Raw genomic sequence first — 71303 nt, 5'->3', positions numbered from 1 at the left:
CTGTTGCGCCCTTAGTCTAATCTGTTGCCTTTACTTTCCTGTTTTATTACTCTTTGAACAATATTTCGTTAAGTTTGCGCAGTTCCACCCACTGGGGGTGTATTCAAACTATATTGACTGCCGGCCTGTTGAAGGCCTTATGTGTAAATATAATCACGCATGTGTTTGGCTTTCCATTGTTCTTGCTTTTCATCCTTTTGCTGTTTCCTTTGCCGCCCTCCCTTGGTTGCCGCCTTCCCAGCCGGATAGCTGCTCTGCAGTCTGTGGCTGGAGAGGTGCTTGGCCGGTTGGGAGGGCAAGTACTCTAGCTTTCTTGGATTGTAGCGAAGTGACTGGGAAGCCGGCCAGCCGGCTGTTTTGACAGCCGGTAGGCGTGGTGGGAGGCCGGCTTGTGTTATATAAGTTCGTTAGTCCTTAGCCGTTTTTCGTGTGGGCATCCTTTCCTGCCTTTGGCTCGTGCCAGTCGGACAGTCGGTTCTTCGAGCTGCGACTTACAACAAGAGAGGGCTCGGGTGCTGGCACACTACTTGTTTGACTTCAGGTAGAACTTTTAATATAACTCAAGGCGGCCAGTCCCCGGGCCGACTAGTCGAACCCGGTGCCAGATATAGAATCAAATGTAATAGTACATTCATGGGTATGACACTCGTCATTCATAGATAAAGGAGGGCAGTCCCCGAGTGCGCCTCGGGGGGCCCGTTGTCTTGTACTTAATACAAAAAGGTAGCATGATACATACTGCTTTTAACTGTAAAATCTTCTCAGGAGATTGGCGTTCCATGGTCGTTCCGACTCCTTGCCGGAATCATCCCTCTTGCGCGCCCTCGGCTTCTGTGCATCAATCAGGTAGTAGGAGTCATTGCGTAAGGCCTTGCTGATGACGAAAGGGCCTTCCCAAGGGGCCGAGAGCTTGTGCTGGCCAGCTGTTCGCTGGATCAGCCGGAGCACGAGATCGCCTTCTTGGAAGGATCTTGGCTTGACCTTCCAGTTGTGGTAACGGCGCAAACCCTGCTGGTAGATGGCAGACCGGCTGAGTGCTAACAGCCGGCCTTCTTCCAGCAGGTCGACGCCGTCTTCTCGCGCTTCCTTGGCCTCCGCCTCCGTGTACATGGTGACCCGAGGCGAGTCGAACTCGATGTCAGTTGGGATGACAGCCTCGGCACCATATACAAGGAAGAAAGGAGTGAAGCCGGTTGACTTGTTCGGGGTAGTACGCAGACTCCAGAGGACAGCCGGCAGCTCATCGAGCCTGCAGCCGGCCGAACCCTCCAGTGGTACGACCAGTCGGGGCTTGATGCCGGAGAGGATGAGGCCGTTTGCTCGCTCGACCTGGCCATTTGACTGTGGGTGGGCAAAGGACGCTAAGTCCAGTCGGATGCCCTATGTCGCGCAGAAACGTGCCAGTGCTCCCTTGGCAAAATTCGTGCCATTGTCGGTGATGATGCTGTGTGGTATACCATACCGAATGGTGATGTCTGCGATGAATGTCACAGCAGTCAGCCCATTCAGCTTCTTGATTGGCTTCGCTTCAATCCACTTGGTAAATTTGTCCACGGCGACAAGCAAATGTGTCATGCCGCCGCGGGCTGTCTTGAATGGGCCCACCATGTCCAGCCCCCAAACGGCAAAGGGCCAGGTGAGGGGGATGGTCTTGAGTGCAGAAGCCGGCAGGTGTTGCTTGGAGCTGAAGACTTGGCATCCTTTGCAACATTTGACTAATTCCTTGGCATCTTCCAAAGCAGTCGGCCAGAAGAAACCATGGCGGAAAGCTTTGGCGACAGGTGATCTTGAAGCCGCGTGGTGTCTGCATTCGCCTTGGTGGATATCCTTGAGGATTGCTATGCCCTTCTCTGGCTCGACGTAGTGCTGGAAGACTCCAGTGACGCTACACTTAACAAGTTCTCTGTTTATTATTGCGTATGCTCCGGCTCGGCGTTGAATTAGTCTTGCCGAGATCTCATCAGTCGGTAGCTCTCTGTTTACTAGGAAGTTGAGGATGGGCTGGGCCCATGATGGAGCTGTGACTTCTTCTGTTGTCAGTACGGCTACTGTGACCCGGGTGGGTGGGTTGGGTGGTGGAGAGTTGGAGTCGGCCACCGCCTGTTGTGTCGCTGCAGTCCCCGGGCCGACTGATGCAGTCCCCGGGCCGGGTTCTGAAGTCCCCGAGCCGGGTGCGACTACGGCAGTCCCCGGGCCGCTTGTCGAAGTCCCCGAGCCGCCTGCTGGGTTCCCCCAGTCGGATCTGACTGCATCAGGGGCAGGTGGTACGAAGATAGAGTCCGATTCTGGAGACGGCTTGACAGACGGTTTGAGGAGGCGCTGGAGAGAGACGCCGGTTGGTATAGCTTGTCGGGTGGAGCCGATCCGTGCCAGGGCATCTGCTTGCTCGTTGTCGGCCCGTGGCACATGGAGGAACTCGCACCCTTCAAAGTATCCGCTGATTTGCTGGACGAGGAATCGATAGCTTGCCATGTTTGCGTCCTTGGCGTCCCAGTCGCCAGATGACTGCTGGACCACCAAATCTGAGTCGCCATAACACAAGATCCGGCGTATGCCGAGCTCTTTGGCTAGCCGGAGCCCGTGTATGAGCGCCTCGTACTCAGCCACATTGTTGGAGGCGGCAAAATGGATTTGCAATGTGTATCTGAGCTTGTCGCCCTTGGGAGAGGTGAGGACGATGCCGGCTCCCAAACCGGTGCGCATCTTGGATCCGTCGAAGTGCATCTGCCAATGAGTGGAGTCGGGAGCCGGCGGTAGGTACTGGGTCTCGGCCCAGTCGACAAGGAAGTCGGCCAATGCTTGGGACTTGATGGCGGTGCGGGGCTGGTAGAAGATCGTGTAAGGAGCCAGCGCAATGGCCCACTTAGCCACCTGGCCGGATGCATCCCGGCTGCCTATGATCTTGGCGGCAAAGTACACTATATAGCAAATCTTCTGGTAATGCGGGTAGTTTTGCTTCGAGGTGGACAGTACTTCGCTTAAGTAATATACCGGCCTCTGGACTAACTGAGCTCGTCCTTCTTCTGGGCGCTGGACCACGATGACGGTACTGACCACTCGGCTAGTCGCAGCAATGTAAAGGAGCATGGGCTCTTTCTCAGTCGGCGCTGCCAGGACAGGTGGTGTGGTCAGCATCTTCTTCAACTCGTGGAAAGCTTGGTCTGCTTGGTCGTTCCACTCGAAGTGGGTGGACTTCTTCATGAGTCGGTACAGGGGGAGAGCCTTCTCCCCTAGCAGGCTGATAAAGCGGTTTAGGGAGGCCAGGCACCTGGTAAACTTCTGAACGTCTCGCAACTTGGTGGGAATCTCCATTCTCTCTATGGCCTTGATCTTCACTGGGTTGCACTCAATGCCGCGTTCGGAGACCAAAAAGCCTAGAAGCTGGCCAGATGGTACTCCGAACACGCATTTCTCAGGGTTGAGCTTGATCTGGAATCGGCGCAAGTTGGCAAATGTTTCTCTGAGGTCTTCCAGCAGGGTGCCGCGCTTCTCCGTCTTCACCACAATATCGTCTACATAGACGTGGGCATTTCTGCCGAGTTGCTTGAGGAGGCATTTCTGCATGCAACGCTGAAAAGTGGCACCGGCATTCCTCAAGCCGAATGTCATAGTCAGGTAGCAGAAAGCTCTGAATGGTGTGATGAAGGCGGTCTTCAGGCGGTCGGCTGGGTCCAACTTGATCTGGTGGTATCCTGAGTAAGCGTCCAACAAACTCAACAGCTCGCATCCGGCTGTGGAGTCTATCACTTGATCGATCTGTGGTAGGGCAAACGGATCTTTGGGGCAGGCTTTGTTGAGGCTGGTGTAATCTATACACATACGCCATTTATTGTTCTTCTTCAACACCAAGACCGGGTTGGCAAGCCACTCTGGAAAAAACACCTCCATAATGAAGCCGGCGGCCAGGAACGGGCTATCTCTTCTCCTACGATCCTTCTCTTCTCCTCCGACAGTCGGCGGAGAGGCTGCTTGACTGGTTTCGCATCCGCTCGGACGTGTAGCTTGTGCTCGGCGAAATCCTTCGGAACACCCGGCATGTCCTTTGGGGACCATGCAAAGATGTCCCGATTCTCACGGAGGAAGTCGACAAGCTCGCCTTCCTATTTACTGTCCAGGTTTGCACCAATGACAGCAAACCTCTCCGGGTTCTCCGGGTCCAGAAGTATCTTCTTCGTCTCCTTGGCCGGCTGGAAGGAGCCCTGAGCATCATACTCCTTGGGGCTGGGGGTCAGGGCTGGCTGCTTGCCGGCCATGGCCACGACTCGGTCCAGCATCTTCTTCTCTTCAGCAATCACGAGGGACTCGGCCAGTCGGTTGCTTGCCGCAGCGCACTCGATGGACTTCTTGTAGTCTCCGGCTATGGTGATGATCCCCTTTGAACTCGGCATCTTCATCTTGAGGTAGGCGTAGTGGGGCACAGCCATGAACTTGGCCAAGGCAGGTCGGCCAAGCAAGCGGTGGTAAGGGCTTTCTAGATCCACTACTTCAAACCAGATCGCTTCTCGGCGAAAGTGATCCTTGTCTCCGAAGAGAACATCCATCTTGATCTTGCCGATTGGGGAACATGATAGGCCGGGTACGATGCCATGGAACACAGTCCGGCTTGGCATGAGCTGCTTCGCCTTGAGGTTCAACTTCTCCATCGTGTCGCGGTATAGTACGTTGATGTTGCTTCCACCATCAATCAGCACGCGGGAGAAACGGGCAGCTCGCCTTTCCGTCGCGAGGGTGGCGTCTAGCACCAATGCGTAGGAGCCGGGAGACGGCATCACCTCTGGGTGATCGGCCTGGCTCCAGCTGATGGGCCTTTCAGACCAATGCATGAACTCGGGGTTGCTGGAGGCGACCGCGTTGACTTCTTGGTGTTGTCGGCGCCGACTGTTCTTGTCTTGAATCTGGCTCATGAAGATGACATAGGCGGCTTGCTCATCTGGGAACTCATCCTGGATGGCTCCGACTGCTGGTCGAACAGCCGGCTGCTGGGGGGCTGGAGGCGGCGGGCCAGGAGGCGGAGGCGGCACCAGCCCCTCGCCCTTGGAGATCCGCGTGAGCCAATGGCACTTCCGGGTCGTGTGGTTGGACAGCTTCGCGCCGCTGTGGAACTTGCAGGGGGCATCGAGAGTTTGCTTGTAGGAGAAGGTCGGCTGCCAAGCCGGCCTGCTCCCTTCTTGGGAGCGGGCCGCTCTTCGGGCTATTCATCTTCGATGGTGGCTACTTGCCGACTGGTGGAAGGCGGCATGGGGGCATTGCGCTTGTGGTCGTTCTGGTAGGGGCGTCGGTTGGAGTCACCAGCCGGCGTCTTGGGAGCCAGAGCGAGCACCTTTCCAGAGGCGTCCACTCGGAGCTCGGTCTTCATCGAGGAGTCGGCCGTGGCGTACTTGTCTGCTATGATCAGAAGCTCGTCGAGGGTAGTCGGTTCGTCGCAGAGGATTCGGTGCTTGAGGAGGGTGCCCTCTCGGCATCCGGCGGTGAAGTACTCTATGGCTTGAACCTCGTGCACCCCCTCGCAGGAGTTGCAGAGCACGGCCCAACGCGTGAGGTAGTCGCGAGTCGATTCGCTGGGCCCTTGGACGCATAAGGAGAGCTGGCGGGGCTTGGGAGGCCGCTTGTATGTGCTGGTGAAGTTGCGGACGAAGACTTCCGTGAAGTCTAGCCAGCTGTTGATGCTGTAGGGCTTGAGGCTGTTCAGCCAGGTGCGTGCCGTGCCTTGAAGCATGAGAGGGACGTATTTTACAGCAACGCGCCTGTTGCCGTTTGCTATGCTGACTGCGGTAGAGTAGTCGATCAGCAATCTTCCGGCTTCACGGAGCCGTTGTACTTGGGCGTGTCTCTGGGGAATGAGAACCCTTTGGGGAAGGGCTCGTCGCGGATGCGGGGGCCAAAGCAAGGCGGGCCGACATCATCTTCTTCTTCTAGCGCCAGGGATCGCGCTAGGCGGTCGATCCGGTGGCGGGCATCATTCTCGCCGACTCCTTTGCGGTGGCCTAGTCGGCCACCGAGAGTCGGATGCGTGACAGGCGGCGGGGCGGGGTATCTCTCCCCACGAGGCGGGGGGAGGCGGATTGCTTTGTCGTTCCACCGCTCGGGGGCGGCCTTCTGCGTCGCGCTCAATGGTGACCCGGGTCCGACTGCGGCTAGCAGCCGGCTCCTTGTCTTTCCTTGCGCGGGCGCCGCTTGCAGTCGGTGTCCGGGATGTCGCGGCGTGGGGGAGGGCTCTCAGCGCGGGCGTCGGCTTCATGCCGTTCTGCGGCCGCGTCGATCAGCTGCTGGATGCGTCTAGTCATGTAGGGGAGCTCATCAGCCCCCAGCCCGTTCAGCTCTTCTGCGGCCGCCTGAGCGGCACGCAGGTTCTCGAGTGGCGTGGTGTAGACTGGGCGGTCTGCTCCTAGCATGCTGGCGATGGCTGCGCCGCGCTTCTTGACGAGGCCGGCTCGGCTCGGCCCGCCAGGAGGCGGCGTATCGAAGGCGGCGCGATCAATTTCGCGCTGGTGAGCCTCAGTGAGGCGTCTCATGGATGCTATCTTCTGGCCCTCCGCGATGAGGGCGAGGCGGCGTGCCTCCAGAGTCTCGGCGTCGGCGTCAGCCGGGATGGAGATGGACAAGTCGTGCAGCGCCGCTTGTAGGGCGTCGTGGGCGTTCTAGCTCGAGACGGCGCCGTGGCTGATGAGCAGCACCTCAGTGACAGCGCTGCTGCCACTGTCGGCTCGAGGGAGAGGGTCGTCGATGATTACCACATCGGTGGGGAAGGCGTCGAGCGATGCCGTGTCGGAGTCGACAAGCACCGGGTCGGTGGAGCCGACCGACTCCAAGTCCACAGCAAGCTCGCTGGAGACATGAAGCTGGTCGAGGAGGCTGACGAGGCGGCTCTCGGGGTAGTCTGTGCCCGCGTCGGACGCGGGCTCGTCGGAGATGCGAGTCTCGCCAAGAAGGTCGGCGAGGCAGCTCGCCGCGCAGGCGTCGTCGACGCCTTGCTGCGCGTCAGGGCAACCGCCATCGGGTGTAGCGGGCTGGCTATGCTCACGGGGGAGGAAAAGGGTTCCCGTCCAGAACAGGTCTCCGGACGATGGTGCACCTGGCCCCACGGTGGGCGCCAAATGTCGGGTGGTAGGTGCGACATATGCCAACGGGTGGCTTATCATTGTGGGAGCCAGTAAGACATCGCCGGTGCCTGGAAACGGGATAAGGCGAAGACATGCACGCCGGCGAATCTTACCCAGGTTCGGGGCTCTCCGTGGAGATAACACCCCTAGTCCTGCTCTGCGGGGTCTCCGCATGATCACTAGATCAACACAAGTAGCTACAAGTGCTCCTTGAGCTGTTTGGCTAGGGGAAGAAGAAGGGCAAGGCTAGCTCTCCTTTTCTCTCTATGGGGTGTGTAAAACTCTATGAGATCAACCCTTTGCATGGGTGTCCCGGGGGATTTATATAGGCCTACCCCCAGGGGTACAATGGTAATCCGGCTGGGCGCGGGTCCCAGCCGTCAGTGTCTGTGCTCGCCGGCTTCTCCGCCGGCCATTGGGGCCCGCCGACTGGTGGGTCTCGCCGGTTGCCGGCCTCTTGGCCGACAGGCCGGCCCCACCGCCTGGGGGCCTTGTCGGCGGCTAGTTACTGTTGCCTCGCCCCTGATGACGAGGGCTTTGTCGAGGTAAGCGTGGCTACAGTGCCGCCGCCTTGCGGGCTCTCACTGTAGCCTCACCTCGTCTTGTCTCCTTAATGATGCACATGTTTCGAGGGAGGGAGGTAGCCGGCTATTGGGAGCCGGATACGCCCCAGGCCGACTAGGGGAGGCCGGGCCGCCTTCGAGCGTCTCTCTGGCTAAAGGGGCCCACCGCCCGCGGGCCGTACTGGCGCCTGTCGTGGGTGACGTCGAGGTCAACATGGCTACAGTGCCGCGCCGGACGGGGGATGGCCGACCCATACGGCGCCCTGTGGCCATGCATGTTTCGGGATTCGGGGGTACTGGGATGTACTGCGGCCACGCCCCGTCTTATCACCGTTATGTGGGTGCAGCCCTGGTGGGTGCGGTCTTGGCCGGCTTCTGGGAGTCGGCCTTCTACATGGCCGGCTTCTGGGAGTCGGTCCTCTTGGGGGCGGCTTCCTGGAGTCGGCCATCTCGTAGCTTTCTTCGGGAAGGTTTTTGAGGCCGGGTCGCCTTCTGGTAGTCGGCCTTGGGGATAGCCGGCCAAAGGAAGGCGGCCCCATGCTCTGGATGCTTGAAGGCTCGATTGGCCTGATAATTTTTCGAAGAGCCAGGGGGAGTCGGTTAGGCTACCCGTGGCCATTTACTCCGACATACATAGTCATCATATTTTAAATTATGTCATTCTATCCGTGAATTATATCATGCCATCATGTTTCCATCGACGGCATGTTTGTGATTTATGGCATGCCAACCACTTTAATAGACACATCGTATAGTTATATCATGTCATCCTGTTTACATAGTCATCATATTTTGAAGTATGTCATTCTATCCTGTTTAGTTAGCCATCATACATGTGAAATTGTGTCACGCTATCCTGTTTAATTAGCCATCATATATGTGAAATTATGTCCGGCTATTCTATTTGCTTAGACAACATAAATGTGAATTATTTCATGCCCTGTTTTCTTCCCTACTATCCATTGCACCTGTCTATCTTACAATGTCTGTACATTCAATCACTTTTCTTGTTTATCAGCCATTTCAATTGGAGGGAGTGATGGCAGTATCTGTGGGAGTAAAAACACGGTCTTCAGAAAAGATCGTGCTACCTGTCGATGCAGATAGAACCACGGTTGTACTTGCCCAAGAACCAGCCCCACCACACATAACCCACACTCATGCAGATTGTACCCCTACCCAGTTGGACAGAGAACCAGCTACACCCCTTCTAACCCCAACCCCAGCAGATAGACACCCAGTTCCCGTTGACACAGCACCGTCTCCACCACAGAGCACCCAAACACGAGCAGTTAGTAAGGCAACTGCAATGCCCAAATCACGAGGACCACCACTCCGAACCCGAAGTCAACGCTTAAAGCAGAAGAAGAATTGTTCTCAGGTCAGGTTCCGTAGCTATGGTTCATACTACTTTGCTCTTGCATCACTGTATTTACTGATACCAACTAATTTCAAATTTGAAGGATGCAATTGAAACTCCAATGGCGCAACAGGTATGTTCTAAACCTATTTCTTCAACGTGTTTGGCTGTTTGCTGTTGTAACTTGCTCTATGTTGATTTCAGTTTCAATTGAATAAACAGTTATGTTCTCATGCCATGCACATTACAAGTGTTGTTATTGCTGTGTAGTTTCCCACACTTATATTATGTCTATGCTGCTTTGTCTTAAATAGATATCATTCGAACTATATCTATCTTGATTTGGCAACATAAACTAGAATGATATAGACCATACAGTGACCATACTACATAGATATATGTTTGTTTCATGCTGTTATCCTATCCACCTTACTACTGAACTGGTTTACCAAAATGAGTTTCATATACTACATTGTAAACCTGAGATGTGTTTGTTTGTTTCTCTTTTAGAACACGGATAAAATATTGGAGAAGAGTACCCTGTTATGCAATGGTAAAGGAAGTAATACAGATAAGGTTCAAGATAGTGAGACATCCCTGTTGGTCTCCAAGAAAGCTGATAAAAACTATATTGAAGACACTGAGACAACCCCAAAGTCCTGTCTTGATGTAGTGTTCGAGTTACTGGCTACCACTGCTGGCACCAGCTCTTCGAACTCGTTGCCTGAATCAGTTCGGCTTCTTGAGTCTCAACTTCAAGTTGAAAGACATCGATCAGATGTTATGCGACAGGAAGCCGAAGGACTAAGGAAGTCCCTGCAGAATTCAGATGCATACTGTCTGGTGCAACGGCAAGCACTGGAGGACTTAAGCGCCAAACAAGAGAAAGTTAATAATCTTGCTAAGCATCTTGCCAGCATTATGGGTACCCAGGATATTGTTTCTTGAGCTCTTCTGAAGTGGTTTTAGTTCTGGACTTGTTTTGCTGCGGCGTTTATATGCTGTTGTGTTCCCTATATTTGCACTGGTGGCGAACTTTGATGCCCAGTGGATGTAATATGTGTAATAGCCGTGATAGCCTAGTGTAAGTTGCTTGCTTATTTATTTCCTTGTTGTCTTGTTTATTTGTTTGCTTGTAATCAGTGCAGTTCTTTTTCTGCGGTTTGCTAGTGGCTGCAATAACCTATTTTTTAAAACTAGGCCACAATAACCATGGGCTAATATTTACTGTAGTGACACTTGGCCTCCTACGGGCCGTAGAAACAGTGGGCCTTCTACGGGCTGTAGAAACAGTGGGCCTTCTACGGGCCGTACAAATAGTGGGCCTTCTACGGGCCGTAGAAACAGTGGGCCTTCTAAGGGCCGTACAAACAATGGGCCTTCTACGGGCCGTATCATCAATGGGCCTTATACGGGCCGTATGATCGATTGGCCAAACATGGGCCAAACAGACCGCATTCTGGCCGTAAACGGGCTAGAGTTGGAATCGTCCGTTCATGGGCCGACCATAATGGGCCATCGTTAATAGGCCGTATTTGATGACGCTATGAAAACGGCCCAACGTAGTAATATCAAACGAGGGCCGCGGCGGCGAAGAAGGTGGTGAAGGCTGCGGCAGCGAGGAAGAAGGCATCTGCTTCTTCTCCGTCCACACGCCCGCAGACTCTGCCCTCCTCCCCTCCCCCGGCAGACGCCGACGCGAGGGTCACTTTCGACTATGGATCCCTCAGCCCGAGGAGGAAGAGGAAAACAACAGAGGAGGAGGTGGACGACGAGTAAGTATTTGGCTCCTTTTCGTTATCTCTGCCTCCTCAATCTGTGTCGCTTGTCTTGACTTGTCCTCGTCTTTGCAGGGACTGGAGACGCTGGCCCAGAGACTGAAGAGGGCCAAGGTCTCAGTGGGTGGCCAGCCCCCGGCTGGTACTTTGAGGGCGCCACTGGTGGTGTTGAGCAGCCCGGACAGCAGCCCCCGGCATAGCCCCCAGCGTAAGTTCATCACTCTTCCCTCGTCGACATGTGTTAGGGGCACGACACTTTGGTGTTGACCATGCCAGGTACGCAGGAGGAGAGCAGCAGCAGGAGGAGCCGCAGAGGGCTACTCCCAACACGCCGCCCCCATCGACCGCGCCGCCCCGAGGGGCGTCCCCGGCAAGGGCACCAAGCACCGAGCCCACGCACATGGAGGAGGAGGAGGAGAACTTGTGCGCCGGCGGCTTTGCCTCGACGCCAAATGTTGGCGGGGAGGGGACTTCTTTTTCCCGGCCTGGTACTAGTGCTGGTAAGTCGCTCGCCTTTCATCCCTGTTCCTTTTTCTTTCTTGCTGACCCTTGGTCTTGGCCTTGCCTCACTCCCTTCATCGGTGTCCAGATCCCTCCTCGGTGAACCCGAAGGACGTGGACGCCGTCATCGAGGACGTCGCCAAGGCTGCCGAGGCGGACGCTGAGAAGATCGCCGCCGAGGGCGCTGCTAAGGACGCCGCCAAGGGGCCTGCTGGGGATGCCGGCAAGGCCACCGCTGAGGAGACCGGCAAGGGGCCTGCCGGGGAGGCCGGAAAGGCCGCTGCCGAGGAGGAGGAGGAGGTGGCTGATGACCAGCCTTCCTCCTCTGCTGCTTCCGGCTCCGGCAAGTACCTGAGGGTGAGTGACGACTTGTTCATCCACCTTCCTAGCGCATCGAGCACCAGGACACCCATCGAGGGAGAAGTGTTCGACGACGAAGTGCTTGCTGCCACCGGGCTTGAGGTCGTTGACGAGCCAAGCGTTAGTGGTGACGGCTCGCAGGAAGAGCGGCTCCTCCACGCCATGGGCGCCAGCTTCCGGAAGCTCTAGGCGCTCCACCGCGCCCGCCTGGACAAAGCTAAGTCCAGGACGGCGGTGGTGGAGAAGGCGGAAGCGGACCTCCAGAAGCGCGTTGCCGAGATGCAGGACTGGTTCCGCGAGGCTCACACGGAGCTGAAGGCTGCCCAGGGCGAGCTAGCCAAGCGCGACATGGAGCTCACCATGAAGCTCGCTGACGTCGAGAAAGCCCAAGAGACGGCGAAGAACTTGGCCGCTGCCGCCGAGGCCGCCCGGACCCAGCATGAGGCCGCACTGAACTCCCAGGAGGAGGACCTCGCCGCGCGCGAGGAGAAGCTTGCCGCCACGCTTCGCGGCAAGGATGAAGAGGTGGAGAAGCTTGTCTTGCAGCGGACCAGTGAGCTGGAGCAGAGGCACAAAGAGGCACTCAATGCCCAGGCCCAGGTTCACGCCGGCAAGGTGAAGGAGCTGGAGGCGGAGCGGGACGAGCTGAAGGAGCAGGCCCTGAAGCTGTCCCAGGAGAAGGACACGCTCAACAGCGCCCTGACGGAGGCGCAAGGCGCGGCCGTCAGCAGGGCCGGGGAGCTCTTCGAGGCCAACAAATCCATCAAGGACCTCACGCTGAAGCTGGAGGGCCTCGAGGGGATGCTCTCGGAGGCCAAAACCTGAGAGGGGACCCTGGCCAAGGAGCTGGAGGCCGAGAAGCAGTTGCGGAAGAACGAGGCCCTCAACTTCATGGATCATGTGGAGGGCGAGAACCGCTGGCTCGACCGCCTTGCCACCGTTGCCAACCAGGCCGCCGCGCAGCTGGCCACCATGGGGATGCCGGACGTGAGGTATGCCCCGGAGCGGAGCATGAGCGCCAACTGCAGCCTGACCCTGTTCTTTGAGAAGGTTGTCGGCGCTTTGGAGTGGCTTCACACCAACCGGGCGGCCTCGCTGGCCGACGAGGCCCGGAGGCTTTGCCAGGGCGCCATGACCAATGTTCTCACCAAGGTGGCCTACTGGTACCTCGACCTTGACTTTGACGCCGGGCTGGAGAGCTTGCCGGAGGATACTGACCTCGCGCCGCTCAGGGAGCGCATCAAGCCCATCATCAGCCGCGTCGGCGGAATTCAGAGGGTAGAGGGCCAGCGCCGAGATTAGGCACCCTGTTTCTTATCGCCGCTGCAGGTTCACAACCAAGACAATCGCTATCTTTAGTTAGAACCGCAGCAACAAATCGATGTAATATAACTCTGCAGCACTTTTAGCATCATGCATGTTATTTTCCTGTTCGATTTTCCTTTGTATGTCCACCCTACGTTAACTGGGTAGGTTTGTCGGCGCGTAAACCCAGGGCGGCATCTTGGGGACAGGTCCCCAGTGGCCTGCCAGGTGTGCTTGCTGCCGGGCGAACCACCTTACCGCCCTTAGCGCGGCCGCCCGAACTGTCGAGTTTGACTCGAGTCAGAGTCGGGAGCGTTGCCAAGCGCGGAAGGCTATCCCGCCACTCTCGACGCAGCCGCTTTGAGCTGTTGAGCGGACTCAAAACAGAACAACGGCGTTGCCAATTGCGGGAGGGCCCCTTTGTGTGCAGGTTTCTCATACATAGGCAAGATCTCCGAGGACGATAACCTTATATATAGAAGGAAATAACTCAAAGCTCTAAATGACTTAGTTTCTCCGTTGCCGCACTGGCGTCGTTCTTCCGGCCGCCTTCTTCTCAGGAGCCATGGCGATGAAGAAACGCTAGGCTAGCTACTAGACCAGATTCTCACAATCGCGCCCCCTACCTGGTGCGCCAAAGATGTCGGTGTGGAACGACACCTATGGGATCACAAGAATCCCTACTACGGTTGCCGGGGCGTGGGGTTACGAGAGGAGCAGGATTAGTAACCAGCACGAGGATTGTTTACCCAGGTTCGGGCCGTGTGGATGCGTAAAACCCTAGTCCTACTTTGGTGGGTGAATTTCAGAGAGTTCTTGAGCTCTCGAACTAGCTGTGGTGAGTGTGTGGTTCGAAAGAGCCGAATCCTTCTCCAGTATGCCATGGGCCTCCTTTTATAGTCGAAAGGGGTTGCCACAGTGGCACACAGGAGGTGGAAAGGCGCACAGTGCTATGAGCTTATCGCTCGTATTACAGGACAAGGCGCATTTAATGCGTAGCTTAGGTGTCCCCTTGCTTTATCGGGGACGGGGGCGAGGCCCGTCCCGTCCGTCGCCGCTCCTCCTTGCTTCGACACGCGCCCTGGCTAGCGACACATGTGGCGCCACGTAGGCAGGCAGGCAGCTGAGGTGGCGTGGTGGTGGAGCCTCCACGAAGATCTGCATGCCACCATGCAGGCGCTTGATGAGTTGGCCTGGGAGCTGCATGTTGCCACGTAGGTGCCCGCCCAGCTGGTTGGGCTGGCAGCTGCATGTGAACGGTGGTGGAGACTTGGTTGGTGCGGGCCTGGTAGTGGCCATGCTGGCGTCCTCGGTGAGGGCCTTGCCGGGTGGCCCGGCAAGGGTCTTGTCATGGCGCGCTGTCGTCCCCGGCAAGGACCTTGCCGGGGGTCTGGTGGCCTTCCTCGGCAAGGATCCTGCCGAGGATCATCGTCTTCTAATCCCCATCTGATCTTGAGTGTTCCTTGTCTTCACAAAGATCTGCATGCCACCATGGAGGTGCCTCCCGAGCCCTGGCCCAACACGATGTTGGAGACCGTGGGCTCAAGGGTGGCTCGCTCTGTTGGTATGGGGCGAGCTGCCCCGGCAAGGGTCTTGCCGGGGCTGCCGGGGCTGCTGGGGCTGCCTCGGCAAGGGTCTTGCTGGGGGAACCTGCTTCGCCCCTCTGCTCTTTGTGGTCTTGGCCTTGGCGTTGCTCTGGTTATCTTGGGCTTCGGTCTTACCTTGGCTCACCTCCCCTGTTCTGCTTGGTGTGACCGCGGGCGCGGCTCCGACTGCCTGTGCACAGGTAAAGGGGTACAAAAGTGCGCCCCTCCTTTTGTACACCGACATGGGGTCCTATTGGAAACTAAGGGATATTAAGGCCTCCTTTTAATAGAGTACCGGACCAAAGCATTAACACTTAGTGAATACATGAACTCCTCAAACTACGGTCATCACCGGGAGTGGTCCCGATTATTGTCACTTCGGGGTTGCCGGATCATAACACATAGTAGGTGACTATTGACTTGCAAGATAGGATCAAGAACTCACATATATTCATGAAAACATAATAGGTTCAGATCTGAAATCATGGCACTCGGGCCCTAGTGACAAGCATTAAACATAGCAAAGTCATAGCAACATCAATCTCAGAACATAATGGATACTAGGGATCAAACCCTAACAAAACTAACTCGATTACATGGTAAATCTCATCCAACCCATAACCGTCCAGCAAGCCTACGATGGAATTACTCACGCACGGCGGTGAGCATCATGAAATTGGTGATGGAGGAAGGTTGATGATGACGACGGTGACGGATTCCCCTCTCCGGAGCCCCGAACGGACTCCAGATCAGCCCTCCCGGGAGAGATTAGGGCTTGGCGGCTGCTCCGTATCGTAAAATGCGATGAATCCTTCTCTTTGATTTTTTTTCTCCCCGAACGTGAATATATAGAATTGGAGTTGAGGTCGGTGGAGTCTCAGGGGTCCCACGAGACAGGGGGGTGCGCCCAGGGGGGTAGGCGCGCCCCCGCCCCTCGTGGACAGGGTGTGGACCCCCTGGTCTTGATTCTTTCGCCATTATTTTTTATATATTCCAAAAATATTCTCTGTGAAGTTTCAAGTCATTCCGAGAACTTTTATTTCTGCACAAAAATAACACCATGGCAATTATGCTGAAAACAGCGTCAGTCCGGGTTAGTTCCATTCAAATCATGCAAGTTAGAGTCCAAAACAAGGGCAAAAGTGTTTGGAAAAGTAGATACGATGGAGACGTATCAACTACCCCAAGCTTAAACCTTTGCTTGTCCTCAAGCAATTCAGTTGATAAACTGAAAGTGATAAAGAAAAACTTTTACAAACTCTATTTTCTCTTGATGTTGTAAATATGTAAAGCCAGCATTCAAGTTTTCAGCAAGATTATGAACTAACTAGGGGTGGGCATAAAAACCGACCAACTGAACGTCGAACCGATACCGAAAAAAGCGAATTTTTGGTTTTTGCTATTGCTACAGTAGATTTCGGTTTTTCCTTTTAATAACCGAATTAAAATTCTTCGGTTCGGTAGGAAACCGTACAACCGAACAAAAAACCGAAGCACGAGGATCCAGCCCTCCAGGCAAGTACGTACAAGGCTCCCTCGCGTCGCGCGCCTGGCTCACGTCGGCACGTCGCGTCCCAACCCGCCAGTCGCTCATCTCCACACGCACGTGTCTTGGCCAACGTGCGACCTTTTTTTGTGCACAGACGACAGGCCCAAGTGCGTGCAAAGCCAGCTGACTAGAGCCTTCTGTGTCATAAGCCTGGGCCTCCACATAAATTGCAAGGCCCAAATGCGTCGGTGGAATGTGCAGGGAAAGAAACTGTCTTAGTTTTAGTACCACATCGAGTAGCTATGCTCGATGGGATGAGGTGCTCACTGATATAAGAGGTCGCGGGTGCTATGTATACACACGCTAGCTATTTGCAACCCATTGCTCGGTAGAACTGAAAACCGAACCGAATTTTCGGTTAACCGAAATTTCTGTTTGCTGTTTTGAGTGGCTATTTTTGGTTTTTAGTTTTGCTAACCGAATTTGACAAAAAACCGAACAGTAAAACTGAATTTTCGGTTTCTACCAAATGCCCACCCGTAGAACTAACCATATTCACAATAACACTTAGGTCTCATGTTTACTCATATCAATGGCATAATCAACTAGCGAGCAATAATAATAAATCTCGGATGACAACACTTTCTCAAAACAATCATAATATGATATAACAAGATGGTATCTCGCTAGCCCTTTCAGAGACCGCAAAACATAAATGAAGAGCACCTCTGAAGATCAAGGACCAACTAGACATTGTAATTCATGGTAAAAGAGATCCAGTCATAGTCATACTCAATATAAACTAATAATAATGCATGCAAATGACAGCAGTGCTCTCCAGCTGGTGCTTTTTGATAAGAGGGTGATGACTCAACATAAAAGTAAATAGATAGGCCCTTCGCGGAGGGAAGCGGGGATTTGTAGAGGTGCCAGAGCTCGATTTTTGAAATAGAGATGAATAATATTTTGAGCGGCATACTTTCATTGTCAACATAACAACCGAGAGATCTCGATATCTTCCATGCTACACACATTATAGGCGGTTCCCAAACAGAATGGTAAAGTTTATACTCCCCCACCACCAACAAGCATCAATCCATGGCTTGCCCGAAGCAACGGGTGCCTCCAACTAACAACAGTCCTGGGGGAGTTTTGTTTGCAATTGTTTTGATTTGAGCATGGGACTGGGCATCCCGGTGACCAGCCATTTTCTCGTGAGTGAGGAGCGGAGTCCACTCCTCTTGAGAATAACCCGCCTAGCATGGAAGATACACACAGCCCTAGTTGATACATGAGCTATTCGAGCATACAAAACAGAATTTCATTTGAAGGTTTAGAGTTTGGCACATACAAATTTACTTGAAACGGTAGGTAGATACCGCATATAGGAAGGTATGGTGGACTCATATGGAATAACTTTGGGGTTTATGGAAGTGGATGCACCAGCAGTATTTCCGCTTAGTACAAGTGAAGGATAGAAAAAGACTGGGAAGCGACCAACTAGAGAGCGACAACAGTCATGAACATGCATTAAAATTAATAAACATTGAGTGCAAGCATGAGTAGGATATAATCCACCATGAACATAAATATCATGGAGGCTATGTTGATTTTGTTTCAATTCCATGCGTGAACATGTGCCAAGTCGAGCCACTCGAATCGTTCAAAATCATACCACATCACAACCATTTTAATAGCATGTTGGCACGCAAGGTAAACCATTATAAACTCCTAGCTAATCAAGCATGGCATAAGCAACTATAATCTCTAATTGTCATTGCAAACATGTTTCATTCATAGTAGGCTAAATCAGGAACGATGAACTAATCATATTTACAAAAACAAGATAGGTCAAGTTCATACTAGCTTCTCTCATCTCAATCAGTCCATCATATATCGTCATTATTGCCTTTCACTTGCACAACCGAGCGGTGTGGATAATAATAATAGTGCACGTGCATTGGACTAAGCTAGAATCTGCAAGCATTTGATACATAGGAGAAGACAAGGTAATATGGGCTCTTTGTTAAATCAACAATAATGCATATAAGAGCCACTTCAACACTTTCATTATAGTCTTCTCCTCTCGACCCCCAAAGAAAAGACAAGAAAAGAAATAAAACTATTTACACGGGAAAGCTCCCAACAAACAAAAGAAGAACGAGAAATATTTTGCGGTTTTCTTTTTAATTACTACTACTACAGGCATGGAAAGTAAACTAGCTAAAAGCTACAACTAATTTTTTTGGTTTTTCTTAAGGTTTTTCAAACACACAAGAAGAAGACTTAAAACAGAAAATAAACTAGCATGGATATTACAATGAAAAAGTATTAGCACCGACAACTGGCATGAGTGTGTGAACATGAATGTAATGTCGGTGAGAAATACGTACTCCCCCAGGCTTAGGCTTTTGGCCTAAGTTGGTCTATGCCCATGGATCAAAGTTGTAGCTGGGGTCGTACTGAGATGCAGCGGCTATTGCCTGATGAGCTGCAGCTTGGAGGCGAGCTGCCTCCGTCCTCCTCTCGTACTCGTTTGCCTCCTCCCTGGTTATAACATATCTCCCTTTTGCCTGAAAGTCAAAGAAAGCAGAGCAGGGAGAGCAACATGGACAGTGCGACGTTTGTCAAAGATTAGTCGGTATTGGAGGAACTGTTCATTCCTCTCAACAAAATAATGACGAAACATAGCATTATAATCTAGATAAGCAGGGGCAATTCCATATCATTTTCATCTATGGGTATCTCAAGATAATTAGCTACACGGGTTGCATAAATTCCACCAAACAAATCTCCACTAATACTGTTATGATGCAACCTTCGTGCAACAATAGCCCCCAAGTTGTATTGTCTATCTCCTAATACAGCACTCTTGAGAACACTAAGATCGGGAACGCACATGTGACATGCCTCATCCTTACCGTTTACGCATCTACCTATAAAGAGAGCAAAATAATGTATGGCAGGAAAATGAATACTCCCTATGGTAGCTTGTGTTATTTCTCTAGATTCCCCCACAGTGATACTAGCAAGAAAATCTTTAAACTCATATTTGCGAGGTTCACTAACATTACCCCACTGCGGGAGTTTACAAGCAGCAGTAAAATCTTCTAGGTCAAGATTTATCATAAAGATCAAATAGGACAGTGTGAGAATTGCGTGATGATGTAAATTTAAACCTTCTCACAAAGGAATCAGTTAGGTAGTAATATTGGGAGCACTTATCTGACACGAAGCCCTCAAGTTCAGCATTACGCACATACGCGTCAAATTCCTCCTTAATGCCTGCTTGGACCATAAAATCTTCTGACGGCCATTCACAAGGCCGCACTTGAGCTTCTCTTGGTAGTTCATAGTCCGGCTCACGTATCGCGAGCCTGGGTCCTTGCTTCTTTGAGGAACCACCTTGGTACATTTTCCTAAACATATTTCTTCCTCTGAAAAATTTCTGAAATTTTTAGTGACTCGAAATAAAAGTGAACCAAACTCGGCAAAATCGATAGCAACTACTCCCACAAGTGCCTAGAGACTATATCATGCATTAGAACTACTTGGGACCATAAAAATTTGACATGCAAGCTCAAGAACAGGGTCACCTCAGCAGCAAAAAATTGCAATAAATAAAGCACTAGAACAAAAACTAATTGGACCATTGGAGGAGTCACATACCGAAGAACAATCCTCCAAAGCAGTTTTGTGAGTGGTGCTTTGAGCAAGGAGATCAAAAATGGCAGCAAGATGAGCTAGAACTCGTGCTTGAGCTGGTAGGTGATTTTTTCTGGAGGAAGAAGGAGTGTGTGGGTGCTGGAATAAGTGGAGGGGGGCCACGAGAGGCCCACGAGGCAGGGGGCGCGCCTAGGGGGTAGGGCGCGCCCTGCACCCTCGTGGCCAGGTGGTTGCCACCTCTGGTGTGTTCTCAGTGCCAGATATTCTTAAATATTCTATAAAAATCATATTTCAATTTCGGGACATTTGGAGAACTTTTATTTTTGGGGTATTTTTTATTGCAAGAATAATTCAGAAAACAGACAGAAAAATGTTATTTTTGCTTTATTTAATCTAAATAACAGAAGGTAAAAGGAGGGTACAGAGAGTTGTGCTTTCTAACTTCATCCATCTCATGTTCATCAAAAGGAATCCACTAACAAGGTTGATCAAGTCTTGTTAACAAACGCATTCCGAATCACATGAAACCGGAGAATTTTCGAATAACACTAAGTTACCTCAACGGGGATATGCACATCCCCAACAATAAGAATATCATATTTCTTCTTGACAGTAGGAAGAGGGAATTCAAAACCTCCAATAGTAATTGTTGGAATTTTTCCAATAGAGTTGATACTGTGGATTTGAGGTTGTTTCCTCGGAAAGTGTACCGTATGCTCATTACCATTAACATGAAAAGTGACATTGCCTTTGTTGCAATCAATAACAGCCCTTGCAGTATTCAAAAAGGGTCTACCAAGGATAATCAACATACTATTGTCCTCGGGAATATCAAGAATAACAAAGACCATTAAAATAGTAACGTTCGCAACCACAACAGGCACATCCTCACAAATACCAACAGGTATAGCAGTTGATTTATCGGCCATTTGCAGAGATATTTCAGTAGGTGTCAACTTATTCAAATCAAGTCTACGATATAAAGAGAGAGGCATAACACTAACACCAGCTCCAAGATCACATAAAGCAGTTTTAACATAGTTTCTTTTAATGGAGCATGGTATAGTTGGTACTCCTGGATCTCCAAGTTTCTTTGGTATTCCACCCTTAAAAGTATAATTAGCAAGCATGGCGGAAATTTCAGCTTCTGGTATCATTCTTTTATTTGTAACAATATCTTTCATATACTTAGCATAAGGATTCATTTTAAGCATATTAGTCAAACGCATACGCAAAAAGATAGGTCTAATCATTTCAGCAAAGTGCTCAAAATCCTCATCATCTTTTTTCTTGGATGGTTTGGGAGGAAAAGGCATGAGTTTCTGAACCCATGGTTCTCTTTCTTTACCGTGCTTCCTAGCAACTAAGTCTCTCTTATCATAACGCTGATTCTTTGATTGTGGGTTATCAAGATCAACAGCAGGTTCAATCTCTACATCATTGTTATTGCTAGGTTGAGCATCATCATGAACATCATCATTAATACTATCACTAGGTTCATGTTCATTACCAGATTGTGTTTCAGCATAAGAAATAGAAATATCATTGGGATTCTCAGGTGTGTCAACAGCAGGTTCACTAGAAGCATGCAAAGTCCTATCATTATTCTTTTTCTTCTTCTTAGAAGGACTAGGTGCATCAACATTAGTTCTCTGAGAATCTTGCTCAATTCTCTTAGGGTGGCCCTCAGGATACAAAGGTTCCTGAGTCATTTTACCCCCTCTAGTCATAACTCTAACAGCATTATCATTTTTCTTATTATTTAATTCATTGAGCAAATCATTTTGAGCTTTAAGCACTTGTTCTACTTGAGTGGTAACCATAGAAGCATGTTTACTAATGAGTTTAAGTTCGCCTTTAATGCTAGACATATAATCACTCAAGTGTTCAATCATATAAGCATTTCGTTTCAATTGTCTACCAACATAAGCATTGAAGTTTTCTTGTTTAATAATAAAATCATCAAACTCATCTAAGCATTGGCTAGCAGACTTATAACGAGGAATATCACCTTCATCAAATCTGTAGAGAGAATTTACCTTTAGTACCTGTGTCGGGTTATCAAGACCATGTATTTCCTCAATAGGTGGTAAATTCTTAACATCTTCAGCTTTAATACCCTTTTCTTTCATAGATTTCTTTGCCTCTTGCATATCTTCAGGACTGAGAAATAGAATACCCCTTTTCTTCGGAGTTGGCTTAGGAGTTGGTTCAGGAAGTGTCCAATCATTTTCATTACTCAGCATATTATTCAATAGCAATTCAGCTTGATCAACGGTTCTTTCCCTGAAAACACAACCAGCACAACTATCCAGGTGGTCTTTGGAAGCATCGGTTAGTCCATTATAAAAGATATCAAGTATTTCATTTTTCTTGAGAGGATGATCAGGCAAAGCATTAAGTAATCGGAGAAGCCTCCCCCAAGCTTGTGGGAGACTCTCTTCTTCAATTTGCACAAAATTATATATTTCCCTTAAGGCAGCTTGTTTCTTATGAGCGGAGAAATATTTAGCAGAGAAATAATAAATCATACCCTGGGGACTACGCACACAACCAGGATCAAGAGAATTAAACCATGTTTTAGCATCACCCTTTAATGAGAACGGAAATAATTTAAGGATATAGTAGTAACGAATTTTCTCCTCATGAGTGAATAGGGTGGCTATATCATTTAATTTAGTAAGATGTGCCACAACAGTTTCAGATTCATAGCCATAAAAAGGATCAGATTCAACCAAAGTAATTATCTCAGGATCAACAGAGAAATCATAATACTTATCGGAAATACAGATAGGTGAAGTAGCAAAAGCAAGGTCATATTTCATTCTAGCATTCAAAGATTTTTCTTTCAGCTTAGCTAATAATTTCTTAAGATCATATCTATCATTGCAAGCAAGAAAATCTCTAGCAGTTTCTTCATCCATAACATAACCCTCAGGCACAACAGGCAATTCATATCTAGGGGGAGAATCTTCATCATCACTTTCATCAATATTATCGGTTTCAATAATTTCATTCTCTCTAGCCCTAGCAAGTTGTTCATCAAGAAATTCACCTAATGGCATAGTAGTATCAAGCATAGAAGTAAACTCATCATAAGTATCATGCATAGCAGAAGTGGCATCATCAATAACATGCGACCTATCAGAATCAGTAGCATGTGTAGGTGTCGCAAATTTACTCATAACAGAAGGTAAATCAAGTGCAGAGCTAGATGGCAGTTCCTTACCTCCCCTCGTAATTGACGGATAAATCTTGGTTTTTTCGTCTTTCAAGTTCCTCATAGTGATCAACAGATATAAATCCCAAGTGACTCAAAGAATAGAGCTATGCTCCCCGTCAACGGCGCCAGAAAATAGTCTTGATAACCCACAAGTATAGGGGATCGCAATAGTTTTCGAGGGTAGAGTATTCAACACAAAGTTATTGATTCGATACAAGGGGAGCCAAAGAATATTCTCAAGTATTAGCAGTTGAGTTGTCAATTCAACCACACCTGGAAAACTTAATATCTGCAACAAAGTATTTAGTAGCAAAGTAGTATGGAAGTAACGGTAACGGTGGCAAAAGTAACAGTAGCAGTTTTGTAGTAATTGTAACAGTGGCAACGGTAAAGTAACTAAGCAAAGATCAATATGTGAAAAGCTCGTAGGCATTGGATTAGTGATGGAGAATTATGTCGGATGCGATTCCTCATGCAACAGTTATAACATAGGGTGACACAGAACTAGCTCTAGTTCATCTATGTAATGTAGGCATGTATTCCGAATATAGTCATACGTGCTTATGGAAAAGAACTTGCATGACATCTTTTGTCCTACCCTCCCGTGGCAGCGGGGTCCTATTGGAAACTAAGGGATATTAAGGCCTCCTTTTAATAGAGTACCGGACCAAACCATTAACACTTAGTGAATACATGAACTCCTCAAACTACGATCATCACCGGGAGTGGTCCCGATTATTGTCACTTCGGGGTTGCCGGATCATAACACATAGTAGGTGACTATTGACTTGCAAGATAGGATCAAGAACTCACATATATTCATGAAAACATAATAGGTTCAGATCTAAAATCATGGCACTCAGGCCCTAGTGACAAGCATTAAACATAGCAAAGTCATAGCAACATCAATCTTAGAACATAATGGATACTAAGGATCAAACCCTAACAAAACTAACTCGATTACATGGTAAATCTCATCCAACCCATCACCGTCCAGCAAGCCTACGATGGAATTACTCATGCACGGCGGTGAGCATCATGAAACTGGTGATGGAGGAAGGTTGATGATGACGACGGAGACGGATTCCCCTCTCCGGAGCCCCGAACGGACTCCAGATCAGCCCTCCCGCGAGAGATTAGGGCTTGGCGGCGGCTTCGTATCGTAAAACGCGATGAATCCTTCTCTCTGATTTTTTTTCTCCCCGAACATGAATATATAGAGTTGGAGTTGAGGTCGGTGGAGCCTCAGGGGGCCCACGAGACAGGGGGCGCGCCCCCACCCTCGTGGATAGGGTGTGGGCCCCCTGGTCTTGATTCTTTCGCCAGTATTTTTATATATTCCAAAATAATCTCCGTGAAGTTTCAGGTCATTCCGAGAACTTTTATTTCTGCACAAAAATAACACCATGGCAATTCTGCTGAAAACAACATTAGTTCGGGTTAGTTCCATTCAAATCATGCAAGTTAGAGTCCAAAACAAGGGCAAAAGTGTTTGGAAAAGTAGATACGATGGAGACGTATCACCCCTCCCCTGTATATAAAGGAGTGGAGGAGGGGGTCGGCCGGCCTCATAGGGCGCGCCCCAAGGGGGGAATCCTACTCCTACTAGGAGTAGGTTCCCCCCTTTCCTAGTCGAACTAGGAGGGGAAGGAAAGGGAAGAGGGATAGGCAGGAAAGCCCCCCCCCCCCAATTAGGATTGGGCTTGGGGGCGCGCGCCTCCCACTTGGCCGCCTCCTCCTCTCTTCCACTAAAGCCCATGAAGGCCCATTAACCCCCCGGTACTCCAAAAAATGCCCGAACCTATCTGAAACCTTTCCGGTGTCCAAACATAACCTTCCAATATATCAATCTTCATGTCTCGACCATTTTGAGACTCCTCGTCATGTCCGTGGTCACATCCGGGACTCTGAACAACCTTCGGTACATCAAAACACATAAAATCATAATATCGATCGTCACAGAACGTTAAGCTTGCGGACCCTACGGGTTCGAGAACTATGTAGACATGACCGAGACTCATCTCCGGCCAATAACCAATAGCGGAACCTGGATGCTCATATTGGTTCCTACATATTATACGAAGATCTTTATCGGTCAAACCGCATAACAACATACGTTGTTCCCTTTGTCATCGGTATGTTACTTGCCCGAGATTCGATCGTCGGTATCATCATACCTAGTTCAATCTCGTTACCGGCAAGTCTCTTTACTTGTTCCGTAATGCATCATCCCGCAACTAACTCATTGGTCACATTGCTTGCAAGGCTTATAGTGATGTGCATTACCGAGAGGGCCCAGAGATACCTCTCCGACAATCGGAGTGACAAATCCTAATCTCGATCTATGCCAACTCAACAAACACCATCGGAGACACCTATAGAGCATCTTTATAATCACCCAGTTATGTTGTGACGTTTGATATCACACTAAGTGTTCCTCCGGTATTCGGGAGTTGCATAATCTCATAGTCATAGGAACATGTATAAGTCATGAAGAAAGCAATAACAATAAACTAAACGATCATAGTGCTAAGCTAACGGATGGGTCTTATCAATCACATCATTCTCTAATGATGCGATCCCGTTCATCAAATGACAACTCATGTCTATGGCTAGGAAACTTAACCATCTTTGATTAACGGGCTAGTTAAGTAGAGGCATACTAGTGACACTCTGTTTGTCTATGTATTCACACATGTACTAAGTTTCCGGTTAATACAATTCTAGCATGAATAATAAACATTTATCATGATATAAGGAAATATAAATAAGAACTTTATTATTGCCTCTAGGGCATATTTCCTTCAAGAATTGCTTCATAAAGTGAAATAGTAACCAAAAACATTATGAATAACAGTAGGAAAACATGATGCAAAATGGACGTATCAAGAGTATCGTAGTCACTTCTTATCGTGCGGTGAACTTTGGGGTTGCTCAAATGTCATCTGTAACACGGTGATCATAACGACAACTTACAGTTTCATCGGAAAGTTTGACAAGGGACTAGATAGATCGAGAGTGGAATTTGCTCCTCCGATGATGGAGAGATATTCTTAAGGCCCTCTAGGGTTGACATCATCCATCATCGTCTGGCCCGACACAGGTGACTACGTCACGAAGATGCCGGAACACTTCAACGAGAAAGAAGAACAAAATCGGTAACGAGAAGAACGATATAGTGAGCATGTGGATGACTCAAGAGGATACCAGCACACCTCGGGTTTTGTAAAGTATCGCAAAGCAAAGGGAACATCACATAATAACCAAAGGTTCACTCTAATGTCATTCATGTAATCATAGGGATAGATATGGATGTCCACGGTTCCGCTATTGGTCATTGAACGAAGGGGTTTCGTTCATGTCTATGACTTACCGACCCTATGGGGTCACAAGCTTAAGATAATCACGATCTGCTGAGTGTTAGTAGGACGAGAGTATCAAGGATTTATTGAGTGGAATTATTTCATTAACATTCAGAATAGTTTCGAGAATAGCCGAAAGCATTTTGGGGTCACCGGAAGGGTTTCAGAGATTATCGGGCAATACCAGGTATTAACGCTAAATAATACTGATGGGTTCTACGGTAGGGTGCGTCGACCACAAATTAAAAAATCCTACCCGCAGAACAACCAGGATCATGCTACGAGAATGGATCACGGATCGTTACCACTAGACGCGCAGTGCCGTGCAGCGAAAGTAGAGTTGGGGCAGCGCGTCCAGAGTCGTCTCCTCGTCTGATCTCCCTCAAACATACAAGTTCGCCAGAGCGACGCAGGTGCACGACCTCTAACGGTATCCGCGTGTGCAGGAGGAACACCGTGCGACAGACTGCTAGGTCCGATCACACAGTCGGCGGCGAGTGGGGGTGGCTATTCTCAACACATGCAAACCCTAGTGACAGCGCCGAAGCGATCAACCAAATGAGTGTGCCGCACCTCCACTTTATATATGCATCCGTCGTGGGCTCAACACTTGGTCCTCACACGGATCCTAATGCCAAAGTCTGCTCGGCCTGGATCCGGGTCCGAGTAGGATCACACCTGACTCGTGGAGTCGGATCTGACCTCACAGGTTCCTTCCCTTAAGCGTGCAACCCCTTAGGTTCTTGTTCACTTGGTGGCGAGTTAGATCACATCCGACTCGGCTAGTCGGTAGTGGCCTCTAGCAAAGCATGCCGACTCCAAGTGTCTGATGAAGCTGGTTAGGTGAACCTGTAAATCACAGTTATGTTCCCTTTGCCACACGATATATGTTGTCGGGCTCAAGGCGAGTCTGTCATCCTTGTGCTAGCCCGACCTCTTTCTCGTTCCAGTGATGCCGATCACAAACCGGATTATCTCATAATCCTAATCGCATGGCCATGCTTATCTTGGTCGGATCACACGAGGGGCCCAGAGTATATCTCTCCTGATCGGAGGGGCAAATCTCATCTTGCTCGACCATGTCTCGCAGCATGGGTCTGGACAAGCCCGAAACCTACCTTTGTAACTACCTAGTCACAGAGTAGCGTTTGGTCAGCCCAAAGCAGGTCTGTCACCATCCCGAGTGCATGCGCCGGCTCAGGTCTTAGGACATAGAACGTATGTTGTACTAGAGACTCACAAATGACATATCGCTGCGTCTCATAGTTGGGTGTATCCGTCTCGGACCTTATCTTGACTCGGATCCGAGCAGATCCTTCCGAGTCCATATTATCCAGTTAGCATCCAATGCTCCATGACTAATGAGGCCAAGCCATCGACCGTGTCATATGCCAGTCTATTCGGATGCGCGTCCACACAACCCTTTCGACTAGGGACCTTTTAGGACAGTCATCATACAATGCATAGTCCCACAAACAAGTCACGTACTTGTTGATACACATCATTGATAATGTCCAAGGACTATCTTTGTTCATAAACACATAGGAAATATTATCATACATGATTGCCTTTAGGGCATATATCCAACAAATATATAGGTGAAAAATATTTTTGGAGATGTTAAATTATATATATAATGCTCTAGTACTTGTTACAGGGCTTTTATATTTAATTTAATATCAACGGGCCTTAAAAGGCCTATACTAGAGGATTTTGCCCTTTGGGATACACAAGTTTTGGAGCCTCTTGTAGTTCATCTAGTTCTAGTTCTAGTCGGTCCTAGTTAACTAATTATAGCTAGAACTAGTTCCTCTAATCCTCATAATTAGAAGCCCATTGTGGTTCTAATCTCCTCCCTCTAATTCTCTAGTGATGATTAGCTCTGGACGGCGAAGCGCTGCCGGATCGTGAAGACTGTATGCTTGCAACCTAGTAGAGAGGTCGTGCTTTCGGTCTTCCGTTTGAGGGATAGTTTGAGGGCGGTCTGCGGGATCATCATCAACGGTTTGAGGGACTCCGGGTACGATCTACACCGACTCATCTACTTCCGCTGCACTCCGGAGTCGGTAATGATCATTGATCCAAACCCTATATGCATCTTCATATTGTTCCTAGGTGATCGTAGGGCGATTTTTTTTGTTTTCTACTACGTTTCCCAAAAAGAACATCTACTCTAACTCGATGCCTCCGCTTCCGGTTCATCACTCTATCAACTACTAGGTGCCACTAGCACTCGTCCATTTACAACTAGCATCGCAATTACCCAATTCACCTATAACGTTCCACTGCTCCATGGGTTTGGCATTTGTTCAATACCTATGTGCCTTGAACTTTTATGATTGGATGGAATCATTGAAATCTTGTTCTTATTTAAGGTATAATCATACTGATTTCATTTTGTCATTCCTTTAGTCTTTCTGCAGCAAGATGACATTGCTCTACAATTATTTTTAGACATCTCATAAATATTTTATATAAAATTATATACATATACATGTATATAGGCTTAGGGGTCCATATCATAGACTTCGCCATCGGGCCCTCAACAACATGGAGACACCCTAACGGTAGGTTGAGACTCGATACTTCAATCAAGCCAGTTCTATCTATAATGCAGTCATTGACATGTGATGTGCAACATTTGATGCTTATGAACGTAGTGGTGCCAATGGAGACCTCTCTAGCTTTGTTGAAGTTTTTTTTATGAAATTGAAGGAATGACATATGAAGTTAGTATGATAAAATGTAAAGGAACACCTGCAAACATCCTTACCATATAAGGTGTTAAAGATTGCAATGGTATTGTCGCTAACGAGATCTAGTAGTCGATGAAGAAACAACGGTTGGGGCGGCAACCCACGCAACACAGACTTGCAACCATTCACCATCAATCCAAAGTAAAAACCGGACCTTACTTCAGAACGAAACGAATGAAGAGGTCAAAGTCATCGCGGTAATAACCCACGATCTGATTTCCTTGATAGGTAAACCGATCAAAAGAGAATCCACAAATCCGACAATGCCTACCCTCACAGGCCAACGTTGATGTCGAATCAGACGCCATCAAGATCTGGTTCAAAAACTTGCATGTGAGGATGTGTCACCTTCAGAGTCGTTTCTCTTGGAGATCAACGGAACAGTTTAGCTGCACATCAATCGCCACAAAACCGGATTTTGGCACAGTCAATTTCGGATGGTTGAAGCAGCCGTCGGAGGGAAGGATGAAGCAGTCCCCCACTTGCCTGAGAAGCCCTCTGGGTCTATCTTAGGGTGGTAGGCGACTTCGGTATCTATCTTAGGGTGGCAGACGACCCCATTATCTATCTTAGGGGTGTGGGGGTGATGCGGGGCGGAGGTAGAAGAAGAGAGGTTGCGGTTGGTTTTGCAATCGGGTGGCTGAAAATGACTCTGCCTGACCCTTTGTTTTCAGTCCACTGGTCTCAAACCAGCCCCGCAGCAGAATTATAACTCCCGAAAAGACAGGTCAGACTTTACGTTTTCTGCACTGGAACACGAAAAAATTGGCAGACGTTTACGATTGTCGAGACACGTCATTTACACATCAGAGCCCCAAACGGCAACGGTCCAACCCCATCCCCATCCCCGCCTCGGGCGCGCGCGAAGCTCCGCCGCCGCCGCCGCCGCCGCCGCAAGGGATGTCGCTGTGCTGCTGCAGCGCCGGGAGCCGCCGCCTCCTCCTCCCGCGCGTCTTCCTCGGCCAGCGCCGCCAGGCCCGGCGCCCCCTCCTCCACCTTCGCACCACAGCGACCGCCGCCGCCTCGTCCTCCGCTACATCTCTCTCGACGCAGCAGCAGCGCCAGGTTTCCCTCTACGTGGACGCCCTCCTCGACTGGAACCAGGTCGCTCTCTAAACCTCAGCCACCGGCTACAACCCTAAACCCCAGTTGCTTACATGTTCTCTTCGCTGTTCAGAGGATGAACCTGACCGCCGTCACCGACGAGTCCGAGGTCATGACGCGCCACGTGGTTGACTCGCTCGCCGTGCTTCCTCCACTCGAGCGCGCATACACCTCCCGCGGCGGCGACATTTCTGGCATCCGCCTCGTCGATGTTGGCTCCGGCGCCGGGCTTCCTGGTCTTATCCTTGCTGTTGCGCGGCCAAGTAATCAATCATCTCTGTTCAACGATTAGTGTTTCATGATATCACTGAAAACACTATGTGATTTTTTTTTACCTTTCCTGTTGCAATTTGAATTAATATTGTCTGTTTCAGGCTGGAAGTTTACGCTGTTGGAGTCGATGCGGAAGCGGTGCACGTTCTTGGAGCACGCAGTTGAGGTGATGGAGTTGTCAAATGTGGATGTGGTGTGTGACCGAGCTGAGGTAAGCTGTCTTTGAGCAGCTAAGATAATGCAATGCATTCTGATTGATTGAATTTTTCGTGTATTTGATTGGATTTGCGACAATCTGGTTTTCTTATTTTAGTAGAGTTGGAATTGTTAGATCCTCTGGATCGAGTAGGTTAGATGATTCGCGGTAGTTTAAAAGATGTTCCGACACTCAGAGGTGACAACTACACTGAGTGGAGGAAGAAAGTAGACCTGGCATTTGTCTGTGCTGAGGTGGACTGGGTTGTGGATGAACCACAGCCGGTCAGACCTACAGAGCCAGTCAGAGAGGCCACTGATGATGATGTTGCGTAGGAGAAAAAGAAAAAGGATCATGTTCCAGTGGAGATGTTATATTCCATCGAAAACTAAAAGTGGGTCAATGCAAACAAAAAGTGCATGGCATTTATAAAGAATACAATTGAGAACGTCATCGTGGGCTCAATTGCAGAGTGCACTTCCGTAGGGGAGTTGCTTACAAAGATAAAGAGCCAGTTCACTGGTTCTTCAAAGACATATGCCACCCAGTTGGTAAAGCAACTGGTGACAGAGAACTACACCGGCGGTGGTCATGGAATAAGAGAGCACATCCTCAGGATGAGCAACATGGCAGCAAAGCTCAAGGCCATGGATGCGGATCTGGAGATCAAATCAGCGCTCCTGGTCCACCTGGTCATGGCTTCACTGCCAAAAGAGTTTGAAACCTTTGTTGTAAACTGCAATATGTCACCTGGAACATGGGACATTGAAAAGACAATAGCAATGTGTGTCCAAGAAGAGGACAGACTCAAAGCCTCACATGATGGTTCACTCAACTATGTGAAGGATAACAAGAAAAAGAATTGTAATTACAATCAAAATAGCAAAGGTTCTCCTTCTAAGCCACATGGAAAAGCTCAACATCAGCATCAGCAAAAGTCTTTCCCAGTGGACAAAGACACATGTCTCCATTGTAAGAAGACTGGGCACTATAAGAAAGATTGCCCTGATTTTCTAAAGTCCATAATGGCAAAGACAGTTAACAACATTGTTTCCTTTGTAAACGAATCCTTGTATACACAGTTTTTGAAATCTACTTGGTGGATTGACTCAGGAGCAACTGTTCATGTTGCAAATTCGTTACTTTTAACTCCAGGGAGATGTCGCCGACAGCTGCAACTTCTGCTTCAACTCCGTTTGCCACTTCAATGCGTCTTTCGCTTCTTTGCGTAGTCCGCGTCGAATGGAATCCCTGTAATGAATTTGCAACATGAAGAGTTGCTCCTGAGTCAATCCACCAAGTAGATTTCGAAAACTGTGTATACAAGGATTCATTTACAAAGGAAGCAATGTTGTTACCTCTCTTTGCCATTATGGACTTTAGCCAATCAGGGCAATCTTTCTTATAGTGCCCAGTCTTCTTACAATGGAGACATGTGTCTTTGTCCACTGGAAAAGACTTTTGTTGATGCTGATGTTGAGCTTTTCCATGTGGCTTAGAAGGAGAACCTTTGCTATTTTGATTGTAATTCTTTTTCTTGTTATCCTTCACATAGTTGAGTGAACCACCGTGTGAGGCTTTGAGTCTGTTCTCTTCTTGGACGCACATTGCTATTTTCTTTTCAATGTCCCATGTTTAGGTGACATATTGTAGTTTACAACAAAGGTTTCAAACTCTTTTGGCAGTGAAGCCATGACCAGGTGGACCAGGAGCGCTGATTTGATCTCCAGATCCGCATCCATGGGCTTGAGCTTTGCTGCCATGTTGCTCATCCTGAGAATGTGCTCTCTTATTCCATGACCACCGCCGGTGTAGTTCTCTGTCACCAGTTGCTTTATCAACTGGGTGGCATATGTCTTTGAAGAACCAGTGAACTGGCTCTTTATCTTTGTAAGCAACTCCCCTACGGAAGTGCACTCTGCAATTGAGCCCACGATGACGTTCTCAATTGTATTCTTTATAAATGCCATGCTCTTTTTGTTTGCATTGACCCACTTTTGGTTTTCGATGGAATATAACATCTCCACTGGAGCATGATCCTTCTTTTTCTCCCATGCAGCATCATCATCGGTGGCCTCTCTGACTGGCTCTGTAGGTCTGACCGGCTGTGGTTCATCCACAACCCAGTCCACCTCAGCACAGACAAATGTCAGGTCTACTTTCTTCCTCCACTCAGTGTAGTTGTCACCTCTGAGTGCCGGAACATCTTTTAGGCAACTTTTAGAATAAATTTCTTATTCTATAACTTTGCATGAATACAATTGTCCTCTCATTTTCTTTAACCCAAAATAACATCTTATTCTTTGAACTTTAAATGCCACTGTCTAGAGACTTGCTCTAGTCCATAAAATCTTCTTGAAGCAGTATCCCTTGTGTTCTTTACTTTCATCTGATGTAACTCAGATCATGATGTGCCACTAACACTCATTGTAAGCTATTCATTCTCTTTGCACAAAATCTTTCGATTTAAGTCGCGCTTTACACCTTTACATATTTCCTTTGGAGTCACATTGGCCTTGTAGACCCTTTACAGCCTACTGTTTTGGCTCCGTTGGGAATTACTTATGAGTCCCAAACATCGTCGGGAGCACCAATTTTATTTCATCTCACATAGTCTCTTATCATTTAGACAAAAAACACACACTTCTCGAAACTCGATTGAGCGCTTTAAATGAGGTGGGATCAACATAGACTTTATAGTAATCAGAAGTATCTGATTTTCTCATTCCTTGAGACCATCTGTGTCTCAAGTACTGACACTTCTTTCATATGGGGTTGTTGTTGCTCTGTCATTGCCAAGAGGCAAATTAATTCTATAGTCTTTCATTTCCAAGAGGCAATAGGTTTTACAGGGACCTGTTTCACAAGATCCATGTTTACTCATTCATCCTTTATAGAGCTAACAACAGGTGTTGTATAGGTCATACAACATGCTCCCCCAGATACAATCTATTCGAGTCTTAGGTATTTTCATACCATGCTCCCCCAGATTACTCCTTCACTAAAATGGGCGTATCTTTAAACTTTATTATTTGGGTTTATTCTGTTAAAACTTTCTTCTTTATGGCACTTTAAGCGCCGTCTTAGTGTTCCTTAGTCTGCTTTTGGAACTGTAAAAGATCCAGGAATACAACTATTTCTTTTCTTTAGGGGTATTATTATGACCGTCGTACTCCCCCAGACGATCACATTCTTCATTAATGGATCACTTTAGATGCATATTGTGCATCACATTATCTAAAGTATAGGGGAGTTTCAGCATTCTTAATTTATCTCATATTTCTTTCTCCCCCTCGAAATGTGGCAAGAACTTTTCTGCCACAATTTCGAAAAACCATTCATAACTCTTGTGAATTGAGGAAACTTTGATTATCTACTTCATTTATCTGATTACTTCATACGAAATGAAGTTATCTGTTAACTGGTATGGGAATACTTTTTCCTCATTCCATTTCAGAAACTCAACAGAGTTCTTTATCATTAGTACTTTTGCAAGTCACACTTGCATATCATTCATATCTTTAGGTTCATCTGTAACTTTTATTCTCTTTGGATTTATTGAGTGCTTAATGACCGTTACACATAAGGTTTACGGTCGATACAAGGAAAGTATAATAGCTACTCCATACTTCTCTCCCAGAGTGGGACACATTAAAAGCACATGAGTCATCATATCTTTCTCCTGTCATACATGATAAGTCCTTTGCCAGAATTTCTCCCACCATACGGGATTTTTGACATAATATTATGTCAACTTTACCCCGTTATGCAGGTATTTTCCCAGACTTTTCCCCCCATGCGGGTAATTCCCTGTAAGGGACATAAATGCCATAATTGGCTCTTTTGATTGCATATTAAATCAACAAATTTAGGAATAAATCTGAATGCTCTTTGGCACACATGCTTGATCCAACGTTGGTCAAATGAAACACGCATGTTGCTTGTTTCATCTCAAATCATGTTGACTAAAAAATCTTCTTCATAGAGTACATGAAAGACATTCGTCAACCAAGACTCTCAATGATCTCTCTCTTTTCTTTTGAAGCCGTTCTTTAGAGAGAACACACTCCCTCACGTTATGACCTTTCTTGGTCATCTTTCGGGTCACAAGTACCCAGCCATTCGCTTTCACGAATGAAAGCATGGAAAACTTTTAGTCTGAGAAAAATTAGCCAATAATCAACAATAATGAGCATAAAAATAACCCCATGTGGTCTGGTTAAAAAATATGCACATTAAACTTCTAAAACTTTCTTTTATACTAAATCACTGTTGTGGCAGAATTAGAATAAAACATCATCCTTCTACATTAATTCCATATCACCGTTGGGCGGAAATGGAAATAATGCATATAACTCATAAACAATGTGATGATAGTATTTCTATTAAACAACTTTGCTAAGAAATAATAATCATCATCAACTTTATTGCAGCGGGAACAAGAAATATACATTTCTCTAGCTCAAGAGCATTTCTTGATCTTTATCTGTTCTCTGAAAATTGATCACTTTGATACAAAATTTATGAGAGATTTAAGCTTTGAACATAAGACTCATAGAATTATAGCACTGTTATCATCAACGTTGGTCAGAAAATAACAATGCCATATTTTAATTTTAAAACAAATATCTTTCTTTTGTCATAGTGGAAGCTATCTGAATATGTTTCACCCACAGGGGAAAACATTGCTAAGAACAGTTCTTCCAATTAAATTTTCCTGTTGGTTCCAATTTAATTGGAGGATAAAACTTTTACTTTGCAGCGGAAAAACATGAATAAAAAATTCATGAACTTTTTACTTTTCAGAAGTATTTCTTTTACTTTTTTGTTTTCTAAACAAAAAATTTCTTTGAATAATTTGAATAGAAAAAGAAAACTGTGCAGCAGCGCTTCCCGGCCTAAAAGGCCCAGCGCGCGCGCCAGCTGCGGCCTGGTCGTCTGACGGCTGGCCTCGGCCCAGCGCGCCAGCTGCAGCCTGGCCCTTCTCTCTTTCGGCCCACTGGCACAGTGCGGGGATTAGGGTTTGCATTTAGGCCGTTCGTTTGCATCGGACGGTCCTGCGATCTTTTCGCTAGATCAAAACTGGGAGAGAGCAACCCCCCTGACAGAAACCCTAGCCACATTCGCCCTTTCCCCTCGCGCGCCCTCGCTCTCTTTCTCGCTCCGCGGCGGCGGCCCCTGTCTAGGTCGCCGGGCCACCGCGTCGTGCCCGGTCGCCGTCGAGCGCCACCGCGCCGCGCTGGCCTCTTCTCTTTCTTACCTCCCTCAATTTCTCCCTTCTCCTGCAACAGAGAGTGAGGGAGAGAGAGCAGAGAGGCGCAACGGCTTTCCTGATGCGGCGGGTTGGGGCCACGCCGGCCACCGGCGACGCCGTCGAGCCGCGCCGCGCGAGCCTGCGTTTCCTTTTGCCCCTTCCCTCCTCCTTTCCTCCTCCTATGACAGAGAGGGCGAGAGAGAGGCACGGACGAGCCCTCTGCTCCCCTACGCGCCCGCTCCTCCTCTGCTTCGCTTGGAGGCGACGACGGTGGCGCCGTTGCCATCCCCTTCGCTGGCTGCACGTTCGCCTTGCGGTGAGCGCGTCGCCGTCGAACGGTTTGGCGGCGGTGCCCTTTGCCCCGGTCGGGGTAGAGTTCTTCTTCCCGAAACCTCGGCATGCCGATGCGAGTCGGAATCGAGAGGAACGGCGCGGCCGTTGCGGCCGCGCTCTTTGCCGGCGAGCCCAAGGCTCTGCTCCAGTGCTTTTCTTTGCCCTGTCTAGGGTTCTTTGTGAGGGGAGATTCTTCTGTGATTTCTTTGCTATGTTTTCTTTCTACCCGAAAAAATCTAACCCAAGATAGGCTCTGAAACCATTGTTAGATCCTCTGGATCGAGTAGGTTAGATGATTCGCGGTAGTTTACCTTCTCCTTGTCTCGAGGAGCTCCCGGTGCCGGTGGTGAACGGAGGGGAGCTCGGCGTAGAGGTCGACGGTGAAGTGGGTGGTGGCGCTTCCCATCGCTTCAGCGCCTCCCTCTCGGTCGGACTAGGGTTAGGAGTGGAGAACAGTGGCGGCGGCGAACCTTGCACCTTGTGGCGTGGTCCCCACCTCCTCTATATGGCATTGCGCGACAGGGGCCCACCAGCCTTGCTTGGGCTGGACGCCCCGGATCAGGGCGTGGGTCAAGGGTCCACCCGTTGGGCCCATTGGGGAAGAGATAAATCTGACAGGAATTGTATGCTTAGTGTATGCCTAGTTGCCAATTTACCAAATAAATCACAACATGGAAATTTCTCAATTGAAGACATTTTTATGATCTTCAAGGTGCAAGAGATTCGTTCCTGAACACATTTGAAGCATCGTCATAAAATTACCTATGATTTCCCAACCTAGTGAATGTCATCACTGTTATATTTTGACTATTTTACTTATGTTCACTTATAGGACAGAATGCTGGCCAAAGTCATGATTTCAGAGAGTCATTTGATGTAGCAGCTGCAAGAGCTGTCGCAGAACTTAAAATTTTAGGTATTTAATCATGTAACATGTTTTTGGGGGTTTACTAGACAATATATATCAATTAATCCTAGTTTTCTCCTTTGCAGCTGAGTACTGCCTCCCGTTGGTTCGTGTTGGTGGTTTATTTATAGCTGCTAAAGGGCACGATCCTCATGTAAGTCTTGGCTATTGGAGTATTGTGCATTCTGCTAAATTCACCAACATACTTTCTGCAACTAACATTTCTTCAATTTCTTATGTTGTTTGGGCAGGAAGAAATAAGAAGTGCAAAAGCCGCAGTCGGTAAATTGGGTGCCTCCATGCTAGATTTGTGCAATGGTAAGCTATCTTCTTTAGCTCTGAAGAATTTATTTTATGGGATTAGCTTTGAAGAGTTAGAAAGGTTATTCGCAGTTTTCTAAATATTATTCCCAGTTTACGTGGTAGTGGTATTCAGTCAGTACCTTCTGAAAATAGGACCAAGAAAAAGAGTAACGGTAGCAAATAATTCTCAGTTTAATGCCATGTCATGGTTTCTTTTTTGTTGCTTTTACTTACTGGCACATGTTTACCTAAAAAAAAAACTTACTGGCACATGTTAGTAACGCTCTTATGGTATTCAGTTAGTAACCCTCTTCAGAAGAGCTAGTAGCCAGATCCTTATTTTTCTACTTGCTGACATCCTGTTATGTCCTAACTAAAATTTTCTGAAACATATCATTTGCAAACTTAGTAATTTGCATGTTTTTGAGTTGTTGCGCGCTCCTGCAATAGACCGTGAGTGTATCTATGCTTATCAACAGACACCATTGTTGATTTGATCTGCGATATCCACGCTTACTGATGAGTAGATGCAATGTTTGACCTGTTCCCATTACTGATCCATGGCCATGTATGATGTCGGCGTGTCCATGATAATAAAGTAAAGTAGATGCAACTTTTGCTAATTGATGACTACGTGTTATATCCATGTTAATCAAACATTAACACAATTCTAAGCTGATCCCTTTACTAATTCCTGAGAACGGGATAAGCATAGAAGGATAAAACTCCCAATCTCTTAAGCCTCTCTTGGTTGGCAGTTGAATCGATGGGACCTCATGGTCAACGAACGGCGGTTGTGTACCTCAAGGAACGCACTACTCCAAAGAAATACCCTCGGCAACCAGGTAATCATCCTTAGCCGCCTTTAGGAAAGGCACATCATTCGATAAGTTTATTATTCTTCAGAGCTCAAGCATGCATTTCATGTCATCCAGGTACCCCTTCTAAGACACCATTATGAGAAGCATGCTGACTTTATGGTAGACAAACAATGATCAAAAGATGATCCGTGGATGTTCTCCCTCCAAATGGACATCCCCTGGAAGACGACGATTGTTCTGGAAGCATGAAAGGATTAATCTACTACCCTGACAGCAGGTATTTGTTGTCTGCAAGGAAGCTGGTGCTTCACTCCATGTATCTGTAACAAAAGGTCGCAGATGTTCCATTAGAGAATACTACGTACATGATGCTGCCCTGTTTATGGTATTCTCGTCGGCATTTCTTATGTAGAACAGATACAGGATACTGGTAGGATTGAGCTAAAGTCTTCAACTGCTACAACTCGACTTAGAAATAAGTTGTCCTTGTCACGCTTGAATGGCTCTTCCCGTTGGTTTCTTGCTACGTAGTTAAGCACGGTTGAGAGAAACTATATTTCTTATCTGACAAGCAAAATGGACATTATTATATCCTCGCTTTTCAATACGTACACATGGCCACATCATCACTTTCTGAAAACATCCTTCCACCAGCTTGGTAAGGCCAGCATTAGACTATTCCGACCGAGTAGAGGGAAACTTCTCCCCTCCAACCTCCCCACACAGGACCTATTATTACGTAGGTGTAGCATTGCTCCAGGAACAGGTCACCATGCGGCAGAGCAAGGAAGGATCCAAATCCAAGCGTGTTGGCCGGCTCCGGGCGGCTGCTTTCCCTTGCCCTGCCGGTTGACCGAGTAGTCCTCCATTGGACTCGTCAAGCTTTATAACCCCAGCGGTTTTGTTTCCTAGCCTCATTCATCCATCCATCTTGCCGAGCGCTACAATGGCGAGCATCAGAAGTGTCTCCCCTCTCCTCGCTCCGCTCGCCGCCGCGGCCACGGTGCTCGCCGTGTTGATGTCTGCGCCGGTGTCCGCCAGGAGCTTGCCGGAGGGCCTCCCGGACATCAAGCCGCTGCTGTCCAACCCGTGGTCGGCGTTCCAGAACCTGTCCGGCTGCCAGTTCGGGGACCAGCGGCAGGGGCTCGCGAGGCTCAAGGACTACCTCAGCCGCTTCGGCTACCTCCCCGCGCCGCCGGCCAAGTTCAACGACATGTTCGACGCCGACATGGAGTCCGCCATCCGGACCTACCAGCACAACTTCGGCCTCGAGGCCACGGGCCAGCTGGACGCGTCCACCGTCGCCAAGATGATGTCCCCGCGCTGCGGCGTCGCCGACATCATCAACGGCACCTCCGCCATGGGCAAGACGACGGTCCACGGCCGGAACCTCTACTCCTACTTCCCGGGGTCCCCCTCGTGGCCGCGCTCCAAGAAGAGCCTCCGGTACGCCATCACGGCGGCCACCGAGACGACCATCGACCGGGCCACGCTGAGCAAGGTGTTCGCCAGCGCCTTCGCACGCTGGTCGGCGGCCACCACGCTCAACTTCACCGAGACGGCGTCGGCGTCCGACGCCGACATCACCATCGGGTTCCACTCGGGCGACCACGGCGACGGCGAGGCCTTCGACGGGCCGCTGGGCACGTTGGCGCACGCCTTCTCGCCCACCGACGGCCGGTTCCACCTGGACGCGTCGGAGGCCTGGGTGGCCGGCGGCGACGTGTCGCGCGCCTCGCTGGACGCCGCCGTCGACCTGGAGTCGGTGGCCGTGCACGAGATCGGCCACCTGCTGGGGCTCGGCCACTCGTCGGTGGAGGGCGCCATCATGTACCCGACCATCACGTCGCGCACGCAGAAGGTGGAGCTGGCCAAAGACGACGTCGACGGCATCCAGAGCCTCTACGGCGGCAACCCCAACTTCAAGGGCGTCACGCCGCCGGCCACCAGCAGCGAGGAGACCCACAGCGCCGCCCCGCGCGCGCTCTCCGGCCCGTGGAGCGGCCTGGCCGGGGCGGCTGCGCTCGCACTAGCCTTGTCGTGCTAGTTCTTCTTGCGTCGATCGATTCACGACCATTTTTTTAACGGGCATATATTCACTTTGCTCTAGGATTTGTGTTGTACAAACATTAGTCACTGGGTGTGCAAGATAGTGTAGATACGTGAATTTTGCGTGTATAGATCGAATCATATAGTACGATAGTGGTGCGCCCATGTGGCCATGTGATATCATATGAGTTTTGCAGAATGTGCCATTGTGAGTTGTCGCTTTTCAGTAGTTATCTAACGGAGCAGGCGAGAACCACATGATTTGTCCCGGGGGTTCCATGTGGATGTGGCATTTGGACGGCATTTCTCGCGTCATACGCGTTGTTTGGTAGGTTCACGGCATCGATCGAGATGAGGCGAATAAGTCCACGTGAGACTACGTCCTGACCCGTTTAGAGTCTGACTATGTCGTGCCACTCATCAGAACCAAGAAACACGGGAAAAGAAACAAAAACACAGGAACAGAAAATGTGGTACAGTACAAAAATGTCGTTTGGATGTCACGCAAGGATGATACATGATTTGTAGACCCAAGAAAAGTGATGTCTCATTACCTCGTGTTTAGTCTGCTTCAAAATTTCTATGGAATAATAGCCCGTACCATACAAACCTTGAAGAAATCTGAGATGGCCATCTTTTTTAAAAATGGCACCAAGGAAAATTTCTCTATAGAGTAATCCCTCCGTTTGCCGGCGTCGATGCAGGTCCGCCTAGTTTCCGGTGGCTCTAGGGCCATGGAGGCGCGGTGGATCCTGGCAAGAGCCGGCGGGAGGGCTCCGTTTCTAGTTTTTTTTTTCAATCTTGTTAGGGTTTGTGTCCTGTTCAGGAAGGCGAGACGACGGCGGCTCCCTGAAGATAGAATAAAGGTCTCCCGCCTAGCCCTCGTTCCGGCGGCGTCTAGTATCGTTGGTGGGCGTGTGGAGGTGTGTCTCTGGCAGATCTATCTTTGGTGGATTTGCTCGGATCTCATCGTTGTTCGTCTACGTTCGTGTGTCTTCGGTTTGGATCCTTCCGATCTACATTATTTTTCATCAGCGACGGTTGCTGTTCTGGGGTGTTGGTCCTATGTGGCCTTAGCACAACGACTTCCCGACTGTTTACTACAACAAGTTGTGCCCGACTCCGGCGATGGAGGGGCGATGACGGCGGCGCGCCTTCGGCTCGCTTCAGTGCTTTTAGTCGTCGCTAGGTGGTCTACGGATCTGGATGTATTTTTTATTTCCGGTGTTCGTTGTACTACCATGATTGAATGTTTTCCCAAAAAAAAAAAGAGTAATTCCTTCGTTTGAAATTTCTGTGTCCTCACGACGTAAAAAACGGCGCATGCAAGTGGCGTGGCGCTATGCCTTGCTAGAAGCGTCACATAGGCGTGGGAGGTCCTGTTCGGCTTGTAGGCGCCCGAACCTGGAAATTGCGCCTACAGCGCGCCCTCTTGGGCTGTTTTAAGCTTGGCCCAGGAACAGATTCGTTCGCTAAAAAACCACCCGAAAAAATGGCGGTATGGGGAATCGATCTCGCTCCACACATCCGCGTGGCTTAGCTTAACCACTAGACGTTCAGAACACTATTGAACAAAAGCAACGCAAATTGTATTAGAACTAATATAGCCGCGCTATTTATTACTCAGCCATTTTACTATACCACTGAGATTTATGAGTTCACGAATTTTTGAAAAAGAGTTTGTTAAATTTCGGAAAAGTTCATCAATTTTTCAAAAAATATGATCGAATTTTAAAAAAGTTCATTGATTTGGAAAAAAAGTTCATCGGATTTCAAAAAAAGTTTACCGATTAAAAAGTTCATCGAATTTGAAAAACAAATCACTGATTTTGAAAAAAAGTTCATCCGTTTGAAAAAAGTTCATCCGATTTGAAAATTTTCATCTATTTTGAAAAAAGTTCACCGTATTTGAAAAAAGGTTCACCTAATTTACAAAAGTTCATCGATTTTGAAGAAAATTTCATGAACTTAAGAAAAATAGAAAAAGAAAAAGTAAAAGAAGTAGAAAAAAAAGAAAGGAACAAAACGGACTCACGAACAAACAAAAGAGAAAAACAAAGAAACAGTGCACAAGCAGGTTAGTGCCCTGGTGGTTGTTGCGCATGCTTTTGAACGATAGGGTCGCGAGTTTGATCTCGTGCCCAGCACCTATTTTTGAAATTTAACGAAACAGGCGAGACTTGTTGGGAACGAAAGTAATGGGCCGAACACAATGAATGCGATGTAGGGGCCCGTTTGCAAAAGCAGTAATAACGGGCACCTACAGTGCAAAATAGGAATCGCCCATAGGCGTCCCCGTCAGAACCGGGCGGTGATATGTCTAGCCTAAAGACGATGGGAAGTCTAGGAAGGCGCGCTCCATATTGGGCCAGCCCATCGCGTCGCTGACCAGAAGCCACATGCCATATTCTCATTTTCTTTATGTTTTTATTCACTTTTTTCTTTTCTTTTATTTATATTTCCAGATATTATATATTACAAAGAAATACTTTACATAAAACATTTCAACAAATGTTAATCAAGTATTTAAAAATGTTAAATGTGTATAGAAATAAAAAAATTATCTTGTATACAAAAAATATACAACATGAAATGTGTATAGAATAAATGTTAACCATGTACTTAAAAAATGTTAATCCAACCATTTTAAAAAATGTTGAACAAGTGTTCGAAAAAGTTAAACTTGTATTTTAAAAATATTGGCCATGTATTAAAAAAATTTTAAATTTGTATATATTTTTTTTACATGTGAATAGAAAAAAAAGTGTACCATATATTAAGAAACTTGTCTTTGAAAAATGTTAAATGTGTACAGAAAAAATGTTGACCATGTATTCAAAGATTGTTAACTTGTCTTCAAAAAAAATGTTAAATGTGTATATAAAAAATGCCAACCATGTATTTAACGAATGCTAAACTTGTCTACAAATGTTAAATGTGTATAAAAAATATTGATGATGTATTCAAAGAATGTTAAAGTTGTATTTGAAAAATATTAAATGTGTATAGAAGAATTGTTGACCATGTATTAAAAAAAATGTTAAATGTGAATGGAAAAAATATTGACCATGTGTATTCAAGAAAATGTTAAACTTAAAAAAATGTTAAACTTACGTGTTTATCAGTTTATCAGCTCCTCTTCCCAAGCTCCCAATGGCATGTGGTAGAGCAGCCCTTATAAGTTTTTATCAGTTTATGCTCTTCCCATGCATAGAATTTGTACCCACACCATTGCACAAGTGCCGTCCACAAACCACGTCAGAAGTCATTGTCTTTTTTGCGGGTGAGAAGTCATTGTCATAAGGACTTTCGAGCAGTTACACCCACCCTCTATCACACAAAACAAAGGGAAATGCTTGCAAACAATAACTCGGCATCACATGATCAAAACTACACATACCACACAGAGCTGCTCTTATAATGCCAGAGACAAAGACGACGCTTGAACTTCAACCATGAGCACATGCCAAATGGAGTCGATGCGAGATGGCCACCGAACACACCCTCAATCATGACTTTTTTTTTTCTAGTACACCCTCAATCATGACCTGTCTACGTAAATTCGCTTCTCTCTCTCTCGAAAGGAGTACGATTTGTGTGAGGTGACGACAGTGACACATCCCCGCACAGCTCGTCAACCGTGCCGGCCTCCTGTCGCCACCCGCCACCCGCCAAGCCCAGCCCAACCCAACCAACCGCCAGACTCCCGCGCCGATCCGATCACCCCGCACCAGAGCCACCAACTAGTCGCCGCCAGCCCCTCCCGCCCCAGCTCAGATCCACCGCCGGCCGAGGCACGCATGCCGGGGCTCCTCGCCTACTCGGGCGCCGGGCTGGGCCTCCTGGCGCTGGCGGCGCTCGAGGCCCTCCAGCCGCGCCTCCCGCGGCTCCCGCTCCTCCCGCGCCGCCTCTCCGCGCCGCCGCACCACCGGGGCCTCCTCGCCGCGCTGCTCTCCGCGCTCTGCCTCCTCTCCGCGCTGCTCTCCGCGCACCACCTCGCGCTGCCCACGCTCGCCGCCTCCGCGCTCTTCCTGCTCCACTCCCTCGCCCCGTTCGCGTTCGCGCCGCTCGCCGCCCCGCCCCCGCCGCCGCTGCTCGACCTCCTCCTCGCCGCGGCCTTCGGGCAGGAGCTCCTGCTCTTCGCGCACCGCCGCCCCTCCACCGCCGCCGGCATCGAGAACCGCTACTTCGACCTCTTCCTCGTCCCCGTCGCCGTCTGCCTCGGCGCCACCCTGCTCGCCGCGCACCGCCCGGGGGCCGCGCCGCCCCGCCTCGCCCGCGCCGCGGGCCTCGCCCTGCAGGGCACCTGGATGCTGCAGATGGGCTTCTCCTTCTTCACCGACGCCATCGCCGCCGGCTGCGCGCTCCACGCGCAGAGCCGAGCGGACTACACCATCAAGTGCCGCACCCACGAGGACTACCACCGCGCGCGCTCCGTCGCCACGCTGCAGTTCAACGGCCACCTCGCGCTGCTCGTGCTCGCCGGGGCGGCCACGTACGCTACTGTCATCGCCAGAGGGAACGGCAGCCCACCGAGCGGCTACAGGATGCTGGACAAGGAGGTCCAGATGGAGGGCATGCCATTAACATCTCAGTTCACCCTGGATTCGGATGAGGAGAAGGAAGATGAAGGGATCACAACCGCAGAGCCACAGGTGGCGAATGGGGTGAACTCACATCAGCAGATCTCCGTGCAGACACCTGATGATCCCAAGTGACGGGGATGGAGTTGGGTGCTTTTGATGTAGAATAGCTCATTCGAGGTGAATATCACAGTGAAACTGAAGAGTGATCCGGCATCATGTTTGTGTGTTTCCACTGCATTTCAGTATGGTACCCTCTTTTCGATACTTGATTGAGATCACCTTAGGTGTGTGTAGGAGCGTGCACAATTTGATTTGCATACATCAAAGTTAGCCTTTGTACAATATTGTAATATCGTCGATTCAGATAGTTTTCTGAGGAATAAAAAGTTAGTTCATGTTTAAGTTTGTCAACAACGCTCGAACTCTTGTTACTGTACTGTATCTGTATGACCAGTTGATGTCTGCTTCGAACAATTTTTAACTTTTACTCATCTTCTATTTTCCTCGTGCATGTCAGGTCATAGTTACATGAATTTTGGTTTCAGAAGAGTGATTGAGCTGAATAATGCATTGCTGTGTGCATCTTGTTATCTTAAGTAGGTCCTCTGTGTTTGGTCCTGATGAGCTGTGCCTTTTGAGATCAGTTGGGAAGTAAAACCATCGGGCGTCAGACTGCAAGGTGGAGGGATGTACAAATTGTTACGTATTTAAAAGTTTAACTGCTATATCTGTCTGTCTATTTGGTTAATTGTTCTTTTCTTTTGTTGGTTGACTCAATGCAGGAGGAATGCTGGTAATTGTGTTAGATGGTTGATGGATGCACTATCCCCCAGTTATTCAGTCATGCTGAGTGAAGATTTGTTGCAGAACTGCCTGCAAGGGTCATAGTTGAGGTGATTACCTTTGCCCTACAGTTGCAAATGATGATAATATTTTTGTCATAGTACATGAGGTTGTCTTTATCATCAATCTAGCATCCATTTCTGGTCGTCTCATCAATTTTTTCCCAAAACTAGTGGGCCGAAAACTGGTTTTCTTCTGCGGTTTGGAGTTTTTTTAGTATGCACACTTACCTTCTGGCTCCTCATGCTCTTTTCCCATGTACGTGATTCCTCCTTTATGAGTTGTTTTGAGAAATCGCTCAAATATAACTATCTTGAGATAGTTTGCTGAAACTTTTGTCGATGTGCTTCGTCGCTTGAATCTAGATTTTCAATCCTTGCTATCCATTATTACAAACTGGACCAAAACTGAAGTGATTATGCATTTTTGTTATTATCAACAAGGTTGTTTAGATGAACTCCAATCGGTGCTGTATGGCATGATCCTCTGGGCATAACCGTTCTTTGCATTCAGCATATGCCTTACAGAAGTAGGTTGGGGACATGATCATATGCAAGTACAACATTTTCTACTTCTGTTCGAAGGAACAAACTGTACCCCCCCACACACACGCACACACAGGACGTGCTTTGGGGCTATTCCTAGAAGACTTCAGATTAACAAATAGACCACCTCAACCACTGTATTAGCTCAGATCCTTTTTCCTTGGTATCAATCAATGTTTTTACCTTAAAGGTCCAGTGGGTTACTGCCGTGGCATTATTTTTGGGTGTTGAGGAAGGCTAACCAAGTTAACATCTCTTGTAGCACATTGGCAGTAGATCTATCCTCAACAGTTGCTTGGTCACATTTTTTGTTGTGAATTAACCAAGTGAACAGTAGTTGTTCAACGATTTAATCTGGCAGAGTTACCTTGTATTTCTAAAATGACAAATATGTTACACATTGCCTCCCAGTATGACTGCAATTTCATTTTCTCACATTTAACTCTTACCTGAAGAAAAAAGAAACTGACCATAAGAGTACTCCATGGATAAGGTAAATATGAAACATCTGGCCATTTTATTCTTTCTCTTGCCTTCAATTAGCTAGGACCTGTTTGTAAGATATACTTTTTTTTTCTCACTTCCCATAAAAGGTTAACTGTTACATGTGATATTCCTGTGCAGTTCCTCTAAACAAATCCGCAATTGTCACAGTAATACAATGCCTTGCTATAATGGTAGTGCATGCATCTTCTTTTTCTTTCTTGGCTCCTTCCTGGCCCACTTTCCAGCATGTATGTTCCTCCACCGAAGCTGAGAAACAAGGTCTGATGCTTCATCATCGACGCCAAGATAGTTTATTCTCCAAAGTTCAGGGACATCATGATACCAATATTGCTGCCTTTGACAAATAGCAATATAGGCCACCCGAGTGATACCATGAGTCATGTGGCTTATCTGCTGTTCATTTCCCTAAATTACAGGGACATTATTGTACCATCACTGTCCTGTGAGAAATAGGATTTCAAGTTGTACAATGTGTCATGTGGCTTAGCTGCTGTGATCTTTTGCAAGTTGCTTTGCAATGGCTGTCTGACTCCTACTACAGTCTGATCGTTTATTGTTAAGTGAAAATGGAGATAAACCTGCAGAAATGAGGAAAACCCTTCCTTTTTGCAGTGTGGTGGCACCTTTAGATGTGGAGCTTTCATGGGTACAATCTACTTGTCAAACCCCAAGCTGTATTTTGAAAAATCAACAGGCTAGAAAGCTAGTGTCCCAGAATTGAGAGACAACTCTTATCAAAGATTAGTACCCGTTCCACTTTTCTTGAGTAGCTTGTTCTCACGTGACTAGTTTTTCTGTTCAACTGTTCTTTTGTTTCACTTTACCTGCTTTTTACTTGTAATATCCATTTTTGCATTTTTCTACCTTCTGTTTATTTTTCTCAGGAATCACATGGAGCTGAGCTCGCTCAACAAGCACCATCAACAATAGAAGATCTAGTCCAGATGCCTGACTAGGGATTTGTTTGGTGTTTATAATTCCATACATGCAATTAAGTTTTTCCTCCGACTCTCATATTCAACAATTAATGCAATTCTAGCATAGAACATAAACTTAATCATAAACATGGAAATAGAATAATAACAACTTTATTATTACCTACAGGTTGTTTTTCCAGCACGATTCTCGACTTCATCCATTGGGACAGAGTCCACAAAGCTTCGGTGTAGATTCCTGCCATCTCTTGGGACGACGTGGTTAGGGTTTCTGTCCCCACATTCGTGATGGCGACTAATGATGTTAGACACTTCAGATTGATTTAAGGTTTAAACCGTGACGACAGGGCTCCAAGGTGCTGCTTCTTAGGGGCACCTGCATGAAGACTTCTCGGCTATCAATGGCAAGGCTAGGCCGGCTCCAGGAAGCAATCAACGACAACGGCGCATCAGCAGCTCCTTCTGGCGGCGGTAGTGGTCGTTCTGTGGTTCATGGACATCGATGTAAATATTTTTATGCCGAGGATATTTTATACTCCGTCCGTAAAATAATATAAGAGTGTTTAGATCGAGTATTTGACAAAAAACTACCACATTAGGGGTTCCCGTCCCACTGAACTACCACATTCAAAAAAGTGACTGATAACTACCAAAATTTTCTATTTTTGTGACAAAAAACTACCACTTTTGAATAATGACCAGTTTAGACGATTTAAATGTGTTTATGACAGGCGGGACCCACCCGTCAAGGCTGACATGGCGGCGAAGTCAACTACGTTTGTTTTGACCGTCAGGTTAACCGTTATGACAGGTAGGGCCCACATCAACCTTCTTCTTCCTCCTCTCTCTCTCTTTGGCATTTCAACAAGCATCTTATGTGCATGGGAGGAGAGCAGGTGAGCTCCAGCCCGACCACGTACGCGAGCAAGCTCATCCAGCTGCTCTTGTGTCGATTTGGAGGAGCAGGTGAGGAAGCCAGGTACATCCCGCGTCGGTGGAGCTGAGCACGAGCGCCAGGTCCACGTCACCGGCCAACTTGGTGGTGGGGGTAGTGCTCTGGAGCAGTGTCGTCGAGGTGTACGCGGGCGTGGCTGCACCCAGCGGCGCTACTCGTCCTCCACCTAACGTACTCGCTAGCAAGCTCGCGACGCAGGCCGCCTGCGCCACGCTCCGCGGCGACCGGCCGCGCTCACTCTCGGAGCTCGTCCGCGGCACGCCCCGGCCCCGTGCCATCTTCGCCGGCGCCACGCTGGTCGCCGCCGCGGAGCCCGCGTCCACGGCCGTCCCGGCATATTATCTCAACTCTTGGTACAAGTACAGTTGGAGTCACTCTGACACCGGCGGCGTGGAGTCGTTCGTGCATGGCGTCGTGCCGTTCGTCTTCCTCGCCACGCTCCTCTTCCGCCTGGTCTTCCTGGTCATCATCGCCGCAGAGGAAGCCCACGGCGGCGGTGGCGGCGCGGCCGCTCATCTCCAGCGCGCGTGGCGGTCGTGACCGCAGCGGGGAGCTGGAAGGAGGCGGGCTCACCACGACTTAAGGCGGGTCGTGCTGGAGGTCGCTCTTCCCCTTGCCATCGCCTCCTTCCCTTAGATGCACAGAAGGTGCTTGTTGAAATGCCCAAGAGAGACACAGGAGGAGGAAGGTTGATGATGACATGTGGGCCCCACCTGTCATAACGGTCAACTTGACGGTCAAAACAAACGGAGTTGACTGAGCCGCCACGTCAGGCCCTGATGGGTGGGTCCCGTTTGTCATAATCGCGTTTAAATTGTCTAAACGGGCCATTTTTCAAAAGTGGTAGTTTTTAGTCACAAAATTAGAAAATTTTGGTAGTTATCAGTCACTTTTTTGAATGTGGTAGTTTAGTGGGACGGATACCCCTAATGTGGTAGTTTTTTGTCAAATACTCGTTTAGATCACTAGAGGGAGTACTGTACTTCTGGTGAACTTTTATGATAGATATGGGTACTTTTTTGCAAAAAAAAAAACTAAAATGTTATGGGGTGATTTGTCCCAAACCTTATAATTGAGGGGAATAAACGAACTCACTTTTTTTGGAGGCAAATAAACGAACTCACTTATCTCGGCTTTTTTTCCCTTTCCTTTTTGACGTGGAAGACGATGTCTTGGGCTTGGGCCCACAAGCAATAATAAATCCGGAAAGAAACACTTGGCCCAACCCCGGAACAAACAAAGCCGGCGAGGTCGTCTGTCCTTTCCCCTCAGTCTTCTTCCTCCTGAGCCTTGTTGCTACTAATCTTGCTTGCGCAGTTCGATCCATCATCCATGGAGCAGAGCCAGATGGCCAGAGTGAAGCTTGGCACGCAGGGCCTCGAGGTAACAAACCAACCGAAAATCCCACCTGGAATCTGTTCGCAAATCTGCAGGGAAAATACCTGCAGGATCGAATGATGAGTTGGGGATGTGCCATTTGCGAGGTAGGTGTCCAAGATCGGGTTCGGATGCATGGGCCTCACCGGCGTGTACAACGATCCGGTGCCGGAGGATGCTGGCGTCGCCGTCATACGGCGCGCCTTCGACGCCGGCGTCACCTTCTTCGACACCGCCGATGCGTATGGGCCACACACCAACGAGGTCCTGCTCGGAAAGGTCAAAATCCTCCTCTTGCTCTCACTCTCCAAGCTCGAATATGCTGTTTTTGTGCTTTGTTCGCTGAGGGGCGGTGAAAATGGCCGGTGCTCCGCGCCGGTCGACCCATCTGAGCGCCAGATCGGTCGCCGCGCGCACCGTTCATCGCGTCCTCTGGTGACCGTCTGATATCGGATTTTGTTTTTGTTCTTTTCACTCTAGCTTTTGTCCATTTTTCTTATGCCACTCTAAAATTTGACATTCATTTTTGCCAAATTTTTTTGCTTTTGCCGAAATGGCAATTGTGATGTATTGTCAAAAGTTTAGAGTAGCAAAAGTGAAATGTGAAGAGCTAGAGTGGCATAAGAAATGGGCAAAAGTTAGAGTGGCAAAAACAAGAGTTAGAGATCCTAGAACGTGTTTAGATCTCATTGTATTTTTGTTTTGTGTTTAGCATAGCATTGGAGGGATCTTGATCTTCAGTTGTCTGCACTAAGGTCGGCCACTAGACACATTGCATCAAGTCAGAATGCACCGACGAGTTAAATTGCTGCTTTCTTCTCTGTAACCTGATGAGTGATGTGGTGCAAATGTCTTGAGCAGGCACTAAGGCAAGTGCCTCGTGAAAGGGTTCAAGTGGCCACCAAGTGTGGCATCGCAGGATTCGACGCCGGTGGCCTGTGTGTGAAGGGCACTCCAGAATATGTGCGTGCGAGCTGCGAAGCAAGCCTTGTGCGCCTCGGTGTGGACTACATCGATCTATATTTCCAGCATCGCATTGACCAGTCAGTGCCTATAGAGGAAACCGTCTGTATCGGTCGATCGAGTAATCGTGCTCTAAATTTCGTTACTTGTGACTGACTTCTTCATTTGGCATGTGTAGATGGGGGAACTGAAGAAGTTGGTTGAAGAAGGGAAAGTCAAGTATGTTGGCTTGTCTGAGGCTAGTGCCGATACCATTAGACGGGCACATGCAGTTCATCCGATCACCGCAGTGCAGATGGAGTGGTCACTATGGACCAGGGATATAGAGGAAGATATTATCCCACTATGCAGGTTCATCCAGTCTAGTCCTATATAGAGTACTTTTTACAAACAGTCATTTTTTACTTTAATTCCAGAAAACCCAGCGTACATTTTCCTTTCATACATTTTTCAATCAGTACTATTAGTATCGTATTCAACAGTAAAGTCACTGACAACATCATTCCAAATCATTCAGAAAAAAATGAGGTGAATAATATTCTTTTATGGTTGGGCTATGCATCTACGCAATCGGGCAGCTGCGCTTAGCTGATTCCTGGTCGATTAGTACTTATATGAGTAAGCTAATCCTACCAACTTTATAAGTTTATAGTTGTCAAAAAACAAAGGAGTTCGCTGTTATGTCTTACATGGTTGATTACAGGAAAATCACTCCATCTGGCTCCATCATCAAACTCGGGTTTGCATATGTCATGACGTTGTCTCTGTCATATTATATTTTGCATGTTGGACCCGTAAGTATGAAGTGAAAATGATAATGCAGTTCAGAAATAATTTGTTGCTTTGTTTGGGATTTATAAAGAACTGTGTGATAGCCAGTGGTAAGGTTGCATTGCTGCATCCCTGCTGGTCAGGGTTTCATATCCTGCCAGGAGCAAAATCCTGTTATCTCACCCTTGTCGCCGCTCCCCTGTTGGACTATATTTTCTTTGGTTTGGAAGTTACTAGACATATTGACATATAGAATTCTTCTTACTCTTCATGTCCGGGGTAGCTAGCAGCTATTTTACACTTTGTTCATGGCGTCTTCAGACTTCCGTTTGTGATGTGAAGTATTTGCATTCAGGGAGCTTGGCATCGGAGTTGTTCCATACAGCCCACTTGGTCGCGGTTTCTTTGCTGGCAGGGCAGCCGTAGAGAGCTTACCATCAGGGAGTTTACTGGTAAGAAAAGTTAAACTAGTATAATCTTCTTCCAGAGAAAGGTGATGTTATTTGTGTGACTGCCTCATCTATCCCGTTGCAGTCCAAACATCCTCGGTATACTGGAGAAAACCTGGAGAAGAATAAAGTTCTGTATACACGACTCGAAATATTGTCCACCAAGTATGGCTGCACACCTGCTCAACTTGCTCTTGCCTGGGTTCTTCATCAAGGGGATGATGTCGTTCCAATCCCTGGTACCCTTTTTAACATCCGCGTGCTATGAATTAGTAGAGTTCTTCTCTCAAATACTCCCTATCATCAATCTTAATATGATCTTGTACCCATCCTATAAGAACAGGGTCTTGCGCCTAGTCTACATCTGAACCTTTCAAGCATGACAAATATTTCTAACAATGAGTCAACTGGAAGACTTCTCTGAAATTGAACAAAAGTGACAACATTTGTACCTAGAAGCTATTGGTGCAAAGCTGACGCGTTGTACTTTGCCAGGTTATTGCACTAGCTTCAGCGCTCTGAGCGTAAACCACGATGATACCTAACAGTTTTTGCATGTTTTCCAGGACAGTGCAAGATACTGCATTAGCTGAATATGCAGTAGTGCATAGTTTCATTTCTGTCTTGAATACTGATGAAATTTGTTCTTTTGTCATCTGAAACGATGCATTTCTTAAGCATAACCAGTCTAATGCTAGCATCAGCCCATATCACCACGCACTATAAGGGTGAGTCATCTTGAGGACTGTCTTGCACAGTTAACCAGTTGGGCCTTGCCTGTTGGTTGTCATAATGTCAGTTTCAGGCACATATGCCCTGCTCATCTGTGCAATTAGGTTATAGCATCTTGACCTCTGAATTTTCATGACCTCCTTACTTATATTTGTATGTTGGGTCAGTGGCGGATCTAGGATCTTAAAATTGGGGGTGCCACAGTTTTACAGATACGATGTATGAATAACATAACTTCAATATATATGTTAAAAAATTATGAAAATTACACTACAAATGTATAGGTCTAAATATCATCACAACTCAAACAAATAGACCCAAAATAAGCTTTAATTTGTAGATATCTCGTTTTAAATCTATGGTATAAATAGTTATGTATTATTGGAGGCGGTGCCATGGAACCCGTACTGGATATTAACTTTGTAGTTGTTATTGTGTTTCTTCACATAGCAAAATAATCTACGCGCTCCTTCCCTTCCCTTGTACTCAAACAGCAGCTTTCTCAACAAAATGGAGGTTACAGAAGTGCAATCATTTTTATTGCGACAAAACATAGCAGCTGTGTCCATTTAATTTATGTGTAAATGTCTAACTGTTCTTTGAATCTAGGAACAACAAAACTGAAGAACTTCGATGATAACATCGAGGCTGTAAAGGTAAAGCTGAGCAAGGAAGACCTGAAAGAAATCTCAGCCGCTGTCCCTGCCGGCGAGGTGGCTGGGTCCAGGATCATTGGAATCCTGGAGCCTTATTCTTGGAGGGTTGCAAACACTCCACCTCAAAAGTAGCCATTTTGCATCTTCACTCGGAAATCAAAGAACATCTCACCGCGTTATGCTGAATTTGCTTCCACCTTGCTGGATACGTACATTCAAGGGGGGAAATGTGAAAGAATCGAGCTCGTCCATACTGAAGAATAGGGAAACATTGTTCCTGAAACAACAGATGCCATTGATTTTCTGTTGGATGTATCAATTGCTACACATGATAAAGATAAAAGGTGTCGAATTCAAGTTAAACTCTTTTCTGCTGCACATTTTCTTTTGGTGTCATATGTGGAGTGAAATTAGGTTTGTTGGGTATCGATCATTCATTGAAAATTGCTACTGCTGTAATGTTTCCACGCATGACTGAATGAGATTACTGACAGAGTCCACATACAACTTCCTGTAGTTACACCAAAGTAACCCACCACGACGTCGAACAGGCAAGCTCCGACTTATGCATGCCGTTGCAGAAAATGCATTACTTACACGTAATGGCTGATGGTCTGTATGCAGTGCAGCCCCGCTTACAAAATTAGGAGGTGTCGGAGAAACCTTGTCGGTACATACATGCTTAAATAAAGAGACCTAGCTAGATATTCCCTCCGTCCCAAAATCCTTGTCTTAGATTTGTCTAAATACACAAGCGCACAGTGATTCAGGGTGTGAAAAGGCTGGGAACGTCGTGCCTTTGCCAGGGCCGACGGCTTCGTATTTATATAGCGTACAAGTAGTTAGGATTACAATCTTGAGAAGCAAGGGATAGACCAGAGATAGATCTCCAAGTTACAACAAGAATATAAACTATAACAAACTCCTGGTCTATCCTACGCCACAAGGTTCGGTCGCTACAGCCTTTGATTCATGCGGTGAGGGTTTCTCCTATCACGTACACATGTTGGTACACATGTTATTTAACACTCTCCCTTAATCTCAACTTCTCTTCAAGATTTTTTGTAGGTAACGCCTTGGTGAAGCCATCTGCAACCTGGTCCCTTGAGTGCACAAAACGAATTTTCAATTGTCTGTTAGCTACACGTTCTCTGACAAAATGGAAATCTATCTCAATGTGTTTTGTTCTTGCATTAAAGACAGGATTGATAGACAGATAGGTAGCACCAAGATTATCACACATAAGCATGGAGCCTGGACGTGTTTCACACCAAGCTCTTTCAGCATGGACTGGACCCAAATGATCTCTGCTGTAGCATTTGCCAATGCCTTGTACTCAGCCTCTGTACTTGACCTTGATACAGTTGCTTGTTTCTTTGCACACCATGATATGAGATTAGGTCCAAAGAACACTGCAAACCCATCAGTGGAGCATCTGTCATCTAGGCATCCTGCCCAGTCAGAGTCAGAGAAATCACTGACAAGAGTAGATGAGGACTTGCTGAGAGTAAGACCAAGACTCATAGTATGTTTCACATATCTTACAATACGTTTTGCAGCAGTCCAATGAACTGTGGTAGGTGCATGAAGGAACTGGCATACTTTTTTAACATCAAAGGAAATATCAGGCCTTGTCAGAGTGAGGTATTGAAGTGCTCCTACTAGAGTTCTATATCTGGTACTGTCCTCTTGATTCAGGAGATGTCCTTCTGTAAGAGATAGTTTTTTTTGTACTAGACAGAGGGGTTGGTACAGGCTTACATCCTTGCAAACCAACTCTTCTTACCAGGTCAGTGGCATATTTTCCTTGGGAAAGATGAAGACCATCTTCAAGTTTTCTTACTTCGATACCTAGGAAGAAGTGCAAGTCTCCCTAATCCTTGAGAGCAAATTCAGCACCTAGATCCTTCAACAGTCCTGCCACTGCCTCATCAGATGAACTTGTGACAATAATATCATCAACATAGATAAGCACAAATATAGATGTATTTGACTTATTATAGATAAACAGTGAGGTATCCGACTTTGATGAAACAAAGCCAAGTGCTTGCAACTTTTGATTGAGACGTGAGTACCATGCCCTGGGTGCCTGCTTCAGTCCATAAAGAGCTTTATCAAGTTTGCAAACATGAGAGGGTGAGTTTTTATCGACGAACCCGGGAGGTTGTTTCATGTATAATTCCTCTTCCAGAACACCATGAAGGGACGCGTTTTGTACATCTAGCTTTCTAAGGCTCCAACCCCTGGAAACAACAATAGATAACACAAGACGAATAGTGGCAACCTTGACAACAGGACTAAAGGTGTCTTCATAGTCTATGTCATATCGTTGTTTAAAACCTTTTGCCACAAGTCTGCCTTGTAAAGGTCTATGGTTCCATCAGATTTCTTTTTAATTCTGTAAACCCACTTGCAGTCAGTTAAGTTTTTACCTTGTGGTGGGGAAACCAGATGGCACGTTTTGTTTTTTCTGAAGTGCCAAGTGTTCTTCCTCCATAGCCTTTCTCCACGTGCATCACTTGGAGCTTCATCAAGGGTGCTTGGTTCACTTGTAGAACATGCAAGACCAAATTTGGTTTTATAATTTATAGGCTGAATTACTCCCTTTTGTAGACGTGTGCGTGGAAGGAGTGGAGTAGAAACGGGCACAGAAGATCCAACTGCATCTGCGCCAGCCGATCCCAAGGCGGATTCTCCTGACGTCGCAAAAGCTCCTGACGTCGCAAAAGCTCCTGGCTCGGCTGGATCTTCTGTGGCCTCTGTAGAGGACAAAGTAGCCGCGGGCAGCACAGAGGATCCCGCGCCAGTCCCTGTGGCCGCGACAGGATCAACCCTAGATCGCGCGCCTGGAGCCCTGGCCGAATCAGTGCGAGCCCTCGTGCTGGCCTGTTGGCGGCGTGCGTAGCAGCGAGGCCCACTCGCGGGCCAGCGGCTCTCGGCCCGCCGCGTGGGGGAGCCAGATTGGCGCGGGCCCGGTGGAGCTTCTAGGCCGGTGAGAGGCGACCGCGTGGCGGCGGCTGGGCTGACACCGCGGCTCCTGGTGGGCGTGGGCGCAGACAACACGTTTTTTGTGGTGCCGCCGCCCTATAGCCGCACGGATCCCGTGATGGATCGGTTGCCAAACTGTTGTTGCTCCGATCCCCTGGAGGGTATGTCTCCCAAGGTTTGACACATGAAATGTTGACTGTTTTGGGGCATTTCTGCACCATTTTCTTTGATTTCTTCACCAGCCGTAATATTTGTTGTATCTGCATCATCATAATACTCATGCACAAGGTTATGAGGATTAGTCAGCGTATGATCATCACAATTATCCTCCCCCCATGATCAATACCGAAGAGATGCGATGGCAAGAGGAGAATTTCTTTCCTAAGGAGAGCATCGGCATTAGGATGAAGATCAACAAATGGAAATTTGGTTTCATCAAAAATAACATCGCGAGAGATGTATACGCGACCGGTGGAGACATCGAGATACTTGACCTCATTATGTTGTGCACTATATCCAATAAATACACACTGTTTGGATCGGTACATAAGCTTGTGATTGTTGTATGGTCTAAGATTAGGCCAACAAGAGCAACCAAACACTCAGAGAGATTTGTAGTCTGGTTTTGTTATGAAGGAGTCTTTCGGTGAGTGTGTCATTATCCATGCGGTAAGGGTTTCTCTTGTCACGTACACATGTTGTTTAACACAGGGCTCTGTAGTAGCCTCCATACTTTCCTCGCAAGCATTGAAGGTTAAACAGTATAGGTTCCTAGACCCCAAACCATCGTGTTTCTTCAGTAGCTTCATTTTCTACCATCCAACCCCGTGCATCTTATCATGTTCCTTCTGATGAGACCACCAATACCGAGCAATCATCTTGCTAAGTTCTTCACTATGTCCCTTTTCAGGTCGAAACAACTCGTTGTGTAGAATGGTATCGCTTGTGCCACTGATTTAACTAGGATATCTTTGCCCTGCATTGACAAGAACCTTTCAATCCATCCTTGAATACGAATCCGCAACCAATCCTTGATATACTCCAAGTACCGTGGGACTGAGCGACCCACATACATAGGCAGCCCCAAATACTTCCCATTTGAGGTCTCTTGTTGCAAACCCAAAATCTGCATGACCGATAGTTTAGCCCAAGCCTTTGCATTTTTACTGAACATGATAGCCGATTTTTTCCTGTTTACCACTTGAGCCGAGCCCGCCTCATGAATCTCCAGGATGTGGCTGATTTCCGCACCCCCCTCCCCCATGGCCTCAGATAGCACTAGTGAGTCATCGACAAACAACATATGTCATATGTGTGACTGTGAGGGGCGTAGGCGCCACCCTAATGCCCCTCAAGTGTTTGGCTAGCTTAGCTTGGTGGACCAACGCCGAGAATCCTCCGCGCAAAGTATGAAGAGATATGGGTATATAGGATCCCCCGTAGCAATCCTCTTCCCGATGTCATTGTCTCCGTGCAGTGGCGTAGCCAAGATTTCGGATCAGGGTGATCCAAGTGATATAAAAATGTTTACACCATGAATACAACATACTAGTAAAGCCCGAGATATTTAGCTGAGGGGGCAAATCCCCCCCCCTCCTTGAACCAAGTTATGAAGAATTTACTAGCCTTTGCATTTATGTGCACACAATGACTGATTTGGGAAGATAAAAACCTCCTAGAGTATGATTAAACCACCAAAATGGTAGAAAATAATTCATATATTTGATTGCTTAATTGGAAATTACAAAGCTATTCATTTCTATTTATAAGAAGATATAGTTACCATCATTAACTAAACTAACTTTTACTTCTTATTTTTTATTTTCCAATGAAGTTGTCTGGCATGAAGATATCACTTTTGTTAGTATCCTTGGCTTCTATCCTCATAAGTGTCATTATTGTTGCAAGCCAGATCCCAAGCTTTATTGCTAGGGTGAAAACTACACAGGATCGAGGTACCAAGAAACATTCAAGTCTTTGTCTGCCTCGGAAGGTGTCAACTTCTTGAAGAATGTTTGCCGGAGACCCCATTGTGTAAGGAGAGGCCACATATGCCCTAGCGCGGTGCTGAGGCGACACAGACACCTCCAGTTGCATCACCTGTGTAGACGAAGCTTATCCAGAAGGCATGTGTTGTTTGTGTGCTTAGACAGGGAGTAATCATCGTCTACGAGTTTTCAACTTTTCAAGTTTTTGGAGAGATGATCAATTGGGCATCTCGAGTTAGTGGTGTAGCCAGGATTTTAGATCAGGGTGGCCCAACTGATATAGAGGACCAATGCCCCCTCTGTTTGAACCAATTTATGAAAAATTTATTCATGGGAGGGCTTATATGGGAAAATTTTAGCTTCCCCCACCCCCAACAAATTTTCTCTAGCTCTGCCACTACATGCAGTATATAACTTATTAAAATAATGTATCAATAATTTTAATTTTACAACTATATTCTGTCTTTGGCTCTCCCCCGACATATTTCGCTAGCTTCGTCATTGCACAGTATTATATAATTTATCAAAAGAACATATCAATATGATTAAATTTTCAACAATTCTACAATAAAAAAGTTTAATTTATCAGTTGTCAAATCAGATGAAATCATAGTAATCATTAATCAGGCGTTTCAATTTATCAATTTTGGTGTTTCATTTGACTCACAATTAAACTTATTCACACCTTGAAGGCCTATCATACTTTAAATTGAAGAATATGGAAATCATCCTTGAATTAGAGAGATGAGAAGTCGGTGGTGTTCCTGCCTAGATGACTCGGCCTACCCCATGAACGTCTTGTGAGCGGCCGCCTTGTGCTTCCTCTAATGTAGGAAGGTGTTGGGCCTCAAGTGTATATGTTTGTAGTAAACAACAATTTGACCTTAAGGTTTATGGAACCCGTAGGAGCTTTGAATTGCAGTCAATTATCAGTACATGTACGTGCAAACACAGAACTTGCCTTGACCCCCAACGAAACTAGTAAAATTGTCAGTCTTACTAGGCTTTGCTAGTTACAAGGATTAATACAGCTTGTATTTGAAAGTATTGATTGCAACAAAAGAAATAAAAGTTTAGATTATAAAAATAAAATAAAAATATATACGTGTAGCGACCCGACCTCAAACGGTCAAGTCTCTGTGCTTCAGTGTCATCCCTGGATCGGTAATGCTGACACACACAGTACTCGAAGGATTTATAACAGAGTAGCAATCACACACTTATTACATCGAATGTCTCAAAAGAGAACTTATTACAATAAATATGGCTTAAGGCCATCTAACACGATAACAACGGAAGGCTTGGAAGATAAAGTGAGTCCATCAACTCCAACGGCATAGCTGAGTGCATGACAACGACCTATCGCACCTTTACTCGTCGTCTGAAAAGTCTGCAACATAATACGTTGCAGCCCGAAAACGGGTCAGCACATGGAATATGCTGGCAATATAACACAGTAGAGCAATGAGCAGAATAATGCTATCACTACATGCATATATGGCCGGTGGAGGCTCTATGGTTATATGTTTTTGCGAAAAGCCAATTTTTCCCTACTGCAAAGGAATATATTTTATTTATCTACAAAGTTTGTTGAAAATATTGAGAAGGTAAATCCCCATCTCAATCCCAATTAAAAGTAATCATTAACAACCCAACAAATTAATTAAGTAGAGTGATGAGATACAATAGGATAATCCAAGTACTAGATACTCAAGATGTCCATAACCGGGGACACGGCTAACCATGATTAGTTTGTACACTCTACAGAGGTTTGCGCACTTTTCCCCACAAGACTCGATCTCCTCCGTTGGATTTCTCGCACTACATGGTGTTTGAGAAACGGATGACCGAGACAGCCTTTCAGAAGCATTAACTCTTTACTCTGGGTGGACAGTTACACCTACTTCCCTCTACATCTGCTAGCCCACCACTGAAAGAGGTCACACAACATACTCAACTATGCCAGAGCCCATAATGGCTTGTGGCTGCGCACGGAAGTTTCTAGCATGAAATATCTCACGATCCCTTTTAGCCTGGGTGGCGGACCGTAGGAGGATCACACGGTATATCCCCGGGATCTCCTAGGACAACACTGGATTCCCCAGGTGCCCGAACAAGCAATCCACCCATATGTGTATTAAAGTTGCCACCTTAAGTTGAACCATTAATTAACAACTCACATCTGTCATGGATTCACTCACCCAAACCACGTCTACAAGCATAGCATAGCAATAATAGCATAACGTAGAAGTAACTCCCAAGGGTTTGATAATAAAACAGGTAACAGGTTCTACCTCATCATCTACTTCCCAAACCCACAAGTTAATTCACATCCTAATCATGCAGTGTGTGAGGATTGGAACTAATGCATAAAAACTGGGTAATAAAGGGGTATGATCAATGTGTTACTTGCCTTGCTGACTGATGTCTAGCTACTATGCAACCTTCCTCTTGTAGACGCTGTTGGGCCTCCAAGTGCAGAGGTTTGTAGGACAGTAGCAAATTTCCCTCAAGTGGATGACCTAAGGTTTATCAATCCGTGGGAGGCGTAGGATGAAGATGGTCTCTCTCAAACAACCCTGCAACCAAATAGCAAAGTGTCTCTTGTGTCCCCAACACACCCAATACAATGGTAAATTGTATAGGTGCACTAGTTCAGCGAAGAGATGGTGATACAAGTGCAATATGGATGGTAGATATAGGTTTTTGTAATCTGAAAATATAAAAACAGCAAGGTAACTAATGATAAAAGTGAGCACAAACGGTATTGCAATGCTAGGAAACAAGGCCTAGGGTTCATACTTTCACTAGTGCAAGTTCTCTCAACAATAATAACATAGTTGGATCACATAACTATCCCTCAACATGCAACAAAGAGTCACTCCAAAGCCACTAATAGCGGAGAACAAACGAAGAGATTATGGTAGGGTACGAAACCACCTCAAAGTTATCCTTTCTGATCGATCTATTCAAGAGTCGGTAGTAAAATAACACGAAGCTATTCTTTCCGTTCGATCTATCATAGAGTTCATACTAGAATAACACCTTAAGACACAAATCAACCAAAACCCTAATGTCACCTAGATACTCCAATGTCACCTCAAGTATCCGTGGGTATGGTTATATGATATGCATCACACAATCTCAGATTCATCTATTCAACCAACACAAAGTACTTCAAAGAGTGCCCCAAAGTTTCTACCGGAGAGTCAAGACGAAAACGTGTGCCAACCCCTATGCATAGGTTCATGGGCGGAACCCGCAAGTTGATCACCAAAACATACATCAGGTGGATCACGTGATATCCCATTGTCACCACAGATAAGCACGGCAAGACATACATCAAGTGTTCTCAAATCCTTAAAGACTCAATCCGATAAGATAACTTCAAAGGGGAAACTCAATACATTACAAGAGAGTAGAGGGGGAGAAACATCATAAGATCCAACTATAATAGCAAAGCTCGCGATATATCAAGATCGTGCCGAATCAAGAATACGAGAGAGAGAGATCAAACACATAACTACTAGTACATACCCTCAGCCCCGAGGGTGAACTACTCCCTCCTCGTCATGGAGAGCGCCGGGATGATGAAGATGACCACCGGTGAGGGTTCCCCCCCTCCGGCAGGGTGCTGAAACAGGGTCCCGATTGGTTTTTGGTGGCTATAGAGGCTTGCGGCGGCGGAACTCCCGATCTATTCTGTTCCTCGATGTTTTTAGGGTATATGGACATATATAGGCGAAAGAAGTCGGTCAGGGGAGCCACGAGGGGCCCACGAGGGTGGGGGCGCGCCTAGGGGGCAGGCACGCCTCCCTGCCTCGTGGCCACCTTGTTGCTTCCCTGACGTGCACTCCAAGTCTCCTGGATTGCTTCCGTTCCAAAAGTAACTCTCCTGAAGGTTTCATTCCGTTTGGACTCCGTTTGATATTCCTTTTCTTCGAAACACTAAAACAAGGGGAAAAATAGGAACTGGCACTGGGCTCTGGGTTAATAGGTTAGTCCAAAAATAATATAAAAGTGCAAAATAAAGCCCATAAACATCTAAAACAGATAATATAATAGCATGGAACAATCAAAAATTATAGATACGTTGGAGACATATCAGCATCCCCAAGCTTAATTCCTGCTCGTCCTCGAGTAGGTAAATGATAAAAACAGAATTTTTGATGTGGAATGCTACCTAACATAATTCTCAATGAAATTTTCTTTATTGTGGCAAGAATATTCAGATCCATAAGATTCAAGATAAAAGTTTAATATTGACATGAAAACAATAATACTTCAAGCATGCTAACAAAGCAATCATGTCTTCTCAAAATAACATGCCAAAGAAAGTTATCCCTAAAAAATCATATAGTCTGGCTATGCTCTATCTTCATCACACAAAATATTTAAATCATGCACAACCCCGATGACAAGCCAAGCAATTGTTTCGTACTTTTGATGTTCTCAAACTTTTTCAATCTTCACGCAATACATGAGCGTGAGCCATGGACATATCACTATAGGTGGAATAGAATGGTGGTTGTGGAGAAGACAAAAAGGAGAAGATAGTCTCACATCAACTAGGCGTATCAACGGGCTATGGAGATGCCCATTAATAGATATCAATGTGAGTGAGTAGGGATTGCCATGCAACAGATGCACTAGAGCTATAAGTATATGAAAGCTCAACAAAAGAAACTAAGTGGGTGTGCATCCAACTCGCTTGCTCATGAAGACCTAGGGCATTTTGAGTAAGCCCATCGTTGGAATATACAAGCCAAGTTCTATAATGTAAAATTCCCACTAGTATATGAAAGTGACAACATAGGAGACTCTCTATCATGAAGATCATGGTGCTACTTTGAAGCACAAGTGTGGTAAAAGGATAGTAGCATTGTCCCTTCTCTCTTTTTCTCTCATTTTTTTATTTGGGCCTTTTTTTATGGCCTCTTTTTTTATTTTTTTATTTGGGCTTCTTTGGCCTCTTTTATTTATTTATTTCGTCCGGAGTCTCATCCCGACTTGTGGGGGAATCATAGTCTCCATCATACTTTCCTCACATGGGACAATGCTCTAATAATGATGACCATCACACTTTTATTTACTTACAACTCAAGAATTACAACTTGATACTTAGAACAAAATATGACTCTATATGAATGCCTCCCACGGTGTACCGGGATGTGCAATGACTCATGAGTGACATGTATTAAAGAATTATGAACGGTGGCTTTGCCACAAATACGATGTCAACTACATGATCATGCAAAGCAATATGACAATGATGGAGCGTGTCATAATAAACGGAACGGTGGAAAGTTGCATGGCAATATATCTCGGAATGGCTATGGAAATGCCATAGTAGGTAGGTATGGTGGCTGTTTTGAGGAAGATATATGGTGGGTGTATGATACCGGTGAAAGGTGCACGGTATTAGAGAGGCTAGCAATGGTGGAAGGGTGAGAGTGCGTATAATCCATGGACTCAACATTAGTCATAAAGAACTCACATACTTATTGCAAAAATCTATTAGTTATCGAAACGAAGTACTACGCACATGCTCCTAGGGGGATAGATTGGTAGGAAAAGACCATCGCTCGTCCCCGACCGCTACTCATAAGGAGGACAATCAATAAATAAATCATGCTCCGACTTCATCACATAACGGTTCACCATACGTGCATGCTACGGGAATCACAAACTTTAACACAAGTATCTCTCAAATTCACAACTACTCCACTAGCATTACTCTAATATCACCATCTTCATATCTCAAAACAATCATAAGGAATCAAACTTCTCATAGTATTCAATGCACTTTATATGAAAGTTTTTACTATATCCCTCTTGGATGCCTATCATATTAGGACTAAATTCATAACCAAAGGAAATTACCATGCTGTTCTAAAAGTCTCTCAAAATAATATAAGTGAAGCATTAGAGTTCATCTATTTCTACAAAATAAAACCACCACCGTGTTCTAAAAAGATATAAGTGAAGCACTAGAGCAACGACAAACTACTCCGAAAGATATAAGTGAAGATCAATGAGTAGTCGAATAATTATGTAGCTATGTGAAGACTCTCTATCATTTAAGAATTTCAGATCTGGGTATTTTATTCAAACAACAAGCAAAACAAAAGAAAATAAAATGACGCTCCAAGCAAAACACATATCATGTGGTGAATAAAAATATAGCTCCAAGTAAAGTTACCGATGAACGAAGACGAAAGAGGGGATGCCTTCCGGGGCATCCCCAAGCTTAGGCTCTTGCGACTCCTTATTCCATAGTCCATCGAATCTTTACCCAAAACTTGAAAACTTCACAACACAAAACTTAACAAAAGATCTCGTGAGCTCCGTTAGCGAAAGAAAACAAAACACCACTTCAAGGTACTGTAATGAACTCATTCTTTATTTGTATTGGTATTAAATCTACTGTATTCCAACTTCTCTATGGTTTATAAACTATTTAACTAGCCATAGATTCATCAAAATAAGCAAACAACACACGAAAAACAGAATCTGTCAAAAACAGAACAGTCTGTAGTAATCTGTAACTAACGCAAACTTCTGGAACTCAAAAAATTCTACCAAAATAGGAAGGCCTAGATAATTTGATTATTGATCTGCTACAATTGGAATCAATATTTTATCACGTTCTGGTAATTTTAAACAATTGTTTTCGTGAACAGAAAGTTTCTGGAATTTTCAGCAAGATCAAATAACTATCATCCAAGAAGATCCTATAGGTTTAACTTGCCACAAACACTAATTAAAACACAAAACCACATCTAAACAGAAGCTAGATGGATTATTTATTACTAAACAGAAACGAAAATAAAGAACAAAAATAAAAATTGGGTTGCCTCCCAACAAGCGCTAACGTTTAACGCCCCTAGCTAGGCATGATGATTTCAATGATGCTCGCATAAAAGATACGAATTAAAACATAAAGAGAGCATCATGAAGAATATGACTAGGACATTTAAGTCTAACCCACTTCCTATGCATAGGGATTTTGTGAGCAAACAACTTATGGGAACAATAATCAACTAGCATAGGAAGGCAAAACAAGCATAACTTCAAGATTTCAACGCATAGGGAGGAAACTTGATATTATTGCAATATGTAGAAACATATGATCCTCTCTCATAATAATTTTTAGTAGCATAATGAATGAATTCAACAATATAACCATCACATAAAGCATTCTTTTCATGATCTACATGCATATAATTTTTATTACTCTCCACATAAGCAAATTTCTTCTCATGAATAGTAGTGGGAGCAAACTCAACAAAATAACTATCATGTGAAGCATAATCCAATTGAAAATTAAAATCAAGATGACAAGTTTGATGGTTATCTTTATTCTTTATAGCATACGTATCATCACAATAATCATCATAAATAGGAGGCATGCTTTCATCATAATAAATTTGCTCATCAAAACTTGGGAGACAAAAAATATCATCTTCATCAAACATAGCTTCCCCAAGCTTGTGGCTTTGCATATCATTAGCATCATGGATATTCATAGAATTCATACTAACAACATTGCAATCTTGCTCATCATACAAAGATTTAGTGCCAAACATTCTATAGATTTCTTCTTCTAGTACTTGAGCATAATTTTCCTTCCCATCATTTTCACGAAAGACATTAAAAAGATGAAGCATATGAGGCACCCTTAATTCCATTTTTTTGGAGTTTTCCTTTATAAACTAAACTAGTGCTAAAAGAAGAAACAAAAAGATTCGATTGCAAGATCCAAAGATATACCTTCAAGCACTCACCTCCCCGGCAACGGCGCCAGAAAAGAGCTTGATGTCTACTACGCAACCTTCTTCTTGTAGACGTTGTTGGGCCTCCAAGTGCAGAGGTTTGTAGGACAGTAGCAAATTTCCCTCAAGTGGATGACCTAAGGTTTATCAATCCGTGGGAGGCGTAGGATGAAGATGGTCTCTCTCAAACAACCCTGCAACCAAATAGCAAAGAGTCTCTTGTGTCCCCAACACACCCAATACAATGGTAAATTGTATAGGTGCACTAGTTCGGCGAAGAGATGGTGATACAAGTGCAATATGGATGGTAGATATAGGTTTTTGTAATCTGAAAATATAAAAACAGCAAGGTAACTAATGATAAAAGTGAGCACAAACGGTATTGCAATGCTAGGAAACAAGGCCTAGGGTTCATACTTTCACTAGTGCAAGTTCTCTCAACAATAATAACATAATTGGATCACATAACTATCCCTCAACATGCAACAAAGAGTCACTCCAAAGCCACTAATAGCGGAGAACAAACGAAGAGATTATGGTAGGGTACGAAACCACCTCAAAGTTATCCTTTCTGATCGATCTATTCAAGAGTCCGTAGTAAAATAACACGAAGCTATTCTTTCCGTTCGATCTATCATAGAGTTCGTACTAGAATAACACCTTAAGACACAAATCAACCAAAACCCTAATGTCACCTAGATACTCCAATGTCACCTCAAGTATCCGTGGGTATGGTTATATGATATGCATCACACAATCTCAGATTCATCTATTCAACCAACACAAAGTACTTCAAAGAGTGCCCCAAAGTTTCTACCGGAGAGTCAAGACGAAAACGTGTGCCAACCCCTATGCATGGGTTCATGGGCGGAACCCACAAGTTGATCACCAAAACATACATCAAGTGGATCACGTGATATCCCATTGTCACCACAGATAAGCACGGCAAGACATACATCAAGTGTTCTCAAATCCTTAAAGACTCAATCCGATAAGATAACTTCAAAGGGGAAACTCAATCCATTACAAGAGAGTAGAGGGGGAGAAACATCATAAGATCCAACTATAATAGCAAAGCTCGCGATACATCAAGATCATGCCGAATCAAGAATATGAGAGAGAGAGAGATCAAACACATAGCTACTGGTACATACCCTCAGCCCCGAGGGTGAACTACTCCCTCCTCGTCATGGAGAGCGCCGGGATGATGAAGATGGCCACCGATGAGGGTTCCCCCCTCCGGCAGGGTGCCGGAATAGGGTCTGGATTGGTTTTTGGTGGCTACAGAGGCTTGCGGCGGCGGAACTCCTGATCTATTCTGTTCCTCGATGTTTTTAGGGTATATGGACATATATAGGCGAAAGAAGTCGGTCAGGGGAGCCGCGAGGGGCCCACGAGGGTGGGGGCGCGCCCAGGGGGCAGGCGCGCCTCCCTGCCTACTGGCTACCTCGTTGCTTCCCCGACGTGCACTCCAAGTCTCCTGGATTGCTTCCGTTCCAAAAATAACTCTCCCGAAGGTTTCATTCCGTTTGGACTCCGTTTGATATTCCTTTTCTTCGAAACACTGAAACAAGGGAAAAAACAGGAACTGGCACTGGGCTCTGGGTTAATAGGTTAGTCCCAAAAATAATATAAAAGTGCAAAATAAAGCCCATAAACATCCAGAACTGATAATATAATAGCATGGAACAATCAAAAATTATAGATACGTTGGAGACGTATCACTGACGATCCGCAAAATCTAGGGGCTCGTAGTAGCACGCTTCGCACTCCGGGAATACTATCGCAAACAAACAATAACATACATAAGCAATCAAGCAAAGATGCACGGGTAAAACTCAAATAAGAAGATCTAACCAGAAAGTTCAACTTAAGAACTCCGGTTTGCAAAAAGAATCAAATCAAACGGAGCAACGAAACTCAAACGGCGAAAGAAACAAGATCCAATTACTAATCTGGACTAAAGTCAAATTTTACAGTACCAAAATCTTGTTCAAGTTGGTTAAACAGAAAGAGGGCTTCGAGACGAAGATCTAGGCATTTGAATCGCCTGATTCTGATAAACGAGCGAAAAGATAAACTAAAACGAAAATCGGGTCAGAAATCGTGATTGGAAATAATCGCGAAAACCCTGGAAAAAGAAAAACTGACGAACAGGCTAACGAACGAACGTTCGCTGTCTGTGACTAACGGGTGAACGGCATTCGTTTAAACGAACGAACGGACGAACATCCGCAAAATAAATAAACCGATGGAAAAACCGATCTAATGAATTACATCGAAAAAACCGGATCTAGATCTAGGGTTTACCGAAATAAACTGAAGAAAAAACGGCGGCGGCAGCTAACTCAGGCGAAGACGGTGGCGGCGCAGCACGCGGCTCGAGGCGGCGACGGCTAGGGTTTGGCTGCGGGGGCGGCTCGGGCGGCTTATAAAGGCGGCCTGGCCTGGGGAGTCCGGGCCGGATACGGCCCGTAAGTCGGTTACTTTTTTAAACTTGTCGCAGAAAAACGAAGAAAAGAAATACTAAACGGACTCCAAAAATCCCGAAACAAATTTTCCCCGTTCTCTAAAAATATGCCGGACAAGGTGAACATTTATTTGGGCCTATAATGCAATTTTGAAAAACGCGTATTTTCCTAATTCAAATAAAATTGCAATAAAAACAAAATAAAATCATTTATTTGATATTAATATTTTTTCTCCAATATTTCATTTATTTTGGAGAAGTCATATTATCTCCTCCCATATATATTTTGATTTGAAATATTTTCAGAGAGAAAAATCATTAAAACCAAAATGATCCTTGTTTCAATATTTGATAGAATTCAAATATGAAAATCTTGAAATCCCCAACTCTCTCTGTGGGTCTTTGAGTTGCTTAGAATTTCGAGGATCGCAAACGAAAATGCAATAAAATATGATATGCATAAATGACCTATGTATAACATTCCAAATTGAAAATTTGGGATGTTACAATACGTTGACCGAGGTTGAAAGCAATAGGGATGAATGGACTGGATCCATAGTTTCGCTAGCGGCATCTCTTCAAATAAACATAATATGGCATGTTGAACAAATTATAGTTGCATATCGATTAAATTGCAATTTTATGAGTATGATTATACATGACATAACTATATCTAGGCATCACATCCGTACATCCGTAGACAATTTACTATATCTAAATAGGAAAAAAGTCCATTTTACTACCCTGAAAATAGTGTGTGGTTCACTTTACTCCTTGATCTTATTTTCTGCTCCTTTACCTCCCTCAACTATCTCAAACCGGTCAAAAAACATCCCAGGCTGGTTTGCCCGGGTCAGATGCTGACATGGATGAGGTCAAAGTGGTATTTGACCAGTGGGGCCCCCTCGTCAGTGACCCATGAATGTCTCTGTGACTTTTCTTCACCTACGTCCAGACAATAGCCATTTATTTAACCATGGGGACCCACCTGACATTTCCTTTTTAGGTGAAACAGAAGCAATTAGGACTAAGCTAATTATGTCAACATCAGCTCGCCGGATTTAGTTGCCGGCGACCTCAATCGGCGACGCAGGTTCACCGTGTGCTTGCTATAGGGCACTATTTTATGCGCGATTTGCAGCACAAGGAAGCTAAGGCTCACGCGCAACGAACAGTGGTGGACACGGTCCAAATGGTCCCCGGAATCAAAGCTGGCGACGAGGTTGGCGACGGCAGTGGCAAGGGCTGGACGCGGTTGGAGCTATAGAACACGTCTGGGCTAGCTAAGAGTGCTCAGCGGAATCATATGAGCTCCTGGAGCATGCGCATGCGACTGGTGGATGCAACAGGGGAGCTCGAACTGCTTGAGTTCGTCGGCCATGGCCATGCTCGGAGCTCGCGAGGGATGACCCTACAGTTCAAATTAAAGCAGAGGAGATGGGGGAAATCAAGCTGAGCTCACTTAGATGCGGTGGAGGAGTTCAGCGGGCTTGGGGCAAGCTTGGAGGCGGCGAATCGATGGCGAGGAGCGGCCGGCGCTAGCGGCTGAGAAATGCTCGATTCAGTCGTCTCCGGCCATCAGTGCACGAACCCGTCGATGAGGGAGATCAGCGCGAGGAGGCGGAGCTCAGGGACACGGTATGGCGGAGATTCATCGGCGGTGGCTACGCAGGCTACAATCAGCGGCGAACTAGCACTCTCGGGTGGCTCGGAGGAGACTTGCGACGTCACGCATCACGCGGCACAAGCCAGGCAGCGAGATAGAATAGAAGAGCGAGGAGCAATAACGGCGGTGGGGGGTGGGGTGTCTGGCTTGGCTCGTCGGCAACGACCTGCGGTGCGGCGCGGGGTCGTCGGTGGGGTCAAACGCAAGGGCGCGGTGCACAGGGAGGAGGCGAGGTCAAAACCACATGCAGGTCCACCAGTAGGTCAATACCACCATTGACTGTTGCCACGTCAGCATCCGGTCAAGTCAAACCATCGAGAGACCAATTTTGTCCGGTATGGGATTGTTTAGGGGATGATGGGAGCAGAAATAAAGATCAGGGGGTTATGTGAACCACCAACTTTTTTTAGGGTAGTAAAATGGACTTTTTCTCTAAATAGGATCACCCCACTACATGATTTCTTTTGACATGCAACCCATCCACCTCAGCTATACACATCATCATTTGTTTTTTGAAATAAAATTGTACAAGCAATAATTAGTTTTCGCACCGTAAGTAGTAATTAGTTTTGGCACCGTGAGAGACAAACCATCCACCTCCAAGCTTCGATTGTCCATGGAAGATTTTTTTCTGCTATGTAGAATTGTATTGAATAATTGTTGATGCAATATTGTGCCGGTACAAGAAGTATATATAAGAGCCAAGCCGCACCTGACCTAGCCTTATTACAAACCGAGTAGGTGTCTTAATCCTATTACAAGTTGTATTCTAACATCCCCCCGCAGTGTCAACGGTAGGCTCAACGAC

At 46.6% G+C, this 71303-nt stretch overlaps 4 protein-coding genes and 1 pseudogene across 5 annotated transcripts; 4 read left to right on the top strand and 1 right to left on the bottom strand.

Moving 5' to 3' along the window:
* Positions 1 to 29792: 29792 nt before the first annotated feature.
* On the top strand, positions 29793 to 38740 carry LOC109746227 (uncharacterized). The gene is made up of 8 exons (XM_020305352.2): positions 29793 to 30153; positions 30227 to 30416; positions 30528 to 30637; positions 37047 to 37125; positions 37203 to 37270; positions 37368 to 37434; positions 38178 to 38264; positions 38355 to 38740. Exons 1-8 carry the CDS (start codon positions 29950 to 29952, stop codon positions 38378 to 38380), a joined length of 831 nt encoding a protein of 276 aa, XP_020160941.1. The 5' UTR covers positions 29793 to 29949; the 3' UTR covers positions 38381 to 38740.
* Positions 31827 to 36615, bottom strand: LOC141028077 (uncharacterized; annotated as a pseudogene).
* Positions 38741 to 38777: 37 nt separating the features above from the next.
* On the top strand, positions 38778 to 40495 carry LOC109746226 (metalloendoproteinase 2-MMP). Its single transcript, XM_020305351.4, has one exon. It carries the CDS (start codon positions 39187 to 39189, stop codon positions 40285 to 40287), a length of 1101 nt encoding a protein of 366 aa, XP_020160940.1. The 5' UTR covers positions 38778 to 39186; the 3' UTR covers positions 40288 to 40495.
* Positions 40496 to 43844: 3349 nt separating this feature from the next.
* LOC109746230 (uncharacterized) lies at positions 43845 to 45277 on the top strand. Its single transcript, XM_020305355.4, has one exon. The coding sequence runs from the start codon at positions 44090 to 44092 to the stop codon at positions 45005 to 45007; it is 918 nt and encodes a 305-aa protein (XP_020160944.1). The 5' UTR covers positions 43845 to 44089; the 3' UTR covers positions 45008 to 45277.
* Positions 45278 to 49840: 4563 nt separating this feature from the next.
* On the top strand, positions 49841 to 53971 carry LOC109746228 (perakine reductase). 2 transcript variants are annotated; one of them, XM_020305353.4, is made up of 7 exons: positions 49841 to 50043; positions 50149 to 50316; positions 50899 to 51102; positions 51179 to 51351; positions 52127 to 52223; positions 52306 to 52459; positions 53562 to 53971. In XM_020305353.4, the coding sequence occupies exons 1-7, from the start codon at positions 49993 to 49995 to the stop codon at positions 53738 to 53740; spliced, it is 1026 nt and encodes a 341-aa protein (XP_020160942.1). In that variant the 5' UTR covers positions 49841 to 49992; the 3' UTR covers positions 53741 to 53971. The 2 variants fall into 2 exon arrangements, with proteins under 2 accessions (XP_020160942.1, XP_020160943.1); XM_020305354.4 differs by lacking the exon at positions 50899 to 51102 and having other exon boundaries at positions 49869 to 50043.
* The last annotated feature ends 17332 nt before the right edge of the window (positions 53972 to 71303 follow it).

Source organism: Aegilops tauschii, chromosome 7 (genome assembly GCF_002575655.3).
Source record: "Aegilops tauschii subsp. strangulata cultivar AL8/78 chromosome 7, Aet v6.0, whole genome shotgun sequence".
Taxonomy (NCBI): Eukaryota; Viridiplantae; Streptophyta; class Magnoliopsida; order Poales; family Poaceae; genus Aegilops; species Aegilops tauschii.
The sequence above is the reverse complement of the archived record's forward strand: the minus strand, read 5'-3'. Positions and strand labels throughout refer to the sequence as shown.

Bases quoted from the DNA above. Each gene is read 5' to 3' on its own strand.
- LOC109746227 (XM_020305352.2), top strand. From the start codon at position 29,950: ATGTCGCTGTGCTGCTGCAGCGCCGGGAGCCGCCGCCTCCTCCTCCCG. The intron at 30,154-30,226 runs GTCGCTCTCTAA...TTCGCTGTTCAG, and splicing joins CCCTCCTCGACTGGAACCAG to AGGATGAACCTGACCGCCGT. The intron at 30,638-37,046 runs GTAAGCTGTCTT...CTTATAGGACAG, and splicing joins TGGTGTGTGACCGAGCTGAG to AATGCTGGCCAAAGTCATGA.
- LOC109746228 (XM_020305353.4), top strand. From the start codon at position 49,993: ATGGAGCAGAGCCAGATGGCCAGAGTGAAGCTTGGCACGCAGGGCCTC. The intron at 50,044-50,148 runs GTAACAAACCAA...TTTGCGAGGTAG, and splicing joins TTGGCACGCAGGGCCTCGAG to GTGTCCAAGATCGGGTTCGG. The intron at 50,317-50,898 runs GTCAAAATCCTC...TGTCTTGAGCAG, and splicing joins ACGAGGTCCTGCTCGGAAAG to GCACTAAGGCAAGTGCCTCG.
- LOC109746226 (XM_020305351.4), top strand. From the start codon at position 39,187: ATGGCGAGCATCAGAAGTGTCTCCCCTCTCCTCGCTCCGCTCGCCGCC.
- LOC109746230 (XM_020305355.4), top strand. From the start codon at position 44,090: ATGCCGGGGCTCCTCGCCTACTCGGGCGCCGGGCTGGGCCTCCTGGCG.